We start from the raw sequence: 71,510 nt of genomic DNA, 5'->3' as shown, positions 1-71,510 counted from the left end.
CTCCCTTCCCACCACTGCCACGCAGGTTTGGTATTTCTGCCTGAAAACGTATTTTGTTATGATAAGCTGTGAGCTAAGGTGAAATTACTCATCCCTAGGTGAGGATTCAGACTGGCTGAATCAGAAAGGTTGGTCTGTCCCACCTCTAAAATCAATGCATGTCCCAAAGATGAGGCAGTGTGGGGGAGCAGGGCAGTGACAGCCCAGAGGGTGCTGGGTTTGAGCATCCAATGCAGAAGAGGCACTCCAGCCTTTTGTGTGCTTCTCATCAGCATTCCCAGAGCTCTGTATCAAGAACTCCTCTAATTAGCACCACTGCAAGGAAGGAAAACAAATAGAAAATACAGTGTTACCCTCTTGTTAGTTCCTTGTCATTTCTTCCAAGTTGTTCAGCTAATGGAGTAATCAGTCTTTCTGTTAAAAAAGAGGGGAAAAAAGCCAAAGGGCGTTAGGTGCACTGATCTGCCAAGAGGTGTGAGGCCCCTGCTTCCCTCTGGCACATTTGGAAGGCTCAGTTTCAGGGCAGATTTGCATGCCAGAGACTGTGAGATTGAAAAGGAGTGAGACATGAAAACAAGCTGGGTCAAAGACTGCCTGGAAATGGTGGCTGGTAACTTCTGAACAGCAGACCCACCTCGAGTGCTGAGGCTCTGTGGGCACTGTGCTATCTCTCACACCATTTTTGTGTATCTGATAGCAAGAATTCTCATTTTTACTTAACATTTAGCAGCATTTAAGTAGTGTCTCTGCGTGGAGTGAAAAAACCCTTTGATTAAAGACCTACAGAAGATTAATGAAAGTCATTATCTTTATATGATAGCAGAGAGTTACTACCCACAGAATAAAAGGAATTTCTGCCTGCACATCTTTTCTGCCCGGGTTCCCCCATCTCTTTTCATACCCTGAAAGAGAAGAGGCAGCATGGGAAGGTGATGAGGGAATAGGACATGACACAAATCCCATTGAGAAGCCTACTGCTGAATCTCTGTTGGTGTTAGAACAAGTCACTATGCCATTCTCCAGATGAAAATTATTATTTAAGGACAAAAGCCTGGTACTTATCATGAAACCTGAAGACACAGACTAGTTCTTAGGCAGAAAAGCCTTGTCATTGAACTGGTGTTTATGTGAGCAGTCACACATTAGTGTTGCTGCTTTCAGGGGCTTTTCATCAGAGTCTTTATTACAGACCTATTGAGCTGTTCCTCACTTGCTGGGAATCAGCAGAACTCTCCTGAAATTAATGGTGCTACATAGTTTTACATCAGCTGAGGATCTGGCTCTTAATTTCTGGTTGTTGATAATTATTCAGCTGAACTCTTCCAGTACAGGCCAAACCTTCTGAGGAGGATTGAATGTGCCCTACAGGCCCAACACTGAACCCTTGGTCTGTGTCTCCTCAGTCCCCAGCCTGGAAGGCCAAGTGGGTGACAGATTAATTTAATTAAACAGTTTTCAGGTAATGATTTGACTCAGTAGTTTTTGCAATCTCTGCTGGGTTACCTAAGCAGGGCTCAGGGATCTGGATAGGCTACTGGCCTGTGTTGTTAAAAGAGAACAAAACACATGAAATACTGGAAAATAAATGTCAGTGAGAGGGAAATCTCTGTATCTTCTGTCTGTGTATTTACAGAAATGCAGGTGAGGTTGGGGTTTCTTTGTTTTGCCACAGCTGTCTCTCCTGTGGCTCCCACAACTCACCGTGGCTGCTCCTGCTCACTGCAGAGACAGACCTCAGCTCCTGCATTCAGCTCCCACAAAAACCATCAGCACACAAAAGGGATCCAGAGGAGAGGTTTGGACAGGGCCATTCAGTGCAGACACTGTTGAGTAAATGCTCAGACAGCCCTACAGCGTTGGAGGCACTCCTTCAGTGAGGAACAATGAGCACTCAGGGATGGATACAATGCACGCTGCCTGGGATGCTCCGTTCCCCATCCCCATCCTGCTGCTCCTGAGCAGAGCTGAAGGAGCAGTGCTGGGAGCACTGGCACCATTTCCAGGGGCATTTCTGCCTCACTGCTGTGCCCTGAGCAGGAGGAACTCTGCTTAAACCTGGGAGTTAACTCTGCTGTAAAACAGCAGTGAACGCAGCAGGTTCTTCCCCCAAATGTGAGCTCAAACTCACATTCCTGCCTCCCAAACACAGCAAATATTTCCCAATTATCCACACGGGATCCTGGCTCACCTGGGGCTCAGGTTTGCAGCCCTGGTTCTCCTCCCTGCCTGGATTCCAAGAGCAGGAGCAGTGGTGCCCCCCACCCTCCCTTTATTTCTCCCATGGAATTGTTCCGGCACTAGCTTGGTGTGTCAGCTTGTAAGTCTATAAAACAGTTTTCTACCAGCTGGAAATCCAACATGCTACATGAATACATAACAGTGCCTAACCAAGAAGGTTTGTAATTCAGTAATTAGCTGTAATTAATGAACACAAAGTGAAGACTCATTTACAGTTTAAATTATCACATTAGCTCCTGTCACCCTCTATGTACACAAAACAGCAGGAATTCAATTATTTTTATTCTTCAAAGCTAATTTAAAATTTAAGGAATGCCATTACATGAAATAATAGGTAGGAAATGTAATAGAAATCGCTGAGAACAGTTGGCCATCCTTAGAATGGGAGGAAAAAAAATGCTATCAGTGATGATTTGGAAATGTTATTTCGTCTGTGAGCAGATGAAGGATTGAAATCTACACTCTTTTCAGTGTATTTAAAAGGAAAACGAGTTTGGTGGTTGCTAAGTCTTTGTGCAGGAAGAGCATAATTGTGCATTGTGCATAATTGTAGAAGCAGTTGATACTGATAATGCTGTTGATAGCAACACGATGACAGCATGGAAATGCTCACACCATTATCTTTAATGGGGCTGAGCCGACTGCAGCAGCACCGAGCCCCTGCAATCCTCACCAATCTTACTTGGGAAACTTCAGCCTAGCAGGCCTTAAGTAATTGTCACTTTGCAATCTGCCTCCAGTTCGTGTGTGTATGTAGGGCTGTGTAAAACACTTTCATTGTGCTTTTAAACCCACCACGACGCTGCTCTCTGCAGCTGCCACTGATTATTTTTTCCCTCAAACAGTTCAAAAGCAAGAGAATTCCAAACCCATCTGATGCCACACATCTGCATTCCAGCCCTTCTTCTTTTTTGCCTTTTTTTTTTTGTTCTTTATTTCTTCTTCAGCTGCCTTTTCATTTTAAATAGGCCACTGGAAGCTCTGGCGTCTAATTTTTCATAGGTGATCGACTGCTGAGTTGTGGGTTTATGTAGACAGAGGGAAGGTAGCGATAAGCCAAGAGAGAGGATTCTATTAGGGAAATGCAGCAGTAACTAATGAATCCTGCCAGTAATTGGGAAGGTGTAAGCCTCTGTAATATCCTAATGATAGTCATCCGTTGTGTGCATCCCCCGGCAGCGGCAGCGATCCCTCATCGGCTCCGTGATCTCAGACACTTAGCCATGCAAATCTTCCTGACAGGACTCTATGTCTTTGTCTCCCTAATTGGACAGTATAGAGTTGTTTATGGATATTGCAGACATTTAGACCCCAGTTGGAGGTTGTTCAAAAATCGTTAGCAAAGTTGCCTTAACAGCATTGTCAAATATTTATTCCCCTGTTTCAATATCTGTTTTTAACCCAGGCATGGTTGGAGAGAGAATTAACATTTCGAAGATGGAGCGTCTCCTTCCAGCCTCTGGTTGAGATTTTTATTAAGCCATTTTCTTGCAGAAAGAGAGAACAACAACAACAACAACAACAAATCTACCAGAAGTCCTCATTTCTTAAGGATAAAACGTGAGATTGTAGGGCAAATGTGCTGATTTTTAATACCATTTCCATGGGGAAATATTAGGAATGCTGACAAAGGCAGTTCCACTTGTAAAAATTACAGGAAGCTTATGGGGCAAAAATTCCAGTTTAATGTAAGCCAAAATAAATGGAGAATATTCCCATTCACTACACCACTTCAAGTGAGTGCAGATTCAGGGCCTGGCTCGGATATATTAGAAAAACCATGGTTTTTTCCTTGGTCAAGAGTTGAGGGGTTTAATTCTTGTCTCTAATCATCTCTTGGTAGTGGGTGAAAAGTAAGATATAATAAATACATCCAATGCTGTGCTTTACCAAAAGGAATTGTTTTTTCTCCTAAAAATTTCATACTGGGGGGATTTCACATTTTTGTGTGTAACACAATTCTGGTGGAGCGTTTGGGGTTTTCTGAGCACAAGGCAAAGTCTTACAGGCACTTCCTGGGGCCACAAACACCAGGAGGAAATCTGAGTTCAGGAGAGAGGCTGGAGTAGCCACAAATATTGGAATTTGTGAGGAAGATCAGGTGGATCAGGCAGCTGAATTTACAATCCCTGGGTTGTGTGCCAATTTCCTCAAGTTGTCCCACAAATCAAGGGGATTATTTGCCTCAATGAAAGCAATGAGATCCCTCCTTTTTGTAACTACTAAATTAAAGCTACAAAGAGTTAACTCCATATGGACCTCCACTGCCATCTTGTCTCCCAAGGCTGCTTATTCTACACTGCAGATATTTTATAAATATTAGATAGAAATATATATAAAACCAGAAAAAATATATGCAAGAATTTGCCTAAAATAATCATTTGGCTTTTTTTTTTTTTTTTTTTTTTTTTTTTTGAGCCAAGTCTTTACACAAATAGAGGGTGTGAAAGCTTCTGTTCATGGGAATATTTCTAGGAACAATTTCTGAAAGTATTAATTTGCGCCTGTCTGGCAACTATCTTGAAAGCTGTTTGTAGTTTTGGAAATTATTCAGCCAGGGAGCAGTAGAAATGACACATTATATCGTTGATTAATGTAGTAAAAAGCAAATTACTGAAGGGGGAATAATCAAAGCCATAGTTGCAGCAAATAGTTCCCTTATCTGATTTCTCTCGGGTTAGCCCAAAGTTTTAGGTACTTCCCACAATCAGACCCAAAAGATAAAGAAAGAAATTAAAGGAGAGCTATTTGTAAAACAAGGGAAGGAATAGATTTTTTTTTGTGAAATATTTCTGCATATTTGTTATAGTTCTTTAAGTAAGCTCTCATTTTTTCATTTTTAGGTCTTTTTATACAAAACTCCCTGTTCCCCTAAAGCACTACTGACACCATCTGTAAACCCATCAGCTTTTCAGCCCTCTCCCTAAACTGCTGAGGAAAATGTTGTGACTGCAGAAAAAATTCCATCCAGTGAAGGTCAGAGAAGGCAGAGAAGTGCCTGCATACAGAGCTGAATTCATGGAATCCTGGAATCATTTTGGTTGGAAAAGAAATGAGCTTGGAGCTTAGAGTCCAACCACTCCCTGTCACTGCCAGGGCCACCACGTCCCCAGGTGCTGTTAAATCCTGCAGGGATGGGGATTGCACCCTGCCAGAGCTGAGCTGCCCTTTGGGGAGGAAATCTTTCCCAATATCCAACCTAAACCTCGCCTGGCACAGCCTGAGGCCCTTCCCCTCATCCTTTCATTTGCTCCTTCCCCAGTTCCTGACCCATCCAAGCTCAGTGTTTGCCATCCTGAGCTCACTGGAGGGACAGGGGCTGTAGCAAGGTTGTCCCAGCTCTCAGATATCCCTTTTTTTGAAGTGAACCCCTGTTTTCCCAGATTTAATGGACCCCTGGCTGCAGGGAACATCCCAGTCTCATCCCATTAGAGCCACTCAGCCTCTGCCACTGCTCCAAGGTGGGCCAGCAGGACCAGGATCAGCCTCTCTTTTCCCTGTGGAAGCCATCCTAAGGGTAAACAGGCTCTGGATGTGCTTGCTAGAACCTTCTTCTCCAGAAAATCAATGTATTGGCATTTAGGGTATTTTTATAGACACACACTCAGGTATATATATTTAAAACCCCAGCTTTACAAACTTATGTTGGTGCAGCAGTCCATGACACTGAATACAAGCTGCTGTGCAAAGCAATTGCCAAATGTTTACATAAACACATAAATAAGACAAATAAATTCATTTTCATTATTCATATTTTCTGTTCTTTCTTCTCCTTTTTATTTATGCCTTAGACAATGGCTCCTGTAAATATTCTGATTAAAAAAAAAAACAGTGGACAGAAAGATGATCAAAAAGCCCTGATAGAGAGCAATTCATGTTTCTTCTTTACAATCACTAACGAATCTTAACTTGAACCATGTTATGTTCCCAAGTGAGTGATAAGCAATGATTTATTATGAAGTGTCAGGAAATCAGAATGCCATACAGTGAGACATGAGCTAGTGGAAAATGTGTTCCCTGTTTCCCAGCCTCATTACTCAAAGATGCAGTGTCCCTTTCTCCAAGTCTAATTTACCTGGCTTTCCAAGGCTCTCTGAGAGCAGAGGGAAGGGCTCCAGGAGGGAAATACCCGATCCAGGCTGCGCCTCCACCTTCCAGCACCGCCCAACACCGCCAAGTGACCAGGGAAAAGGGGCTGGAAACGCAGAGCTCTGGCTGTATCAAACCCTTCCAGCCCTAATGATGCTCCCCCCAAGCAATCGCTCAGGATTACAGCATCCTTTGCCTCATCAGGGCTGTCAGCGCCTGAAGAGGAAATAAAACAGGCGGCGCTGAGGAGACAAACGGATAAGTTTTCTTTATGTGTTAGAGTTTCTTCTACTCTCTAATGATTCCCTTCTCCCCATGATCCTAATTCAAGTAACTGGCATGTGATATATTTTGTAGACAAATCAGCAGCAGAAGAGCGTGTGCGGCTCTGGCACCGCGGAGCCCGTGATTTACGCACAGCTCGCGCCCGTTCGCGCTTTAAGGTGGGAATTTGTGTTTTAAGAGCTCCCTCACAAAGAAAGGAGAAAGCAGCAGATCCCACACTAATTCACAGGAGCAGCCTCCACTCCTACCCACTAATGCTCTCTGCAAAAAGGAACCCAAACAGGCAGAGTCTCAAAAATGTGACATTTTTCTGGATGTCTCTTTAAAGGCCCCAATCCCAGAAGCATTTGGGCTCGGTCAGATGTGGATGGAGGAAGGGAAAAGCAGGGCCTGAGTGTGGTTCTGTTCTGCTACAGCAGACATGGAAGTGGAGCCTTCCCAGGGAGGTTTGGCTTGGATGGTCTGGGCACACCATGGAGCTGTCAGGGGCACTGACACCTGCAATGATGAGCAATATCATCATGAGCATTAAAAATAATCAATGAGCAAAAATAATCATGAGCAATAAAAATATTGTTGGAAAGACAAACCTTTTATTTAAACAATATTTTAAAATAATATTTAACTTTTTTTAATATTTAGAATATTTTTTAATACAATCTTACTATCCAAAAGCATGGATTTAATCACAGCAGATGGTCAAAAAGCCACCAATGGTAGCATTTTCTATTTCAAAACATGATCCCCTTCTACTGTGATAAAATGGGAGAGAAGGCCAACAAGTTAAACTGAACAGGATAAACTTAAGAACAAGGAATTTATGTCCTGCAAATTCTTTCACATAAAAAAAAGAATCTCATATCTAGGCATGACTGAACAACTAGTTCAGTCTGTCTTAAGGCAATGGTAGCTGTTGTTTTTCCTTGCAGAAAATGTAGAAATCATCAGAAAAAATTAACCAGAACTCATCCTTGTCTGAAAGGCTGAGAGACTCACGAATTTCAAAAATCTTTTTTTTTTTCCTCTATAGAAATGCTTTATAGAGAATCTTAGTGAAGTACAAACCAGAGAGTGGTTGTCTCCCAGCACTGACAATGTCTGCTGTTCCAGACGAGACGGTGTGTGATGTACCATCCTGAAATATTGTCAGCAAGCCTGCAAATATGAAGGCATTTTCATAGCAAGGCAGGGATGAAAGGGAAGAGCTTTGGGTTTGCTTTTTTGTTTTGCTTTGTTTCTTAGTCCTAATAAAATCTACCAGTGTGCTCTTAACTTCTCCCCTCCCGTTTTGTTCTGAAGAGAAAGGGAACATCATTCTCCTGTGAAAGTGTTCTGGAGAGAGGGAGGAGGTACAGATTCCCTGCTGGAGGGGTTTGCTGTAGCCAGGACGAGGTTTGTGTGATATTTAAGTAACTCAGAGTGCAGAGACAAATCAGCATCTCCCCACTGTCAAGTGGCCTTTGCTGCCTCACAGTGAGTTGAGATATTTCAGTGTCACAGCTCAGAGGTGGGGCTGAGGAAAAACCCACCCACAGCAGCCTCTGGTTTGGTGATTTAGAAATTCTCTTCAGGGTTTAAAAAATGTGGGGCTTGATCTCAGGGGGAATTACACTCCAATGAGCACAGGGAGGCAATTGTGGATTATGCAACAGTTGAGTGAACTCTTGCAGGTAATCCAGCCTTTTTAAGCACTCAGATGAACTGAGGGATGCACCTTTGGGTGACCCACGTGTTCCTCCTGACCTCCATCCCCGTGCACCTGGGTCTGCAACACACAGCCCTTGGCCAGATGGTTGGTCCATAATTGCTTTGTCTCATGTGCTGTAAATTCACGTTTTGCAAGGTGTGTTCCAAAAGCTGTTTCTCGGCTGGGATCCTTACAGGTGGCACTTTAAAATGTAGCGAGCACCCAATCCTACAGAACCTGCTTGTCACAGAAAATGGCACAGTTTGCATGTGACCTGTAATGACAGTTGCTAGTTGAAAAGAAACCAGAAATTCAGCTTTATCTTCCACACTTTGGTTGCAGCTGCCATCAACTAAATCTCTCTCCAAGGGCAGATGGTGCCCCGTACAATGAACAATTTAATCTTTAGGAAACTTTGCCAAAAATCCACTTTTTTTCCCCCCTCCAAGAATAGGCTGTCAATAACATGTGCTCCTAAATACATTGTGATTTGATGGCTATACTTTATTTATAGGGAGAAATAGAAGTTAAATGTTCCCTGTATTTTTTTTTCCTCTTTCCAAGTCTGTGATTTTTCCAGACACACCTGGGGGACCAGGTGAGTGTCACCCCTTTGTGCTCTGTGTCACTGTGTCACCTCATACTGGGCTCAGGGGTGAAATCCTGCCTCTCTCTACACAAGTGGCACAAATCCCTCTCTTTCCAGCAGCCCAGGATTCCATTGGGTCTCTGGAACCACGGGGAGCTGCAGCCCCAGTTTTGTGTCTGATTCATCCACAGCTTCTCTGGGCCACCTGTGGCAGCGCCTCCCCACCCTCACAGGGAAGAATATTTTCCCAATATCCAATCTAAACCTCCTGTCTGGTAGTGGGAAGCCATTCCCCCTTGTCCTGTCACTCCAGGCCTTTGGAAATTGTCTCTTCCCATCTTTCTGTTTGGCTCCCTTCAGGACTGAGCTCCTTGTCCCTCCTGCACCATTGCTCCAAACAATGGCAGGAAAAAGCATCATCCCAGGCAAGGTCTAAACTCTTCCACCTGGGTTTTGTAGCAATTAATGCTGTGTTCAGGCAGTCACACCCCAGAAAGAGCTCAGTTAGAGCCCACATTTCCTTCCTGTTGCCCCACACTCCCACAAGCTCAGATCTGAAATGTTTTCCACACTTCCCCCTCCGTGTGGCTGAGGGTGAGTGTACAAACACTGGTGGCTGCTGCAGGGACACGAGTGGCTCAGGGACCTGCTGGTGACACTGGTGGGACCCTTCAGTGTGCAGGACATGAGGGGTTGTCCCTGCTGGCACCACATGGAGCCTCTGCCTGCCTTTGGGTGGGTGCTGCACCCCAGCAAGGTGGGAACTGAAAGATTTGGTTTTCGTGAGGGTTATTCCTACCTCTCCCAAAATGTTTTCCCATCCTATTAGAGAGTGTTTGCTGAAGCAAATATGTTCTGTTTATTTATTTAATGTGCTGTTAAATGACCTTCTGGAAAGCTATTCCTGCCACGAGGCTTTAAAATGGATGGGCAGGCAGAACTCCAGGGAGCATGCTCCTCCCAATCAGGATGAATCATTCCAGTAGTTACTGTTTAGATTGATATAATTTTAGTTATAATTATGGGTAACGAGAAGGCGTTTAGAGCCTGTAACATTGTAATTCATGGTAAGAGGAGTCCTAAATGAAATAAAATATATCCAGATTTGCTGTTTCCCCCTTTCTAGGTACTGTGCACGTGGCATGGTTCTTTAAGGAACAGATTTTGTGCTGCTGCAAAAATCTAGCAAAAGTAGGTCAGAAATGACATCTAGAGATAACATGTTTGGGAACCACAAAGGGCCTGTCTGTGTCTTTCTATGTGGCCTTTAAAGAGTCCTGCAATTTATTGTGATGGGTACAGCTGCAGCCTGGAAAAGTTTTGATCCATAGGCTCCCATGGACTGTGGTGGGTGGATCACAGAGGAATATTGTCATTTTTGTTGTCCCAATGCATAAATAGGAGCTGGTAAAATGATATTAGCAAAGATATGGAAATACAGAGAAGACATTATAAATACATGAAGCTGCTGTCACTTGCCTGGCTCTGGAGTTCCATCCCACCTCAGCCTGGGCCACTGAGGAGGTGGCAGAACCCAAAAGTCAAATGGTGACAGCAATCCCCAAGAAAGGGACGTCAGATTCTGGAAGGACCTCACAGCACCTGCCAGGATCTGAGGGGGCCACAGGGAGGCTGGAAGGGCTCTTCAGCAGAACTGGAGAGACAGGACATGGGAGAAGGGCTTCAGACTGAAAGGGGGACATTTAGGTGAGGTGTCAGGAAGAAATCCCTCCCTGTGAGGGTGGGCAGCAATGACACAGGTGCCCAGAGCAGCTGTGGATCCCTGGCAGTGCCCAAGGCCAGGTTGGATGGGGCTTGGAGCAGCCTGGGACAGTGGAAGGTATAAAAGCATGGAGCAAGATGAGCTTTAAGGTCCCTCCAAGCCAAACCTTTCTGGGATTCCATGACTTGAGAGCCACCCCATGATGGGCAACCCCCAGGAGGCCGCATGGCTCCATTGGTGTGGCCTTTGGCCATGGGGATAAGGGGACACTGGAGGAGCAGGGAAGCACTGGGGGGTGGGAGACAAGCTGGGCACTGCTGTGAGAGCTGGGAGCCCAGCCCAGCTCTGGGAGCCCCGGGAGACCAGCTGAGCCCCAGGAGCCCAGCCCAGCTGAGCCCAGCCCAGCTCTGGGAGCTCCAGGAGCCCAGCCCAGCCCCAGGAGCCCAGCCCAGCTCTGGGAGCCCCGGGAGCCCAGCCCAGCCCCAGGAGCCCAGCCCAGCTGAGCCCAGCCCAGCTCTGGGATCTCCAGGAGCCCAGCTCAGGCCCAGGAGCCCAGCCCAGCTCTGGGAGCCCCGGGAGCCCAGCCCAGCCCCAGGAGCCCAGCCCAGCTGAGCCCAGCCCAGCTCTGGGATCTCCAGGAGCCCAGCTCAGCCCCAGGAGCCCAGCCCAGCTGAGCCCAGCCCAGGCCGTCAGAGCCGCTGCCAGCGCCGGGCCTGGCGTGCCACGAGCTGCTGACACACACTTGACGCTTGTCTGGGGCTGCAGACGTGTTTGAGAGCTCCCAGCTCAGAGGTTTCACAGCTGTGTTTTTCTGGCACTGCTGGGATGAGCAGAGGGAAGCTGTGCCATGGACAAGGAGAGGGAAGGAGGCTGTGAGGAGGAATGCTGAGTCCTGACACATCCGCGTTAAAGTAGATACGGCTTTTTACATCTGTTGATGGCTCGATAATTAGTGTTAAATAAAAGCAAAGCTTGAGTATCTGCAACTGATATTTCGCATATGCTGTACAAGACACCAGTATAATGAACACCCTCAGCCACGTTTTCAGAACATGATTTATTTTAAATGGTGGAGTTTTCTTTATGGCACAGGGGGAGCTGCATTTCAGCAAATGCCCAGGAAGCACCAGACTCTGCCCATCACGAGCTGTTGGAATGTGCAGGCTGCTCTGCCCTGACTGCAGGTGACAAGCTCTCCACAAACTCCCTGAATCTCTTACAGACTTGATAATGAAATACATAAACTATGACCCTTATTGATCAGGGCTCACACTAATTAATTTCCCAAAGTCCTGTCCCAGCCTGCAGTGGTATCAATTAAATAAAAAAAAAACAACAAAACCCACAAGGATGGAGACTTCAGTTGGCCAAAGGACCTTAGGGGTGAAGTACTTATGCAGTGGAAATCAATGCCAAGTCCCAATTGATTTCACTTGTGCACAGATGTTACCATTAGTCAGGTAGGTGGACACTGAGCCTCAAAAGTTTATTTGTTGCCAGAGGAGTTTCTCATGGACCTTCCCTCTGACCAGTGTGCCTCTGACGTGTCTGTCCAGGGTTAACAGTGTCCCCAGTGTTGTTCTGTGACAGGCAAGTGACCAGGGCTATGCTGATTCAAAAGTCCCAGGGCCTTCCTCACAATGGCACAAAGAGAAAAGGAGGCAGGAGTTTGGCTTTTCATTTTTCCAATCCAAGCTTTTATAAATATTTCCCACTGGCAGGCAACCAGTGCTCTGAAGTCCCTTCAAGACTCCTTCCCAGATTTAGCACTTTCAGTGACACTAATTTGGCTTAATTAGCCTAATGATGTTCTGGAGGCAGGGTTGGCCTAGTGAAGAGTCACCACTCCTGCTCTCAGCTGTGTCCCACCTCTGTGAGGGAGGCAGAAGCTGCAGGGCCTGGTGTGACCCAAGGCAGGACTCAGCTGGGATGTCACAGGGAGTTTTCCATCCTGGAGACCCCTGGGAAGGGTAAAGCCCAGTGCCTCTTCCATCCCCATCCTCCCTTGGATCGTCTGCAGAGGTGATCCCACAGTGACAATTTGGCTGCAGTGTTGCTGTGTGTCAGCCCCAGGCCCTACAACAGCAATGCTTCTGGATTTCTTTGAGATTTGAGCAGGGTGTAAACTGGCACAGCTCTGCCCTTTTGCAGTGAAAAATAATAGCTTTGCAAAGTGAGAATTGCTCTGGAGTGTTACCTCTGAAACATAAAGGCAACATCTTTAAGTGTCAACATGGATTGCTTTTAATATCTTTTAAGTGGGAATAATGATCCAAGGTATTCACCACAATTTCAGACTGGCTTCCATGCATCCTCAGTTGCCAAAAGTCTCAGTGTTCAGCTGCCAAAACCTCCTCTTCCCTTCCAACAGTTTCTCTACAGCAGGTCTGGGTTGCCAATGCAAAACTCAGCGTCACTGTGAAAACTGAAAAGGTGAAGATATTGTAAACCAAACCAAATTATAAACTAACTAGCATGAAGTCAATGGACTTTTTTGTTTTCATATGGAATTTTTTGAAAAGCTGAGTTTATTTTACTTTAAATAAAGCTGCTACTGAATTTCCAGTTGATTTAGCCAGAACACAGAGAACACACTACAGGATTTGAGTTGTGTTTGCTGAAATAGCCACGGCCTTGAACAGATAATATATTTTTCAGAAACATATTTCTTTGCCCACTGCAGCTCTTTTTTTCCTCTGTGCTCTCTCCAGATTGACTTTCACTCTACTTATTGCCTGCCTCATTTCTCACCCTGTTTTTCCAGTTGTTTTTTTTTTTTTACTGCTTTCCTCAGTATCTTTCTCCCAGGTTATAAGCAAAGCAGAACCCAACTTTGGGCTGAACTTTTAAACCCACATCTTGAAATTAAATAAAACAAGCCCCTTCTGTCTCTGTGTAGCAGTAGCTTCACAACTTGAGTCACTTAGCACTTTTAGCAGCTGCAGATGGAAAAGGCGCATTGGAAGATGGTTTTTAATGCTGGGGAGGTGCCACAACAAGTAGGAATAACGCAGGAATAGAGGGGTAATAGACGCTGTGTGGGTACTGAGATGTCCAGCTCTCCATGAGGATTTTAGAGCATGCTCTTGGCTGGCTGCAAGTTTAAGAAGCAGAGTAAGGAGCTCAGTGACCAGGCAGAGCCTCAGCACCAGCTGCATGGTTCCCTGCATGGTTGTGGAACCAGGGTTCCATCCTCACTTGTTGTGAGCCTGTGGGGGCACAGAATGAAGCAGAGCTCATCTGCAGACATTTCCATGGTGGAAGTGCCTGCTCAGAGGTGTGGCTGTGCGCTGCAGACCGTGTAACTTTGGCTGTGTTGTTGTTGTTGTTGTGCTTGCAGGACGATTGCCTTAGCCCAGCTCTCCAGCCCAGCTCCGCGCCCGGCCCCGCGCGCCACCGCGGCCCTGACATTGAACTCACAGCAACCCGGACTGAGGAGGCTGTCAAAAAACTCCTGCTATTCTTCTTCATCCTCACTAACAATTTGGTAATGAAGTATTGATTTCCACTCCCCTGCTTATGGACGATATTAGATTTTCATTGATAAACTGCACTGGGGCTGTCTGGTCTCCACTGTCCCTTTTTGCTGTCACTAAAACAAAGTGCCACTGAAGTAAGATAATGACTGAGAACATTGATGTACTTATTTCGTCAATTTGTAACACTTGACAGGAAAAAAAAAATTCTTCATAGTTTAATGTCCAAGCGTGCTACACAAGATGCAGTCACATTGGAAGCTTTACTTTTCATGGTAATGTCCATTTCCTATTTATAACCCCTTTGGGATAGTTTGTCTAAAGGAAATGTTTCTATTCTGTGCAGCTATTACTGTTGCACCTGGGTTGCCCAATCCAGTCATTGCACTAGGGATCAATACATCACAGTAAGTACAAGAATTATTAAGTTAAAACAGATTCTGAGCCAAAAAACCTCTGAACAATGTTAATCTTCTGTGCAAGTTGTTCAAATAGTTATGCTTAACCATGTTGCTGCCAAAGATTTGTTTGAAACGGATTATTTTCAGTTTGTTTTATTCCTCAGATATATATATATATTTAAATCTCCATTACGGTTTATGACGAGACATATGGGATGGAGGGATTTTTAAACAAAAGTACTATTGTTAGATTATTGAACATTATATAAATATAGATATATCTATATATAAATATCACTATATAAATATCTATATATAGATATAAAAGAATAAAAGTAGAGTTCCTTTCTCAGTTAGGTGAGTGTAAACCTGAAGCTCTGTTGTGGTCAACAGAGTGAATTTGGATTTATGCCACCAACACTGGGATCTGAATTTGGTGTCCGAGCTCTGTCCGGCCTGGCCAGCACAGCCGGCCGTGCCTTCAAACCCACCCCGACCTGGGAGAAGGGGGCTGCAAAAATGGCAATTTCAAATTTGTGCTTGTAACTTTTTTCATTAAAACTTCGAGGGCCCAATTTTAATTTGTGGAATATTCACGTTAATAATGAGATCTAATTAAGACATCCATTAAAAGCCCGTTAAAGTTAATTTAACGTAAAAATTCCAATAGAACTGTATTAGATTTTCTCCATTAAATTAACGTTATGGATTTTTAACTGATGTCTTAATTATACATTATTATTAACGGGAATACTGTATTACACAGATTAAAATCGGGTCCCAAGTCAACTCCCAGAATCTTCCAGGATATGCCAATGTCACGAGTCCCACTGTTCCTAGTGCACTGCTTGGAAATCCAGGCGCAGCCCTGCTTGCTCTCGCTCAGAGACAACAACCTCCAGTAGACAAATCCATCTCTGCATTTAACGATGAACTTCCCCTATTCTCCAAGGAAAAATAAGTCTGGATCAAGTTGTAAATCGCTATTCCGTGGCAAATGAAATATTCAAAGTATGCGAGGCACAAGTGGAGAAGAGGCTCTTTCTCAAATCAGAAAGGGCTTTGGAGTGTATTTTCCTGTTGTTTTGTTCATGATGTTCAAGGATATAATTGAAGTGCAGCAGTCACAAAATCAGACTAAATACATTCCCTGCATTCCCTGCGGCCTGTGCAGAAGGGCCTGTTTGGGCACTGCTTGGGAAATTTTGACATGATCCCTAAACTCAACATGGAGGAGAAAAAAAGGCCCTTCTTATTTACCTCCTAGGGAAAGTGTTGCCCTTATGCCACATATAATAGCAAATTGCTTTTTTTATGGCATGCATAACCTAGATGGGAAAAAATATGGCGCTTGAGGGAAGGAGGGAAAAAGTAAATGAAGTTCCAGGAATGTCATTCTGAAGTAATGAGGCATGGACAGAAAATATACCCCTCACATCATCGGATTGAGATGGCAGTCGAAATAGCTTCATTGAAGTGTCAGCACTCATCCATCAATCAATCATCCACAAGGAAAAATAGCGACAGTACAACGGGGCGGCTTTTATGGGATTTACTCATGGGCATAGGGAATAGCAGCTCAAATGTAGTTCTGACATGAAAAGCAAGGTGCTGATATTATTTTTTATGATGGGAGGATCATAAAGTGAATTGAGAACAGTGAGGTCTGTCTTTGCTTAACCTATTCAACTGGAAATGAACGGAGCTCAACTGGAAACGAGCAGAGCCTTCAGATGGGTTAAGATTGAAGCCTGCACCGTGCTGAGCACCGGCCATCGACAACAAAATTCTATTAAAGCAAAATCAATGCATTAGCATCGAGCTCCTCAGAAGCTGTTAAATTGCACAGCCCAGGCCAGAGTTATGAGGTGAAGTTGCACAAGGTGGGGCCTGTGGTGCCCACCCAAAGGCCACGAGCACGGCAGAAAATAACCCAGGGGAGAAACTGCACATGGGGCTCCTTTCCCTGAGCTTTTGGGTGCAGGGAGAAAATACCGGGCTGCTGGCAGCATGGGGCAGTGAAGCTCCCAGCGCTGGTGTTGTCATGGCCGGGAGTTTGGCTGGGTTTTAATTGGATTCTCTATGCAGGGGTTTGCACCTGTAGGAATTCCCACACAGGGAGCTCTCGGGAGCCCCTTCCCACAAAAAGGAGGACTGGGGTCCCCAGCCAGCCCACAGCACCTGGAGCTGGGGCTATTTGGGGCACCAGCTGCTCAATTTTGGCAGGAAATGAGCCTTTATGGTGCCCTCGTGGTGACCATCGGGTTCACAGCCCCACCCAGTACCCTGGAGCTGCAAAGGTTTGGGGAGATTTTGGAAAGGCCAAACCCCCTGAGGGAGGTCAGGTTTTGCTCAGGAGTCTTCACTGTGTGGGAGCAGCCACTCTGTTTAAAAAATCTGGCCACAAACCTGTATCACACGGTGCTAAAGCTTGATCATTTTGCCTGCATCGCTGTCCTCGGGGAGCGTTTTAGGTACACATTTGAATTAAGTGATTTTTATTTTTTTTTTTACAATACGATATAAAGAAGGGAAAATGTACGTCTCTCCTCTCTTTTCTCTGTACGAAACTGGATGAGTTGATAGTTTTTCTGTCATACAAATCAGGTAGCACAAAAAATCATTGCATCTTTTCTCTGTCGTCGCTACTCAATATCTATCGTTCTGACTTTTATTCTTATTGGAGATCATCAAAACATTAATTAAAAGCCTGGTGATCAAACAGCCGAATATTTATGATTCACGCCCTTACTTATTAACAAGTGGCATATTGATACACCACATATCCAAGCTGTTTATGCTCTTGCACTGAAATAAAGCAGGAAGAATTGTTACCCTTACACACTGCTTTGAAATATTTATTCAGAAACCAGAGCTCCCTTTCCGCCACCATCCATGTCAAAATAAGCCATATCACCTGAAAAAAAAAATTCTGTTTTAAAACAGGGAGAGGTAATTAGCATCCCTTTGGGGCCTAATATATAAGAATTTCAGTGGATCAGTCTCAGGTGTTTTTTCCAGGTTTTTTTCACTTAAGCTGAGAGGGAGAAGGACACTTCACTTTAAAAATGGTTGTCATTAGTACAATAGTAATTGTTGGGTTAAAAGAATATCTTTGAGAATCTGCTAACAAACCTGCCCAGTAATTACTTGTCAATGCAAGTTATTATGGGTTTTATTACCTACTTGTAAAAGTATTTACAAGACTGACCTCCCTAGCTTTTTTAGAGATCAGGGAGGATATAAAAAGTCATTTTAAAAATCAATAATTATATATTAGCACGATAGGGGGTGAAGCCTTCCAAGCCAGCTTTACAGGCTATTGAGCCAACTCTCATGCATTCAAATGGCAGGATTGTTTCCCTAATTTTTGGCCTCTTTTTCTTTCCTTAATCATGTTTTGATAAAGTGCCATATTTATTGATTACTTCATACCCACAGTTCAGCCCCTAAACCAGAAGGGGATATTCCCACTGGGAAGCACCTGTGCAGGATTTGCATGGAAAAGGAGCTGCCCCAGGTGAGAAGGAAAAAGGAATATTGGGGTTTTTGTGGGAGCTGCTGAGGAGACACTGGCTCTGTGCTGGTTCCCCTGGCCTGATCCAGCCTCATCCCAGACACTCAGGGTCACGCTGGGGGAGTTATTTTGGGATCAAAGCTGTTAAGAACACCAGGGAATGAGGAAGGGTGCCTGATCTTTGGCAGAGATTGAAGAGGTGGCTCTGGCTGGGCTGTCCCCTGTCCATTTTCCATCGTCACTCCGGGGCTGGTGGAGGGAGATCTCCATCACACAGGGCTTTTGTCCTCACCAACAGATATACGATGCAATTTATATTTAAAATTCTCTCTATAAAGACAGTATTGATCACAGATTCCAGATCAATACGTTGCAATTACAGCAGGCTTTAAAGGCCATCTGTCCCCAAGCAGGAGCACCGAGAGAGCCACTTCCATGGATTGTCAGCAAGTGCTGCTGGTGTGTGCCCACCTTCTCCCAGCACAGAAATGTCATCCCTGCTCCTAGGAAGTTGGGTTAGGAATTATGGAGCTGTAATTCCTGGATATTGGCCACCCCAGAGCCCCCAGACCAGCTCTCCATTGGGTTTCACAGCAGGGTCAGTGACACTGGGATTTTCCTCACCTGGGTCTTCTGCTCCCCATCACAATTTGTCCCACAGGTCACAACTTTTCTTGTTCTCAACTGGAAATGGTCAGTAAGAAGTTCCTGAATTTCACTAGAAATAGGAACATTTCCATAATGGTGCTGAAGAGTTTGAGTTGGACATTGTGGGTGCCAACAGAGCCTTTTTTATGTCACAGAATCATTTATGTTGGGAAAGATCTCCAAGATCATCAACCTTTGACCATTTGTGTCACTTCAGACCACAGCAAGTGCAAGATTTTTAAACATAACAACAGAATAAAGGACATGCATCTAAAGGCAGATTTCAATTACATTTCATCAATGAGGTCTTAATTTGTCAGCACCTGAACTCAAGGCCAGCCTGTTGGGTGATGGCCCTGGGTGAGCCACTGGGTTGTTATTCCAGAAATGCTTCCTGGGTTTTCTTTTTTCTTCATTATTTCTTGAAGGGAAAGCATGTAGAATTAAGAATTCTTATCCTCCAGCTGTCTTCTGAAGGAAAGTGAAAGAATAAAATAATAAAAATAATGGGTTTGGAAGCTGACTCACATTTGCACCCCATACGTGCTGTGCCACATCCCCCCTGATCCTCCCTCCCATTTCAGTCCAATGTCTGAAAAACAGAGGCCAGATTCTGGATGCATTTATTCCTGTGTCAATCCAGAGCCATTTATTCTGGATGCATTAATTCCTGTGTAAAATCCAGTGCCACCCTTTCAAATCCAGCAGATTTACCCTCTGTCTACCCAGCTCCAAACGCCATCCTTGTGGTCCCAACCTCAGATTTCAAACATATTTAGGCATTTTTGAAAACAAGTCCAGTAAACTTCAGTCTCTAGCTCCAGGCAAATTAAATCTCATGCACTTGAGAAGGTTTTTAGTTATGTCAGGTGGGTGATTGCAAAACTTTGATATTGATGTGACCATGCTTGTAAAATAACACCAGTTGTACCACTATAAAGCACTTTATAGTGGTACAGCTCCTTTTGCTCTGCTGGACCACTTTTATACCAGTGCAAGCACTTTCATCCCAATATCCTTCTGTCTGGTGGTGGATTTTTGCCCTCATTCTGCCAGAAGAGATGTGAAGAGTAGATGAAGTTTCAGACAACACTTATTTCTTGTACCAAAATGTTTGCACAATATTTTCTTGGAGAGTATTTTTAAAAGTGAACTCGCTGTACCACTGGACTCAACTGCAGAGTAATAAACTTCCAGTTCATCATCCCTCTCAGCTCATGAAATGTCTTTAGGCCTTTGTAAAAGCCCTGCTTGAGACAACAGATTAAACACTAATCCTGGCGGATCGCACAGCTCCAGTTCACACCATCGAGCTGAGCTAACTTTTTTTTTTCCTTTCCTTTTTTGATCTAAGTAAAGGCAACAAATTCTTTCATTAGATTCCTTAGATGAGATAGCAGGGGGAAAAACAATCAGTATTTCATGAAGAAAACAAAAATAACATCTTGCAGAAATGCAGCCACGTTAAAGGCAGAGAACGCTTTCCCCATCCCCACACGGCATCACACATCCTCCCAAATGCCTGAAACGTGGGAGATCTCGGGGGCAATATTTTCCCTTAGAAGCTGGTCCAGGTAACATTTGAGAATGGCATATCTGTGTGTCTCCAGGAGGATATTCAGGGGCACACGGACATTTCCCCAGCACGCATCAGACACGGGCACGAGGTGTGGGTGTGTTTGTGCATCCCTGCAGGAGCAGTGAGGCAGCAGCTGGGCACTGCTGGCAGCAGGAACCCGCAGGATGTGCGGGGCAGGATCTTGGCTCTACCCCGCAGCAGATGCTGGAATGTGCAATACAGGTTGCAAAAGCTGACAAGCTCAACAGTTCTCATTTGGCTCAGGGTATTCTCTGTCCTATGTCTCTGCTACAATGCGCCCTTTTGTCTTGTGCTCAGGCACCTCTTCTTAATCCTTTGTTGGTCTTTTACTCTGTGTGTTTGTTTTGGGTTTTGTTACCTGGAACGTGTCAGCACGAGTCAGGAGGGACCCAGCCCCATTTCAGTCCTGGAGCACAGCTGGCCACCCTGGTGAATTTGGATTTGGGTTTGCTCTGCCCCAGCGCTCGTCACTCGTTTGTTGTTGGCAGCATCCTCAGGTTCCATCTGTGAACCGTGGTGTCAGGATCCTGTTTCAAAAACAATAAGGAAAATAAAGAATCAAAAGCTCATTTCTCTTTAAATAAAAACAAACAAACAAACAAACAAATGTATATACTCCAAATGGCAAAAAAAGGCAAGATTAAACCCATTTTTTATATGAACAAGGCAGACGGGACTCCTCGCGAGGGCTGGTGGTGACTCTCCCTGGCGAATGTCTCGGTGCTCCTGCACTCATTTTGTACCCAGTGCATGCTGTACAGAACATATTGCCTGTAACTCAGAGGGGAGGGGGCCAAGCTGCTCCTCCTCGGGCACTGCAGCTTGTTTGGATGAAAAGTTGCGCCTTTGATGCATTTTTATACTGTACATATTTGTATATATTAACTATATTGCCATGTTATGAACACAGATTTTGTTATATTTGCTTGTTTCGGTTTCCTACAAAAAAAAAAAAAAAAGGTCCATAATGGGGGATATTATTTTTCTTTTTCCATAGAAAATACGCTTGTAATTTTTGTTTGTTTGTTTTCTTGGTCATCATCTTTTAAAGGCTCATAAAGGAATTAGAGAGGAGTTTTTGGAGGAACTCGGAGAAGCAAGTCTGTGTTTGCATGAGACCTGCCCAATTGCTGGCTAGAAAGGGGGGTGGGGGGAAGAGGGGAAATCTAAGTCAAGTTTTGCTTTTAAAGCATGCTTAGTCCCATGGGAAACTCATACATGTACAATTATTCTCTTTGTATTTTATCTAATAGTGCCTGAATTATTTTTTTTAATGTCTTCTTGGAGGAACAATTCATAATTGTCAAAATTTGAAACATTAGCTTAATTTTGTTTTCATGACCTCTCATTTCTTCTCCTTATTTATTTTGTTGCTGTTTATAATGGGCCCCAAGGCCATCTCTGACATTGCAGTGTTCTTCTTCCACATTAAGGATGTTTTTAAAATTACTGAGATTATTGAGCCAACAGGCTGCTTTAATCAAAACCATGTTTCACTTGGTTTGGATGATTATGAATGGGCCTAGCATGGAAAAAGCCCTTTCTGCTGGGAGGACCGTACCATCTAGTGGCCCCAGAGCTTCATCACACACAGGCATCTTCCCAAGGTTCACTTCTCCAAGCCTGCCTGGCAATTTGGCTTCCAATTATTTGCTTATTATAACGAACTTCAACTAAACAAATTGATAATGTTAATGGCTTCCCCCCACCCTCCCTTCGGTTGATTGCTAAATAAATTCGTATAATTTATACTAGAGGAGATTATTGCTTTTATTGTTTTGGGTTCCCCCAAACCAATTATTAACAATCAGGACTATGTATCTCATTAAATTTAAATCAGGTCAAACCTATTTATCTAAGGCCTTTTCTGATTTACAGGAAGATGACTGCATTCCAGAACATTTAAGATGTGTTTCTGTGTATGATTTTGTAGCATTGAAATCTGTTAATGGTGATTTTTTTTGTTCTGTATTTTCACCATGGTAAACACATTGTATTAAAAAAAATCCCTCAACTTTCCCACCGAAAACATTACTTTTTATGCCCAGAGATTTGGTTTTTTTTAATAAAATCACTGCAGTTTTAGAACTGTAATTAAAGCCCTGAATAATAGATCACACATCTTTATCTGTTGTGTTTAAAAGGAAAAAAAAATAGCCCAAACTGTTCACATAATCCTGAATGCCTCATTTCCATAAAAAAGGTTTCTATACATATATTATTTACATTTTTAAACATGGTAATTCTTCCCTTTGTGGCATAAAATGTCTCTTTTCCACTGCAGCTACTGGAAAGCGACTGCTCACATCTGAAATGTTATCGTAATTTGCATCAGGAAACCCAACTGCAGACATTAAGGACTTGGGTGTGTTCAATTATGATTTTGCTGGAGGCTGTCCCTCATTTTAATGCTGCACTCATTGAACTACCTTTCTGAAATCTAGCTGATATGGCTCACCACAGACATGCTTCACAACATCATTAGCTTTGCAAATGGCTTCATTTCAGTCAATGCAGACTTCAGTTTTTTTGGCCAATTGTAAAATGGAAATTTGAAAAGGGGGGAAAAAAAAAGAAAAAAAAAAAAGAAAAAAAAAAAAAAACAGATGCACTTAAAACATGAAAAGAATTATTTATATGATAAAAATATATTTAGATTTTCAAAGCACAAGACTGAACAGAAGTGCTCTTTTTATGCTTTCTGAAGATGTTACTGTTAAAAGTCTTTCTACATCAGGCTTAATAAATCTGTAATGACATTTGATGGATTGATTTTTGTGTGGGTTTTTCTTTTCTTTTGCTCTTTTTTTTTTTTTTTTTTACCTTTCTTTCTCTGCAGAGAAAGAAAAAGACTGACCTGGAGAGGCTGTGGGAGTGCAGAAACCACAGGAATGTGTCTGATTCAGTAAAACTCACCCAGGATTTCTGCAAGTTCTTTTCCCTTCAATAATAATAATTTAAAGTAAGAAAAAGAGGGGGGGAAAGCAACACCACCACTATGCTGTGTTGGTTTCTCCCAATGTTTTCCCGTCCCTCCTCTGGCTGTGGGGTTATTTATGGGGTGGGGGGACACACCCATCCCACCCCACCCCACCCTGCCTCTGATCCTGCCACACTGACCTCTTCCCTTCTTCTTAAAGTGATTTTTTTTTCTTTTTTCTTTTCTTTTTTTTTTTTTTTAAAGGAATATATTGCACACATTTCAAGAAACCCCTCTAGGGTAAAATAAAAAAAAAAAAATAAATGGCTAAAATAACAAATGAATCATAAAACTTCGAGATGGAAAAGGACTATTAGATCATCCAATTCATCTTGCTGTCTGCCAATACAGGTTTGCTGCCTTCCCCTGGGCTTTGTCTCGCCTCTCTGGCTCAACTCCAGCCCTGGGTCCTCTGCCCTTCCCTGCAGGGCCCTGAAGGCTCAGGAATGTTTTATAGGATGGGGACAAATCCTGCCTGCAGGAGCCTCACCTGCAGCTCCGACCCCAAAGGTTTCAGAGCCCCATAAAACTGGAATTTGCTGGGCTGGGAGGCGATTTCACCTGGCTATGGCATCCCTGGGCTGTGGGGCTGGGATTGGGATCCACAGGGACCCACAGGGACCCACAGAAATCCACTGGGATCCACAGGGATCCAGAGATATCCACAGGGATCTGCAGAGATCCTCAGAGATCTGCAGGGATCCACCGGGATCCACAGAAATCCTCAGAGATCCACTGGGATCCACTGAGATCCACGAGGATCTCCAAAGATCCCCAGAAATCCCCAAAGCTCCCCAGGGATCAGCAGGAATCCCCAAAGACCCACAGGGATCCCCAAAGATCCCCAGAGACCCACAGGGATTCCCAGATATCCACAGGGAACCCCCAGGAATCCACAAGGACTCACAAAGACCTCCAGAAATCCCCAAAGATGCCCAGATATCCACAGGGAACCCCCAGGAATCCCCAGGGATCCCCATTCCCCCTGTTTCAGAGCCCTGGTGCCCCCAGCACAGCATTCCCAGATCCTGGAGACCCCAAACCAGCTGGAGCAGCTCCCAGCAGCCTGGAGAGATTTATTAATAAATAAATTTATACATTTATAATTATAATAAATAAATAAATTTATAATAAATCCAGCTCGGATTTATTCCAAGGGTTGAACTCGCTCATCTCCCTTTATTTTTGTTTTTTTTTTTTTTAATTATTGGTGATTCACTCCAGCAGAAGAACAAACAAACAAACAAACAAAATAAAATCAACCCTTCAGCTCCTCAGATGGATGTTTTGGCTACAGGGCAGCTTTGAAAGCTGGTTCAGTTGTTTTTTGCTTTCATTTTTTTCCTCTGCTCCTCAAAACTGTCTTGATTTAATAAAAGTTAAATGTTTTCATAGGAAAATCAGGCTGGGTGGTTTGTGATTCTTTTATGTACAACACGAATATTACATTATTCAACAATCCAGGAATAAATTTAATTATGCCTACCTTTGCTGAGTGCTTTACAATTGAATGGTCTGGCAGAGGGGCTGGGGCTGAGCTGGGACCCCCTGGCTGCAGGGCCAGGGCACGGGGCAGGCAGAGAGCAGAGCCTGGCACCAGGTGACCCCTCCTGAGACCATGGAATGGGAGGGAGAGCCATCAATCCATGGAAATGCCTCCAAGCAGTGCCAGGAGGGCTGCCAGGCTCTCCCAGGGGTGCCCAGGAGCAGCTGGGCATGAGGAGCCAGCATGGGGATGAGGGATGGACGTGGTGGGATGGACACAAGTGGGATGAGGAACAAGGAACATAAACCCAACCCAACGGGTTCCACCTCAACATCAGCACAAACCTTCCATGGAGGAGGCACAGCTCCAGGGAGGGCAGGGATGGAGACACCCCAAACCCACCTGGATCAGTCCCTGCCCTGGGTGAGCCCATCCCATCCCATCCCATCCCAATCCAATCCCATCCTATCCTAATCCCATTCCATTCCAATCCCAATCCCATCCATCCATCCCATCCCAATCCCAATTCCATCCCAATCCCATCCATCCATCCATCCATCATCCATCCATCCATCCATCCATCCATCCATCCATCCATCCATCCATCCATCCATCCAATCCCAGTTTGTGTGACCCACAGTTTGCTCTGCTCTCTCCAAGCACAGCCCCTGGGGTTTTGTTCACCAGGCAGAGCTGGGTGCACCCCTGGGGTTGGGCATTTCAGGTGGCACCGCACCAAGGAAGGATTAAATTACATAAAAGACAGATTTCCCACAGAAATCCACCTTTAACACATTTATATTTTTAGAAATGGATGCCAGCTTTATGTTAATACTCAACTCTAATTTATAATGATGCAAGTACAGCTACAGTTCCTCAGTTACCAGTCATGCCCTCCACCAAAAAGTGTTTTTTGCTGTCCAGCTATCACTTATTTCCACTTTTAAAGCATTCACAACCAAATTCACTCAGTCTGGCTTTCTGAGCGTGCAGGCCAGTGGTGTGGGGCAGCTCAGGTGGGATTAAGGTGTCCTGAGACTGGGCTCTATAAATCCAGTGCCAAAAATCATTAACAAATCTTTAAAAAAACAAAAATCCAGAACCAAAACCAAACCGAAAGCATTTTTTGCACCAGTATATTCAATATTCCCCTTTAACTGACAAAAGCTGAACAGTATCACAAGCCTTAAAGAATTTTGTTTGCTTGTTTTTCCAAGCTAATAAACCATAGGTCTGGCTAAACTCATCCAGAACATATTGAGGTTAAATTAACAAAAGGAGAAGCCCCTGAGCCCAGGCAAACAGCAATAATGCCTGGTTGGAGAAGGGGGAAATCACATTTTTATATGAAAAGTCCATCTGTAAGCAATTGTGCTAATGCTTTAAAGATGATCAGCTCAGGCTTTTGGAGTCAAACAGGAAAACAACCCAAAATCTTATCAGGAAGGAGATTTTTCAACCTGAAAACAGATTCTGTCAAAATGTCAAAGGCCCAGATTTAGGTTCTGCCAAAAGAGACTTTAACAAGACCCACTTTGAAGAGAAATGCTGAGTTCAATTACCTCTGAACCTCACAGAACAGCTGGAGGAGAGCAGAAATCCAGCCCCAAACGCAGGAAAACTGAAATGAAACAATGCCCATCTCATCCCCAGCCCTCCCTGAGCACCAGCACGGGGCAGGTGTCCCACAAAGGTGGAAAAACCCCAAACCTGAGCCTGGGAATGTTCCCTGGGGAACCCAGAGCCATCAGCTGGAGCAGGAGCCGTCCCAGGGGCAGGAAATGTCCTGGCCTGCTGTGCAAAGCTGGGAGATTTCAGGAGTTCTGGGTGGAGGGGTTGTAAAGAACCAGAAGGCAAAAAAAAAAATCAAATTTGGTGAAAATGTATTTCAGCGTTAATTATCATTTCACTCAGTTCTGATCTTCTCTTTTCCCAAACTATTTATGCTCAACTTTGACATTAAAATTTCATTGGGTTTGCTCAGATCTACTTTATTTAGCAATGTTTAATTAGACTTTTGAGAGCATACATATATATATTAAAAATTCAGAACTACCCTAAACTGAAATAATATTTCATGACAAAATGTGATTTTTTAATTTTATTTTTTTTTTTGCTTTAAGTGCAAGCTCTTTCCTGATTTTCCAGAATGTTCAGTAAACCCAGGAGCCTGTGGTTATCCTTCATGGATAGCTCAGGCTGTGCCCGTTCACTCTTTCCCACTTGTTCCACTGAAGGGATGAAATCACAGGAAAGTTCTTTGCAATTATTCAACAAGACAAAAAATCAGTAATTAGGTCATGACTTTCAGAGAGGATTAATGAAAACATTTTACATGAGCAAAATGAGTTTTAAATGCCAGCGTGGCCCACAATTATTTATGTGGCTGAATCTGCTCATGCAGAAGGTTCTGTCCTGTCCCACGTTGCAGCCACATCACTTCATTAACTGTAGGCACAAATAATGTTTGCCAGCAGCTAAATCCAACACATTTCAGGAAATATCGATGGGGAGAGGAGGGAAAATGTGGGATAACCTTTCGGGATGGAGGGGTTTGCTCCTGTTCACCTCCCCGTGCCTGGAGCACCGGGCGATGCCGCAATTCCCGATTACTGAGGGGGTCAGAGCCTCCCTCCATCGGCGGCTTTTGTGCCATTCCGGATTCATCGGGGAATTTACAGCGAACGCTGCTCGGGACGCGGCTGCGGCTCCGCTGCTTGGCCGACACCGCCACCTAACGCCGGGCGGGGAGCCCGGGCCTGGGAACGGAGATCCGAGCGCTGGAATGGGATACAGAGCCCTGGCATGGCATGGGAGTGGAGCTGCAGAGCCCTGGCACCAGGAATGCTGTTCCCGGAGCCCTGGCACCAGGAATGCTGTTCCCGGAGCCCTGGCACCAGGAATGCTGTTCCCGGAGCCCTGGCATGGCACTGGGAATGGAGCTCCAGAGGCCTGCCCTGGCATGGGAATGGTATTCCCAAAGCCCCGGCATGGGGATGGAGCTCCAGAGCCCTGGCACCGGGAATGATGCTCCAGTGCTTTTCCCCTGGCACCAGGAATGCTGTTCCCAAAGCCCTGCCCTCAGTATCTCCCGGCACCAGGAATGCTGTTCCCAAAGCCCTGCCCTCAGTATCTCCTGGCACCAGGAATGCTGTTCCCAAAGCCCTGCCCTCAGTATCTCCCGGCACCAGGAATGCTGTTCCCAGAGCTTTTCCCAGCCCCTGGAGCCCCTGGTGCCCCCAGCGCTGGGATTCTCTCAGGACACACCGAGCGCAGGGAGGCTCAGGGATATTTGGGAGGGTTAAAACAGCCCAGGGCAGCTCCTGGAGGCTGCAGGATGGAGCTCTGAGCGCTGGGAAAAGGTGTAAACGGAGGGGAAGCAAAGGGGAGAAACTGGAGAGGAAATATGATTCCCAAAATCCAGATTTCCTGTCCTGCAGAAAGGGCTGGAGTGCTTTGATTTCACACACCCAGGAGGACAGAAGGCTGCTGGGACAGCCCAGACAGAGCTGATCCCACAGTGAGGACACCTCACCTTCCCCTTTGGATCCCTCAGGAAGGACAGCCTGGGCAGCAGCGGCCTGACCAGAGCATTCCGTGGTTTGTGACGCTCATCCCTGCAGCCTCCTCATGGAATTCTGCTCCAGCCGCTCCCCAACTCCTCATTTGTGCTGCATTTCACCCCTGACCCAATCCTGGACTCTGTGTCCACCAACAAAACTCCAAACCAAATAAAGCTGATCACGCACCTGACCCTCGTTCCAGATGCCGCGTGTCAAAATGGGCATTGCAATTAGCACGTGATCACCCAATCTGCATAATTACACGTGGTAATCATGCTGCAGCCTGTTTGGAACTGCCAGATCTCATTTGCCCCACTAATCCTGGATCATATGAATATCTTCAGTAGGAACTACTACTTTAGATGTTATGAATTAATATTAAGATGAAATTGAATTAAATGTACTGATTTTAATGTCATGAATGCACTCATAACTATTTTTTCCCCTGAGAACCATCTGCAATTTAGAGACTTGCTAATCCTAATTAAATGCACTTTTCTCAAGTGTGTGCAAATGAACAGAGAAATCTGCTCGGGAAAGCACTTGCATATTTTCCTTTTTCACAAAGGGGGAGAAGAAACTGTTTGCTGGTTTAATACTAGCTCTTCCTCCTAACTGAGAACGAGTTGCTTCCTTGCAATTTCAGGACACAGAGCAGCCAGAGATGGATCTAAAGGGACAATTTGCCAAAAGCAGAGAGAAAGAGCCCTCAAACAAGCGTTGGTGATGCTGCAGTGCTCAGGGTGCTACAGGGCTCACACTCACCCTGCTGTCCCCTCCAGCAGTGCCACCCAGCCCCTGTACCCACCCCAGTGGTGCCCCACAGCCCAGGCAGGACTCACCACTGCATTTCCACATCCTTTTGGCCATCAGCTCCCAAGTTTGGAAGGCTTCACCCCAAAAGCAGCATTGCTTTTGTTAAACCAAGAGCCCAGCCCGGCCTGGACATGCAGGAGGCTGTGCCCTCGTTAGTGCCCCCTCGTTAGTGCCCCCAAATGGGGCTGGCTCACACTGGGGCTCTCACTGGTGAAATCCCTCTCTCCCAAGGATGAGTTGCCTTGGACCAGTCTCCCCTGAATGCCTTCCAAGCTGATAATTTCAGTTTGAGATGTGGTCAGAGGTGCTTGGTGACGTCTGGCACCTCAGGAGAGTTCCAAGAACAAAACAGACCTAGAAAATTTTGCAGAACACATTTGGCTTAAAAAATTTCATAATAATTTAATACAAATTATGAAGTCTCACAATAAAAACCACATTAATGCTCCTCTCAATGTTATTATCACAAAAAATGCATTTAATAACTCAGTTTCCTTTCCTGAAGGAAAAGAACTGCAAGAGAAGAAAGCAAAAGTTTCTTCCTTATTTCAAGACAGATTTTCTGGGGAGTGAGTCAGTATTTTCATGAAACTGAGCATGAATTTGGATTTGGTTATTGGCAGTTTCTCCCTCTCCCCCAGCAATACGAGAATGGTGAAAGGTCAAGTGAACATGAAATTCCAGGCAACTCCTTTTAAGCCTTAAAAGCAAGACACAGAAACCAGTTTTGCAAAACACCAAGTCTATATTTACATCCACATGTAATAATATACTCAACTAAAGTGAAATACATCATAAATTAAATGAGTAATGTGTGCCTGCTGCTTGCCGACTTCCGGTTCCAACAATTAAAATAGAACAAAATGGAATGAAATAAATACATTTAAAAAAGAAAAAAGGAAAAAAAAATCAACAATTTGTACCTCTACATATGCACTGCTATTTCCAAAGGAACATACAAAACCAGTAGTATCCCAATAGTTAATACTGATGGGCAAAGTGTGGTGATGCTGCCATGGAACAGAGTCTTCAGGTCCATTTTTCCATTCCAACCCCAACAAAAGCCTTGAGGGAAACTGTACCAGCATGAAGGAGATTAAAAACAAACAAGCCTTAGGTCTGTTTGCTGCAACACGTTAAAAAGCAGCCCTGCCCCTGTGGCACAGCACCGCCGGGACAGGGAGAGATCACACACAAAAATAGATTAACCCTTTTCCAAGTGAATTCGTCTTCAAAAATAGGCTATAAAAGTGCAAAACTAGGAAAACAAAAATCTAGATTATGTACATATGGCTCAGCTTATGAACAGGAAAACAGGTCAATAGTGTACAATTTCCTGATACACAGCACTTCATTCCATTGCCAGTTTACAGAGACATTAAAAACCAGTCCCATTTACAGGAACCAAGATAAATGGAACATCTCAAGTTGCATAATGAAAAAACAAGAGTTTCTAGGTTTTGCTATTTTACATTTGCTTTAAGAGGGAAGAGAGAAAAACAAACAGTGCAAAATATTTGTTTTGTTTTACTAAAATATATGGAAGTCAAAGCCAGGTACAGAAGGAATTAACTCTTAACTACAACTTCATGAGAAGAAAGGAGGAAGGCAAGTTAAAAATGCAACAGTTCTGCTTTACTGGCTGGTAACTGGCCATCTTCCCTTTACAAAAATTAAACTGCATGTGCATTAGAAAAAACTCTTGTTGTCTTCACAAAAAAATAAAAGGAGATATTCTCCCATTTACAGGTTATTTCTCACTCATTTTAAACACCCAGTAGATGCTAAAACTTGACATCAAGAAGCTTCCAAGCACAGTCAAGTAGGCTCCATCACAGCCACATCCCTTTTGCAGTCTGCAGAACCCAAATTCGTATTTCAAGGCTCTTATTTGAGACTTTACAGCTTTGGACAAAGGTGCAAAGGAGTTTTCTTTCTTGAAATGTGACTGTGTGGAGCTTAGTACAGAACCAAACATTTGCAACATGGAGATCATTATTGTTTCTCAAGCAAGTCCCAGGGATTTTCTGTTTGCATGGTGGCAGAGGTGTTTTTAAGAGGCTTCTCTGAAGAACAGCAACCAGTGCCAAGAGAAGAATCCAGCCACATTTCAGGAAATCCAAAATGTCAAGTATTGCCTCATGCTTGCATTTCAAACGTGCTGGAAAGAGCCCCAGAGCAGCAGAGCCCTCCAGCACGGCCTGGTCCTCGCCCAGCCAAGGCGGATCAATGTCAGCACCGTTGCTTTCATGTTCACAACATTTATAAACCGGACACTTTCAGACAGTTTATTTGGAACTTTTAAAAAACTAACATAGTTCAACAGGAAAAAAAAAACCAACAGATGAGAAACTTTCACTTTTATGAAAAAGGAGCATTACGCCAACAGGATTTTCAACTTCAATATTTACAGTTTACCTGAGGTGCAACGATATATATTCTTTCCAAGAGAAACTCTTCAGCAGCGCTCAAGTATGTAAAAATAGAACTCCTACCTAATATTTGGTCAATTAATTCTAATGAAAAATACTCAAAAGTCAAGGTCAAGATATACATTCTCCACACACCTTCATAACCCAACTGTTTAGACTACTTTTGTATGGCTATTTGGTACAAAATGTTAAAAGAACCAATATTATAAAACTGTAGTGTTTCTATATACAGTACAATCACAGCTTAGTTCAGTAGCTTTCACCATTTTCTCTTCCTCAGGGGATGAACTGCAGGTACAACTCCATGGAATATGCACTTGTATCCTTAGACCTGGAGGGGGAAAAAAGAGGAATAAATACAAATTTGTGGTATACAGCTCTAAAATACAGCACAGTTTTTGCTGGGAGGAGTGTCTTTATAACAAAGGGAATTCCTTCCACATCCTTGCTAAAGAATTGATACTGCCATGGAGGTCTGGATTGCCAGCTTTTATCTGGCAAATAAAGTCTACTCTGGAAGATGCTCAGCCCCAGGAAGAATCTCAGGCATGAAATCAAGTTAACAACAGAACCAGACACACCTATGCTTAGCAGGACAATAAGAGCACCAAGATTAGAAGAATACCAAGAAATAAAAGTGTTTTAAAAGCTGTCAACTCAATGTCAGCCAGCTCTGCTCCCATAAAATCACTCGCCCAGGTGCTACAGCATTCCAGAAACACTCCTGAAGTGTTCCCCTTAAAAAGGAAATGACCTGTAGCTCTGGGTTAGAAAAAGGCCAACAGATTTATTGATTTATTTCCAGTCCTGCAGAGCAGTCCTGTCCTGAGCAGTGAAGGGTGTTGAGTCTCAGATCCAGCTGCAGCACTGAGATGAACCCACAGCACCAGGCTCGGCTTTCACCTGACCTCCCTCCCTCTGCCCAACAGGGAAATCCACCTGGGATAGCTCTGGGTCACGGGGAGGAGCTGCCCAGGCTCAGGAAGGTCTCCCTCAGCTCTGGAGCCAGAGCTGGGCTCTGAGGAGCCCTGAGTGCCCAGCAGGGCACACTGGGCAGGGGCTGCACCTTCGGGGGGCCCAGGCAACAAGCCCAGCACCACACCTGTGTCACCACAGGCACCTCCCTCACTGCTGCTGCTCCACCCTCAAGGACTGACTGAGCTTGCACTGCCTGGCTTTCACTGAGCACTTCCCACTGGAACTGTAATTTATGTATTTATCTAGTGTTACCCTCCTGTTTCTCTTCAAAAAGGAGCATCCTGTACCTATCAAAGAAGCCATTGCCACTGCTCCAAACAATCAGAGCTGCCCCCCCCAGCATCTGGTGATTTTATAAGGAGGAAATTTTTATCTTTTCAGGCTCAGACTTTCACAAGCTCTCCTCGTGCTGTGCAGGAACCTTTGATGCCATCAGCACCCCATGCAATGTTTGAGGAACAATTAGTTGAGGAGGTTTGTGTACCGTTCTGGAGTGATTCAGTTCTTCTTGTCACTGGGTCTGAAGGGTGTGCTCCCCACAAAGGGCTCAAAACTTCTCTTCTGCAGCAGGTTGCTGGGTAAGGGTTGGTATGAAACTGATCTCTTTCCTGGAAAAAAAAACATTTAAGGGAGTTAGCATTATTTCCTGCTCCTCTCAGGTCCACAGCAGCATCCAGAATCCAACATTCCTTGACAAATCATCTCACAATCAGGCCTCAAAAATCTAGATATTCCTATTTTAGGAAATTCACCATCCAGAATAAATACAAGGAGAGTGAAAAAATAATTTAACAACTCTGTGGTTTTATCCAAGTGATGTCCAGCTCCCAATTTTACTTATTTTATTTGCATGAAAGAAATGTCTTTGCTTAACTCATCCCACAGCAGATGCCCCTACCTAAGTGCTGCACCCTTCATGCCTAAATCAGTTCCTGAACTTGTTTGAGAACTGAATTTTTCAGTGAGTATTTGAGAGGGAAACTGAGGTACTTCATTGCTGCCATGGAGGATTACATGGAACTCGTGACACTTTAAAGAGTGTTAATACAATTTACTTGCAGACCTTTGTTAAGCAATTTTCAGTCTAGTCTACAGGTAGTTTTGTGTTTATCTGAGACCATTAATTCACATTTATAGATGTGAAATCAATGCCTGTTCCATATTAAGTCTTACTAGCTTAGGCAAGCAGTCAAAAACACTTCATAAAACGAAGGCAAAAAGTCCAGAATCATTTCTCCCACAGGATCCAAACAGCCCAACTGCCATCCATATTCCATGAGAGCTTCCAGTGCAGCACTGAAAAAAACCCTCCTGATCTTTAATTAAATTAAAATGGCACAGCCAAATTAATATTTCAACAGAATCCACGGAGCCATTGGAGTGTGTCACGAGCAATTGTCTGTAATTTGCAGCCTCTGCCAAATCAATCAGCCAACAGGTTATCCCTGATAACATGTTGCCATTGCAAAGGCAACTAATTTGAGAATAACACAAACTGAGTGGTTTCAGAATGTTTCTGTCTCTTCAGGGCAACGCGGGATGGCAAAGCTTACAAGCAATAAGGGAAGGCATCATGCTTTAATCAAGTTTGCCAAGTGGAACATATTCTCCTGACAACTTGATCCAGCATTTAACATGCGACAGAACACGGTGGGGGCACCACGGGGATGCTGCCACAAGGCACACGGGCCCTCACAAAAAGGTTTTGACATCGTGGATTATAAAATCAGCAGGGTTCAGGAGGAGGAGAGGGCAGAAAGCTGCAGGTCTGCACCTGCACAGCTCTGCAGATGGTATCACACAGCTGAGGTCTAGAGAAACTGTTTGGTTTCATATTTTTAACGAAAAATAAAAAGAATTTAAAGAAACTTTTATCTCCGCTCTCCACCTAAAATAAAATTCTGACAGTGAGAGGTGGCTTGGCTGTTACCCTGAACCCTTCTCAGTAACTATCAGGGTTTGGGTTGGGTACTTCTGAGAAAATTGGTTGAAAAATCAAGAAATTACCCTTACAAACCCACATCTTCTAGCCCAGGGCTTTTATGGAAGTGATAATAAAAACCCACTGGAGGGGGGCTTGTTTCAGAGCCTTTCCAATCGAGTAACAGCCATAAAAAGTTGCTTTTCTCAGCCCAGAGAAAAGCACCGGGTGATGAACAATGAACAATGAAATGCTCATTTCCATGACAACAATGCTGTCAAATTAGCTGCAGCCACCGTTCTGAGGGCTCTGAACAGCAAACCCAGTGCAAAGTTCTGGGCTGCAGGGCAGCACCTCCAGGCTGGCACCAGGGCAGAGGAAGCAAAGGCCAGCCTGGAGCCCTCTCTGGCACAGGTGGAGCTTCCAAAGAAGAGCCAGGTGGATTGCAGTGGGCTCCTGCTACAAACAGAGCCGCTCCTGCAGCAGCTGCCCTGGCCCACACTGCGGCACCTGCACACACTCACTGATCCCTGTCACAGCACCAGGACAGCAATTCCTGTGCTCCTGGCCAGCCCTGTGCAGAGCCCAGTGCCCAGCGTGCATTCCTCACAGACCTGCACAGCCAAAGCCCTGCACCAAAGCAGGAATTAACCCCATTTCCTCACCCCTCAGTGCCCCAGCTCTGCTGCTTTTCCTTCTCCACTCCTTGCCCAGCCTGGGCACACAACCGTGACACCTTCCCTCACCTTTCCCATAACCCACTAGCAAAGCCTGCATATTTATATACAAACAGAAATTATTTATATGTAATATATTTTTGAAGGCCATAACCTTAAAACAAGCAAACAAAAACCAGAACAGAGTGAGCAAATACTTTTTTTTTGCCTCGTAACTAAAAGTGGGTTCAGTATTTGCAGTTTGCTGACCTGAGGGAACACACCCTTGCTTGTTACCAACCCAGACTACTGCAGAGGAGCAACTTTACTGCTTCCAGAGAATGGGAGCATTCAGAGTTCAGGAGCTTCACAGACTTTCAGACTACACAGCCCACACAGGCTATTCATTTTTATAATGGGATCTTCGTCTCAAAATTCAAAGTCCTGTATTTGTAGCTAAGTCCATGCTGAGCTCAGCTTCAAGTCATAAATACCACCTTCTACAAATAGTCAGACAACTGCTTAAATATCACCCAGCACCTTTTAATCTCAGCCTCCTGCTGACTTTTTGAAAATGTTGACCAAGGACAAAATACAAGAAGCATGTATTTTGTAAAGTACCAGAGTTCTCCCAATACATCACAAATCATTTATCTCTGCTAGGCCCAGAAGTTTCCACAGAGCATTGCTGCACCATAATTAGAATAGCAGAAATCTGATGTCTTGATTTAACAAAGTATTCTGGTATTCTGTTCCTACTAGAAGTTAAACATTAAAAAAAATCCATTGAAGAGCAGAAGTCCAAAATTTACATCAGTTTTATGATCTGCAATACATCCCTTTCTGCTCTTGAAGGGAACAATTGTCCATGGCAGTTCTTTTTTTTTTTTTTGTAAAAAGTTTTATTAATATTCCAGATGGTCCAAGACTTCTGGCACATTAAGCAGAGAGTCTCATTCCATATCCTGGATTAGTCAACATGTCTGGAGTGTCTGATGAGCAAACAATACATGTTTGCCATCAGAAACCCATGGCAGAGGGGAAGGGGGAACCTGAGGAACTACAGACCCCTCTTTAAATTTCAGCCCTTCCACACTCAATTCCCCAAGCCAGGAGTTTGCTGAACCTGGATGTTAAGTTTAAAATCCAAGCACGGACTGAGCCCGGTGAAATGCTAAGTACAGCAGTACAGTACAGTATTTTCAATGTTCCAAGGTGTGCACACACTCATTCACATCCCATTCCCCTCCCTGGGCAGTGGTGTGAGGAGGAAGGAGGGACTGTACCTTCTCCTGTCGAGCTGCTGACCTGGCCATTGCTAGGCCCACAAGAACCATAAAGTGACCCAGAGCTGTATGGCTCGTAGGGTTTGAGAGCAGTCAATCCATTGGGAGGATCAGCATCATCTGCACTGAGGAGCCCTTGTTTGCTTGGCAGAACAGAGGATGTGGGTTTGGTGCGAGGGTATTCCTGAGGTAGCAGATTTGCATATCTGTTTGCAACGTGAAATCTGCTCATTTCGTATCTCCTGTAATTAGCCAGAGGAGAGTCCAGGTGCTCCACAGCTACCACAGAGGGTTTCATCCGTTTGGAAGAGCTTTCTCCATAGTCCAGACTTGCATTGCTCCCAGATTTACTGCAGAGATAGTCTCTGCCTCGCTGGCAAGCCCAGCCAGGTTCACTGAGGTGAGACTCCAGAACCCCATTCATGCTGCTACTGACCAGACCAGACTGAGTCACTGGGGCACCCAGAACTTTGATTTTATAGTCAGATTTCTTTACTCTGTCCAGTACTGGAGAGATCCTGAAGCTGGAGTGCACTTCTTCTTGCTGAGGTTGTCTGTAGTTGTTTGCCTGAGCTCCAAGGTTGCTTTGCTGCTTGTGAAACTTGAGGTTACTCGGGGCTGTACTGCTCGACTCGCCCGCGGAGAAGAGAGGGGCTTTGTTCTGAGGAGGGGCACACTGCTTGGCTTTCCCTGGCTGCAGCGGCTTTTGCTGTGGATTTGTGGAAGCCTTGTTTTTGTTGGGTTGGAGAGGCAGAGGAGGCACGTCCTTGCCCAGCAGGGCCGGGGGGCAGCCTGTGCGCCGCGCCTTGGCCACGGCCTTGCTCCTGTAGCCGTTCTTGTTGACGGTGTCAGGGTTGTACTTGTGCATCAGCCTCTGGTGCATCATGAGGACCTCGGGGTAAAATGTCCTGTAGGTACAGAAGGGGCAGGTGCTGGGGGCCAGCAGGCCTCTGCTTGCAATCACTGAACACTCCTGGGAAGTCTTGCTGGTCAAGTCCAAGGGCTGCTCGTGACAGTCCACGACAGGTCTGCGTCTGTAGTTCTCAGTGCATTCTTGCATATTGTTCACATTCTTCCCGCCAATAAAAGCACAGATGTACTGCACATCATCTTCCTCTGATGCCACAGAAGCCCTTCTCTCTCTCTTAGGCTGGGCTTCCTTGGTTTCCTTCTCAGCCTTTAGTTTCTCCGGGTAAGGAGCAGGCACGTTCTCAGGTACTTGATTCAAACTGCTACAAACAGAACCTTTGTTCGATTCCCTGGAATTGTTCTTTACTTTTAAAAAGACTGTGCTGCCCATTGCATTGCTCAAGGACAGAACTTCCTTTTGCTGCTTGGCAGGTGGGCAGCTCTCAGCATCTTTGGCACCATCAAAAAGCCTCTTCAGATTTTTGGTTTCTGGAGCAGCATCAGCAGCCAGCGACAGCGCCGTCTCCTGACCCCGCAGGGAGCCTTTGCTGTCACCCTTCCCATCAGCTGCACTGTCACCATGCCTGTCCTTGTGGTGTCTCTCTAAATGATACCTCAGGGAAGTTTTCTGGGCTGCTGCATACTCACAGAATTCACATTTGTACGGCTTTTCACCTGCAACACAAATTCATCAGTAAATCACTCTGAGATTTGAAGTCCTGATCACAAACGCAAGGGAACATTGTAGACTCAAACACTAAAACTGATTTTTCTCCCCTTCCACACACTCCTAAGTCCCAAACTCATGTACAACATTTAAACAACAGTATCTTAATGCTTTTACTAACTACAGTGACATCTTCTGGCTGTGCTGGGATGTTTCCACACGCTGGCTGTGGATGAAGATGGGAGCTGACAACGTGCTTGGCAGAGATAAGCGAGGAGTGGAACTCTGGGTCAGCCCCAACATCCTTGATCACCCCACAAGTGCCCTACTCCCAACACCAACGGGGCAGCTCAGCTGCAAACAGAGCTCCCCCCAAGAACACACAGGCAGCAGCAGGAAGGGGTTTCTGGCCATGCAAAACAAGGGATTGAGTTGAAAAAGAGACTCAGCTTTTCCCCAGGTACCAGCAGCTGGCAGACAACCAACTTCACACCTGAGAAATTGGCTGCTTTTTAAATTAAAACCAAACCCTAAACTTTTGCTATACCTCTAAATGTAGAAAAAATTAAAACTTTAAAATATATGCTTTTAACAATATTTAATGCAATCAGCATTATTTAAAACCATTTATAATTATGTAAATAATCAAATAAATTTTAATTGCAATTATTTTTGTTTAGAATTAGAGAAAACTTTGTTCTTATCATCAGCAATTTTGAAGGCAATTTCTGTATTTCAAAAGCAAAATCAAACATTCTATCCCAGTGGATTCAGCAGATTTCCCTCCCCCCCAAAGGTGTGGCCCCCATTTACCTGTATGAGTTCTGAGATGAATATTGAGGTAATAATTGGAGCGAAAATACTTTCCACAGTAGCTGCATTCTCTGGAGGTCCCAAGGGTTTTAACTTTTGTTCTTTCCAAACTGTCTTCATTTTTATCTTTGGGAGAAAATACAGGCATATTATGAAGAGCAAATGCAAATTTGCAGTCTTGTTAAAAACAGTAATTTTTAATGATAAACATAAAATTCTGAACTGCAGTCAAATTCTACACTCTGCAAGTAACTCTTGCTGCGTTTTGCTGCACTCTGAGTAACAAGAGCACAAGAGTTAAAGAGATTTCTGTCCACAACACTGTGGTTTGTGACAGTGACCAACGAGCCCACAAAACAAACAAGATGCAAAACAAGATTCAAAGAAGAAAAAAGTTCTCCTTGTTGACCTACAGACCCTTCATGGAGAATGGCCCATCTCAAATACTCACACAGGTTATAACTGTATTGTTTTGTTAAAGGAGATGTTTGAATTAGTGCAAGTGGGATGATTCAGACTAAAAGCCCGCTCTGTGCACAACAGTCAAACACAGAAAGGTGGGGAAGGAAGGCAAATATGCCTTTTCTTTTGAATTAATTCTAATAATGTATTATTTATGTGCTAATCAATGGAATATCTGTAGAGACACTCCTTAGATTTGATGAGGAGTATTTCCTACAAGCTCCTAAGATTTGATGAGGAGTATTTCACTGTGTTATTAAGGAGTGAGGAAGTGCCAGGATGTCCCAGTGGTGCCCCCGGTATTCCAGGAACAAATCCAGGGATGCCCAAGCAGTTGCAGGGCAGTGCAGAGGCAGGAGGTGCCACAGGAGGGCGGCAGGGACAGCGGAATGGCAGAGAATTCACCAACACCAGCAGCGGCTGCGCTGCAGCTCCCACTGAAACCCAGCCGGCTCCGCTCCAAGGCAAGGCTGACTGGAAACCCTGGGAGGAAGGAGACCTTCGGTGTGACTAAGAAGTCGGATCTATAACAGACTTGAAAGAGTTCTTTGAGGCTCCTGCCTGCTGGAAAGTGTCTCTCCTGGAAGTGCTGCATGGCTCAGCCTGTGAGTTAAACAAACAGCTGTGTCTCCAGAGGTGTGACTCAGCAGCTCACACCAAAATCTGCTCTGCTTTAGGATAAGGCGCTGAGAAACAAACTAAGCAACTTTACATGAGGTAATCATTTCATTCCTTTGTTCCTGCAGGCAAAATAAAGGGCTGCACATTACCAGAAATGGCCAAGTCAGGCCTGTGTGGGTGCCAGGACATTCTGTACGCCGTGTCTTGCCCTGAGATTATGCAAGTGTCTGTTCCTTACAGCCGGCTGGGAGCATGTCACACACAGAACTGCAGATCAGCTGGAGACTTCTGCCGGGCCTTTTGTCCCTGACATGCAATCTTTTTCAGTTAAGGAATCATTCAGTATCATTTGCTTTTCTAAGACACTGACATGCAGAATTAATCCTGGGTAATGTACAGATGGAGTCCATCCATGCTGACAGCAATCCTTCCAGGCAGGAGTTAAACACACACCTCTCTTACATACAGGTCCACATATTAACAGCCTGTGGCCTTACACAAATGAGTCAAACATGCTGGTTCTGACATTTAGGCTTTCAAATTACTGTTCAGAACAAACACTGAACTTGCAGTTAGACAGAAAGAAGTTGTAAATTATTCTTTACTTCTCAGAACCTCAAAAGTTTGAGCGCTGAACATTTTGCTTTTAGAAGATGAAAGGGGTAGGAAAGTGAAACTACAATTATTTCTCATAAAATACTCTTTGTAAAAAACATGTGCTGGATGAGAAGGGATATGGAACACCCCAAAGCATCCAGTAAAGTTAGAGATAAGGGGTGAGCAAACAGTGACTTTTTCCAGTTGTTAAACTCACTGCTATGAAATCGACTTCAATGACTGCAAGAAGCCCCAACACAACTTCAAAGACCTCAAAATGGCAGCATCCAAACCTTCCTTACCCTCTCATTTTCCTCTGTTCCCTTTCCCCTACCATAACATTCCTGTTTAGTTTTTGAACATTTCCTATCACGTTCTGCAAAGATAACGGAAAAGCATGACACATTCTTTGGCTCTAAGGAGCTCCTAAACAACTCTCAGCAACAGCCACTTCAAACTGAAGTGCTCCCAGTGCTACTCACCTAAATGAATTGTTTCTGGAAGCCCATCTTCAGAGCCATCCTCAGAGCCCCCCTCCATCCTCTCTGCCGCCCCATTCTCCTCCAGGTTCCCAATGATGTCGGCACAGCAGGTCCTGGCAGCAGTGGAAGTCTCCCCATCGCCCCGCCGGTCCCTCTTGTGCACTCTGGAGTGAAGGACCAGCTGGTGGTACGTCCTGAAGGCTTTCCCACACTCAGAGCAGTGGGTTGGCTTCTCTTTGTTCTGGGATGATTTAGAATCCATCTCCATAGAAGGCACTTCACCAGAGGGATGTTTCAGTTTGTCCTGGGTTAGGTTACCATTCCCTGTGAAACTGCTGTTTTTATTTACCTTTGACTTCCCTGTAGTTTCAGCCTGGCTACCTTTATTTGCATTCCAAATTTCACAGAGTTCTTCTTTATCTGAAGATGACTCATCGTTGTCTGTACTTCCTTCTTGCCCTGGCTCTTTAATCTGCCCATGACCAACTGCAATTTTACCTTTGGTAGCCAGCTGCCATGCTTGATACGTGGTGAAAGGATCCAGCTCAGCGATCCACTTAGCAAGCTTCTGCAGTTTGTCCTTTTCTGGAACCGAATTTGGTCTTAAATTCAAGAATTGGAAAAATTCCTGGTTTTGAGACGTTTCTTCTGCATTGACTTCAGCAGTCACTTGGGGGCTTTCACCGTTGGGAACTGATTCTTTGGTATGCACTTTGCTGTGCTCAATTAGAGTCTCTTTATTGTGAAATAGGAAACCACAAACCATACAAATTTTGTAAGGTGACGTTACGTTTTCAGTTACGTGCTCCTGCACCACCTCATTTATTGTTATGGGGCCTTCAGAACCTTGCTGATGCTTGTTTCTAGAACCAGGTTTTCCAGTGTGCGTTCTCATATGATTTTTGAGGAACCAGGGCTCTTTAAATCTTCGCCCACAAACATTACACCAATAGGTGAAAGAATCTTTATGCTTTTTCATGTGCGCCTCAATGTCGAAAGCTTTATCAAACGTTTGCCCACAGACTTTGCAGCTCAGCTCCTCGCTGTCCTGCTCGTTGCTGGGTGAAGGTGAGCTGGTTCTCACCTGACACTTGTCCAGAGGGCTGAGATACTCAGCCTCCACCCTGAGCACGGCGGGCTCGCACAGCGTGGGCCTGTGCTCGGTCAGCACGTGCTTCCCCAGCTCCTCGGGGTGCTTGAAGGTCTCATCACAGAACATGCAGTCCAGGGGCGCGCAGCCCTCGGCCTGCAGCAGGAACTTCTCCTGCAGGCTCTTGTAGGAGATGGTGCTGGTGCCTTTGATGGTCATGGAGGCGTCGCTGCTCTCCATCTGGGCTCCCACGGCGCTGGCTATTCCCTCGGGTCCGTCCATGTAGGCCAGGAGAGGCTGCGTGGGCATCTTTCCTCCCTTCTGCTCCTTTACATCTCCTAATGGCAGCCTGCACTTCTCTGGGGGGGCTCCCTGATCACAGTAAGGACACTTGTAGAGTTCTCCAACATGTGCTCTAAAGTCTGCTCAGCTGGAAAACCTCTGCCAGGAAAATGATTTTTAGGTTTTTTTTCTTTTCACCAGCAGAAATTGTTTCTTCTTCAGCTTTATGTGCTTTCACACATCCCAGTAAAAGAACCCAAAGATTCGCTCAGTGATGGGATGAGGTTTCTTTTGAATTGTTTCTTCAGATTTTTCAAGTCTACAGATACAGTCAGTTGCACTTAGGTTTGTTGCACAAACTTTTCAAATAGTTGCATTGGGTAAAATACACTCAAGGCCAAGTTCAGTGCCACAAAGAAACTCCAGTACCTGGGAAAGAGAGAAAATAATTAGTCAGACCTTTCAAAAGAGAAGTATTGTCTCCCAAATAATGAAAATATGAGGGCTGAGAAGCATCCAGTGCTTTAGAAGAAAACGTATTTTTAAGAGCCAACTTTTCTACCTGCCAAGTTGAAATAGTTTGGTCTTGAACATCCCTCTGTTTACAACTGTTCTTTCTTTGCAAGACTTTGTCTGTCCTTCCTAAACCTGCACTTACCCAGTTATATAAAGCTGCTGAAACCATATTTCAGTGCTCTCCTGAACTCATAACAATGCAGCAGCCCAAGTAACCTTTCCTTGAACCTGTAAAACCACAGCAGAACTTCACTTGTTTGTCCTCTAAAGGCTGTTGAGCAAAAGGCTTTTTGCTTTTTTTTAAGACCAGATAGCTTGGCATCAGCTTTTATAGTCCTGGTACAGAGGGAGTGTCAGCAAAATCTTTGTATGAAGAACCATTCACCAGTCCCACCACTCAAAGCTTTTCCTATCACCCATATTTACAATGCCTGTGACAATTCTGGGCTGGTACAGTAAGAACATCACAACATTTTGTATGAACTGTTTCTTGAACAGTACTTAAATCTAGTACTTAACTCATCCAAGAGGCCAATTATTACATTATGAAAACAAAATTCTTCTACTTTTAAAGTGTCACAAAACAAAAAATTATTTATTGATTATACTCACAAAGGAAGGTTTAGGATTCTGCAAGATTAAATTGGGTTATAATACAGTTAATCACAATTCCAATTTAAATCTTTAAGTCAGTTATAATGCCTGCTAGCAGCAACTCATGGGCCACAACTTTGGGCTGACAAATTACAGTTTTGTGGAGTTCAGGACTCCAGCTGATGAAATTTTTGGGTAAAGGAAAAGTCTAGCAAACTAATACAAGACTAATATAAACTGCAGAAGAATCGTTCTGAGACATTTCCAAATAAAGTAATAACTAATGAAAAGAATTCATTCAAAATCTGACTCAAACTTTGGCAAATTATTTCCTAAGAGCCAGCTGGCCAGTGACCACATGACTTGAACTAATATACCCCAAAATACATTATGCCTCTATAACTCCTAGAGCAGAAAACAGCATGGACACAGTTGGGGTTTAAAATTCACCTCCATTTCCACCTCTGCCTTGCTTTCATATGGAAAAAAAAGAAGCCTTTTGTTTTATTTGACCCAAAGAAAGGACAATAATTCAACCACAGCCCTGCAACAGTTCAGGCTGCCAGCCTTCCACAATGAAGATGATTATCAATTGATTCTCTGCTATTTCTGATCAGAGCTGGTTGGACAGAAAAAGTGGTCTTGAGCCATTAAATCTCAAAACATTTCAGTAGAAATCAGCCCAGGCAAGAGAAGCAGCTGGGGAAGGAAACCTCAGCACACACTGTCAGGAGTCATGGATCCAACATCTCATGCACTTCCTGCAGCCCTGCCCTGAGAACACTCCTTGCTTTTAATGTGAAAAGTCAGCACCTCCTTTCCCACCATGCAGACCACAAGATCCTGGGGCCTAATGAACATGGGTAAAAATAGAAAATAAAACACCACCACACCAGAATGCCAGTAACAGGAGAAAATTATTGTTGCCAGCTGCTTGTTTTTCATTTTTTTCCTGCTTCTCCAAAGTTTAAAGTCTCTTCACTGCCCAGCCCTCTAACCCAGGTTGACACAATCAGCACAATTAATATCAAGAATTGTAGAGGGTTTTTAAATCCCAAGTTGTTTCTGGCCTGGGCCAAAGCCTTACCCCAAATCAGACACAAATGCAGGACCTTGCAGGGTGAGGCGGAGTGTAAGAGGGACCAGATCACTGCTGATGGCGACAGAACCTGCATTTTCTGCAGCCAAAGTCTCTTCTCTAACTACGCCCTTTATCCCCATTTTCAGTTTCATCACTGCCATGATTAATACTTCCTCTCTGCAGAATGAATCAAAAATCTCCTGGAACAGGCAGGTTCACTTCAGTGTGGGGTGACACTTCTGCTTCTCCTGCAGCCTTTGCCTTTCTGCCCTCCCCACTCAGCCCAGACCTTCCCTCACTCCCCATAGGCAGGTGAAGGAGCCAGAACCAAAGTTTGAAGCTCAAGTATTCAAAAAACTTTTTCCCTTTTGTAAAACATCAGGAGAAAACATATCAAAGGCTGCTGGTTAGCATGTTTTATACTTCATGTTCCAACTTGCCTTTTTGTTCTATTTCTACTGGAGTTTTAAAAGGTATTTTTTACCCAACATGCTACAGCAAAGCTCAGTGAGCATCTGCCTGACAATAACTTAAGTTTCAAATTTCAAAAAAACAATCCAGGCAAGATTAAAAAAGTGGAACAAACTTAAGAGGGGAGTGCTTTTGCTTTCAGAGCCATAGGGAAGTGCCCTGCAGGAAGAAGTGTAGAAATCCTGCTAGAGAGAGGCCAGAGGCATTTCTGGGGCACGAAGGCAGATCCAAAGGGCAGTGCCTGCAGTCAGTCCCACAAGCTGAACTGCTGCGACTCAGCAGCCACTACTTCCTTGCTCGTGTCTACAAACAGAAAAAGCCAATTAAGGTTTGTTACACTCCCACTTTGTGGCACTACAGCAAACACACGACAAAGCAACAAGAATGAAGTCACTGGAGAAAGGAAACAGATGAGAAATAGCAAAATGCACCCTCAGTGCCCTGTTCTTTGTGGCATTCTGGGCTGAGGTGGGGGACAAGAGAGCACCTTCTAACATGGGGCAAACCCAGCCCAGGATAAAACCAACACTGACAGCCACAGCTCCAGGATTTTTTAGAATTTAAGCAACAGGCAAAGATCACATCTAGGGAATGGCCCAGGCTGGTCATGGATGGGTGAAAAATCCACCTCAATCAATCAATCAATCAATAACATCTTCTCTGATAAATCTTCTTTGGAAACAGAGCTGCTTCAATCCATCTCAGCTGTTGGCAAACAAAACCTGTCCTCACAACCACACAGAGTGTGCAACCAACACCTGAGTCATGAGAGGAGTTCCACAGCAGCTTGGAGCCAATTGTGGTGGCTGTCAATGGGTTTGAAGCCCTTTGGAGACTTCACCAGGGCACTCTGCAGCTGTGCTGGCTGCTCAGCGCTCTCACTGCTTTTCACAGAGGCTCTGAACAGTCCCAAGAACCAGGCACAGCTCATCCTCCAGGCAGCACTGCAAACAGAGCAAGATATTCCTGTTTCAGGAATCTGAAATGCCTCTCTGCAGCTCTTGGATACACAGGAGAGAGCAGCTACAGACTGGGAAAAACTGCAGGTGGCATTTCTGAAGGGAAGCACAGATACAACTAGACAAGAATGTATTTAAACAGAGAAGAAGAAAAGAATACAAACACTGGAGTCAGGAGGTGAGTTAGAAAGCTCAGTCTTATTCTGTATCTGGTGATTACACACTTCACTCTGATTAGATCCATGCCTTTTACAAGCAGGCAGGATTTTATGCTCTCGCTGTTCAGACAAGCCAACACATGCCAGAACTACAACCCAAATATCGCCACCAGGATTTTATCCATTAGTAATAAACCTTTCTTCCTACTGAAGATAATATGCCTTGGATTTGAGGACCAAAAACGCTGATTAATTACATTCCTGTTATTCAAAGCCCTGGAGGCAGCAGGAAAACTGTCCAGAGTTGCTTCAATTCTGGTGTTTCCTTGGAAAAGCGGACAACCTACAACACTGTGACTATGGCTGAAGGTCTGTGCAGGAGCTCAGCAAATAAAACACAGTACCTGCATTTCTTGTGCCTTCTTTCACTTTCAGAAGACGAAAGGACACACCAGTATCAGAGATACTGAGTAAAGGAACAGAACAAAACAGGAAATCCTTCCTTCCAACAGCTGAACAGCGATAAACTTGCTACAGATGAACTCAAGGCTGAAAATAAAAAAATGACTTATCCCCCTCACAGAACAAGGCCAGAAGTTGCACTTGTGAGTTCCTGCCCATCTGCAAACACCCCGTGTCCCTCCTGGCCAGCCCAGGGCCCACAGGCTGCTGTGAGGGCAGGGCAGGGCAGGAGGAGCCTGCACAGCTCCCCTGGACCGTTCCTGGATCACCAATCCACCTCAGGTCCAGGGTGCCACCCACTGCACTCCACGCAACCAGAACGATATTTCAGCTGAGAAGAAAGAATGAAACTACTGGAAAAGTTTTCGCCTGAGCATTTAGCACACTCCAGCTCACAAGTGACTCATCCCTGGCTGAGTGTTTCAGCAGGTTCACAGCGATACCCATTGTATTTATAAACACCACAAAACACCCATAAAGATTCCAGTGGACAGATGAGAACATCTTGTTTTCATTGCACTTGCCACACAACCTAAGAACCACACCAAAACCCTGCTGCATATAAATGGATTATTAAAACACAGAAAAGTTTAATTAAGTGCCTGTAGAGAAATTTAATTTATTTGTATTAAATTACACAACCCAAGACAAAATATTACATAGTCTTGAAGATTTCTTTGGGAAATGACCTATCAGGAGTAATTTTATTGCATTTCTACTTCCTGCATTTCAAAATTTCCATGAATATGTAACAAGAACTCGAGACACACCTTTCAGAGCATAGCACAGTCTAACCATTGAATTTCCCATTTGAAACACATTACAGAGGCACTGGGAATAAGTTGCATGGCAAGTCTCAGGATAAACAACTATTCTTTGCTAATTCAGTGCTGCAAAAGTATTGTTAAACTGTTAAAAGCGACCTGGAACAATTACAGAAGTTAAAGTAGTTGCTGCAACACTTTCTGAAAAAGAGAAGTGAGAAAACTTGAAGAGTTACAGCCAAATCCAGGACACTGAAGTTACTTTTCTTCTCTGGCAGATAAAAACTCAGACACAACTACCTCAACAAACCCAGATTCTCAAACTCAAGGCCAGCAGCAAAATTATCACTGCTTAGCTGACCAGCTTCTTCCAGCTGCTGCAAATCAACCACCTTAATTTTTACTGGGTCTACTGAACTTGAGAAACTTACACGCAACTCTCATTTCCACTTAAAAAAAAAACCCTACAGTTTTCCTCATGTTTCAAGAAGTTTCAGGATATTAAGAGTCATTTTACATGAACTGTTCTTTCCTCTTGGTGTGTTTATGCCCCAGAACAGATTGCTGGTAAATAGATTTTATACTGCTGATTGCTTATTGGAAATTACAAGTTTAACACCTTTTTTTATTCCAATTTCAAAGATTTACTGTAGTTGTTCCAGTCCTACCTAAGGAGCACAGATAGAACAAACCAGTTAACATTACTTGTAACAACACCTCACTGGGACCACAAATAAAAACTACTGTATGTATGTGATCTGTTTTATCTGGGCACAGCTGTGTTCAGGTGTAACACTGATCACAGGCACAGCAGCTCATGCATAAATAAAAACACCTTCAAATCCTCAACTAAAACCTGAGCTGAGGCTGAACTTCAACTTATTTAGGACGTTTTTTAATATACATATACATCATGGCATAAAGCTAAGGCAGCTGCACCACACCTACAAAGTTCAGCACAAAGAGCACCCTCAAATAGTTCCTAACAATATTTATGAGCTCCAGATTTTGGGATGTCCCTCCAGTGTCCTGGCTGAGTGTGGGTTCTGTTGCTGGCGTCCCCTGGCATCCCTGAGCTCCCACACTTGGTCAGAAAGCAAAGCCAAGTGTCATCGTGAGGTTCTCACTCACCAAGTGTCCCAAAGGGTGAGTCAGATTCCCAAAGTGACACCGGGGTTGGTCCCTGCAGGTAGCAGGGGTTCGTGGCAGCCCCAGAAGTTCCTCTGTGCGCTTCAGCAGAAGCGTGTGTGTCACACTGGGGCAGGAGGGGCTTTCCTCCTCAGGCACAAACGCCTCTGCTACCCCATCTGACACAGGACTGATTTTAGGGAAGATGATGCAGTTTTTGCTCCACAGACCATGACCTTATTTCTAAAAGAATACAATTGCCCATTGCCCACGACTCCAGTGACAACACTGGAAAGTTATTTAAGTCAGTCCAGATAAAACCTGACTGTGCAGAGCAGCACAGAAGCCAAGAATTATTCCTCATTACTGGGCATTCTGTTGCTTTCTAGGGAGGGCAAGAGCTACTCCCATCTTTAACAGTAGATCATTTCACAAACTTCCCAGAGTATTCTGTCAGTGGAGGAGCACGTGAGTGATCCCAGCGCTGCTTCTCGTCACACCGAGCCTTTTATACCAACTGTGCAAGCACAAAACTGTTTTTTATACTTTGTTAACAGTTCAGCCTGATAAAGAACTAACACGAGCACTTGTAAAGGAAACGGAGATTCAGGGGGAGGAAGGGGAGGAAGAGAGTTGTTTGTTTCAGTTGCAGGAAAGATCAAAATGAAGATGTTCAGGTTGAAAAGAGAACATAAAAGATGACCCTAAACTGGAATTTCCACTCCCTCCATCTGCAAATTTAAGTCCCCCTCCTTAGTCTTCATCCTTCAGGCTTGAAGATTTCAAAGTTATCCTAAACTTAAACTCTTTGGCGGCTTATCCTTTTTATCCCCTCTAAGAGAGACGCTCAGTTATAGTTCCTTCTAACACCACCAGAGATTTCCAACACAATGATCCTAAAACAATTCACAAAAACACAACCAGAGCGAGACATAGACAGAATTGGAGACTGTTATTATCCAAGCATTTCTGCACACACACTTCAGAAAGGTTTTGAGTTGAAAGCCCTTTTGCAGTCAAACAGACACACATGCGAGTCATTCTCCCCCTGAAGCCTCGCAAACAGGATTTTAATCACCAGTGGAAAATAACTCATAGTTAATAATGAACAATATTAGGAAAACTCCCTCCCCCCATCTCAGACATCTATACTAATAAAAACAAAGGATATCCTCTTTCTCTAAAAAACCTTTTCCTGGAGTCCCTTTTTCTTGAAGGCTGTATGTGTAGCAGGGCTCTGGCAGAGGATGGATGAGCTGAGTGTGCCTCCTCAGAGCTGAATGCCTCTTCTATCAAAGGATGTAATTACCCCTTTTAGAGCAGGCAACGTATACGCTTGCAGCATTCTGCACATGTTTTTCCTCCACTGAGCAAGAGCAAATATAAAAGAGACTAATTCTTGGCATTAAAGGAGGAAGCACTACAAGTAAGTATTGACTTTTAAAGTTCAGAAGGACTGCTCAAACTGCCAGATTTTCTTCCTTTTTCCCTCTGATTAGGAGAGAATTTCTCAGGAGCCACAAAACCAAAGTGTAATTTAGACAACAGAAGTGACCAATACCTGTTGTAGAAGAGCTGAAAGATACAAGAATAATCCTATTTTAAATAAGTCTGGGACACATTTCACCACTGCTGTAGGATGATGCAACTTCATTAAATCAAGAAGTTACACGCACTTAAACTGGCAATGACCCCTTACCTTACAAAACAGTTTATTGTTCTCTCCACAGCAGGTAAAGGCTCTCGGTGGAATGAGTGATACATTTTTATTGTTGAGTCAGTCTCACCTTACACACACTGCCTTGTATGTTTAGTCTTGGTTTTCATTTAAAAGAAGGTACTTTCAGAGATCTTAAAAGCAAATTTGACTTTTTTACTTCTTGGCAGAGGGATGTAAGGTCTCTCCAACAGCCACAACTACAAAGAAGTGGTAAATTCAGTTTACCAAATTAGACATAATTCCTTATTACTCAAGAGCCAGGAGTTCCTCTGTAGCAATTACAGGCAAGTAGCATCCCTTTGGGCAGCATAGGTGAAATAACAGGAAAAGAGATTATTTTACTACTCGTGAATTTGAGAGAAGTGGTCAGTTCCAAGGAGTTCCCTTTGTTAAGGCCATTAATGTGCTCTCACCTGGCTTCAAGTCTGAACCCAGCGCAGCTCAAACTGCTGCCCCTTGGAAGGAACAGAGCAGTATCTGATCCCTGTGCTCTGCAGGGCACTTGGAAGTTGTCACTCTCAAACACAACCACAATGAGGTGCTTGCAAAAGGCAGTCTTGAAAGATGGAGGAAGGTACAGAGTCCAGGAAAAGACATTTAATTGTAGTTCAGTCACCCCTGGAACAACATCTGAAGGTACTAAAACAGAAAAGTGATAGAAACAAATGCTTCCAAAAGCTGCCCCCCTTCTCCCATGCAGGTGGGAGATCTCCCAGAAACTGATGGAGACTTTTTAACCACCCAGCCTTACATTCCCCCTCACCAGTGGGCTGCAGGGATGGGTGATGCACCCAACAGCCTGGGCTGCACAGGGCCAAGCTGGCTGTAAAGCATCCACAGGAATCTGAGCTTTCTAACACGCAATTTCAGACCCCAATCTTACCAGCATAAGAACAAAAACAAACTAGAAACAAACAGGGAAGGTGAACAGAAAGTGGGGCTCCTCTGGGCCACCTTCACATCCATTTTCCTTACGCTGTTCCAAACATCAGCGCTTGGTGTAAATCTGAGCAAATCTGATTTGCTTTTCCTGAGTAGCAAAGGAGGGAGGCTGAGAGAGCCCCCGGGACTGCACCCAGCCAGTTCCCTGCTATCACAACAAAGTGCAGGCACCACACAAAGGCCTCAGTTTCCCTGATGCAGCTCAATCAGAGCACACTGCACTCCCTTGATTACAGTGAGAAATGCAAGTGTACCTATTGCGCATAAACAAACTCAGACTTTGATACTTTTAGTTACATAAAATCTGCAGCTCATAGAAAAGCACCATCCAGTCAATTATTCACTTCTGCTTGGATGGTTTTCTGCTCCAGTCTTGAAGTCACCCTGATCTACATAGATCTCCCTGCATATTCTACCCACATTTCCTCTTGTGCTTTCTTTTGAAATCCTCCAGGCAGCCTGATAAGCAATTCCATCTCATTGTGTTTCCAAACACGTTTGTCACCTATATTTTTAATTTCAAACTCATTTTTCCCAGCATGTACACTGCTCTACTTTGAAACTGCAAAGTCTGCTCTTATCACACCGCTTAAAAAAAAAAAAAAGGAGGAAGAATCAAGAGTTCTAGATTTATGATAAGCTATAAACTATGCTCTGACCAAAGTCATATGATTATAACAGTAGAAGTTTTTATGTATTTTTCTCATAGACATACACCCACGTTTGGCACAAACAAGCTTCATCAGCAACAAAAGGAGATTATTTGCCAATTTCACTGAAGGAAAAAAAAAAGTTGATTTCTAAAAGCAAATTATTTAGAGAAAGCAACTTTCTGTTTGGAAGCACATAAAAACCTAGGTAAATTTAGACTGAAAAAGGCTTTTTTAATCCTAAAACACAACAGTTGTTGAGAATCTTACATAGCTTGGTCATATCCTTTTCCTTACTTTTGTATTCAGTTGCAAATCTCTTGTGGAATGAGTCACATCTCTCAAAGCACGCATAGAGTAGTCAGCAGAATCCCCTCAGCACATTCATGCACCAGGAAGAAAAACTTTTTTTTTTTTTCCTAAAGTCACCTTAGAAAGGCGGGGGGTGATGAGAAATGCCCCAAGTCGGTTAAAAGCTAAAAGCAATCCTTGAATCAAGGCGATATGAGATGTGGGAAGGCTCTGAGGGGGGCTGGCAATGCAGAGTGTCCCCAGCGAGAGCTGAGCTGGCACATGGCAGCCCTGCTGCAACCCCAAGGCTCGTCCTGCTATATTTAAAGACAATACCTCAACAGTGAAGTATTACAACATTTAAAGTGAGATAAATAAGCATAAGACACAGGCAAATATCCTGGGTTATTTAATCATCCCCAAAGCAGCGTGGAAGTGTGAGGCTGAGTTCAAAGGTCAAACTCTTCTTTCAGCTTCTTGCAAAGAAAAGAAAGCTCAGCCCATTTTACCTTGGGGAAAGGGGGGCTGCTCTTTCCATATGCCAGCATTTCATAACACAGGAAAGAGGGAGTGTATTTACATATACGCTGGATGGAATCTTTGCCCAGGACAATGCATTCCAAATCAAGATTCAGGTTAGAAAGAGCTGGGACAACAAAAAGTCCCAAAGAACAAAGGGAAGTTAAAATTTACTTAACGTTTCCCCAGAGCTTCTTAATTGCAAACTCTCAGATTTTTTTTTTGTAACTAAAAGTTTACTGTAATCACAGGATTGAAAGTCTAAGTGAAAGGCACAGTTCCCTTTTAAAATAATTTCCCCTGATTACAGTAATAACTTAGCAATTTGTATAAAACATGGTATTAATCTATCAGCATAGTTCCAAATGAAAATACAGTGGTAAGAGGAGGTATTTCTGAAGGTTAGAATAACTGCTCAAAAAGGAATTTTTGGAGTGTGATCTAATGAAAGGGGAAACCAGAATCAAGTAGCCTTTTGTGTAAGACAGTCTGATAAAAAGGTGCTAAAGTTTATTATCTTCCTCTCTTTTCCAGCCCCTACCCTAAATCCCGCTCTCCCCACCCCTCCACCAAAACAAAGCAAAACCAAAAAACATTATTCACTTAAAGAGGAAAAGAAAGAAATCCTCTAATGCAAAGCCTGGAAGCCATTCTCTAAAGACTACTTAATATGAAACTTTGTTTACAAGACACCAATATAGCCTCCTTACCACACTCAAAACCAGAAACTATCCACTTATTTAAAGAAATGCTTTTTCTATTTTCATCAACAAGGACGTCGGTATTCATTTTAATTTTAAATTCGGCCCCAACAGTGCCATATGAATGTTTTAAACTCATCTATGATATGCACTGTTTGAGAATGTTTAAACAAAGGAAGTAGGAAAAGCCTTAAAATACACAGCAAAACTTAATGGCTTCAATTTTTAAATATAGCCTGATTGCTGCATGGCAAAATTATTCTCTTATGCTCACAGTCAGCCTTCAGAAAGAATAAGTGCAGTCAGTGGAGTAATTTGTCCCAGTGGAAATTCTGTATAAAACATCTACCTAAAATAAACAAGGCTTCGCAGCAAGAATCGTCAGTTGCCATTAAGGACACACCTTAAAGTTCTTACCACACAGTAACTAAACAAGTACAAACTAGTGGGGACTGTTTGCTACTTTTGTCTTAAAAGTTAATGAGATCAATTCACTGCTCAGTATCAGATCCTCAATCATTTTCTGCAAAATGCAGCAGACAAACAACCCCCAAAACACGAACATCCAGGCTTTGAGTGGCTGATGTGTTATCAGCAAGCCTGAGCTTCTCGCAAAGGGAATAGAAATATTCACATTTAAACCTGACACCACGTAGCAGTAAAAGGTAAAACGCTGAAGTGCTCAGAATCTGGAGCTCTGGTACTGGAAGGCAGCTGTTGTTCCCCTGCCTTTTCTTTTGTTGTGCTTAATCTCATGTCAAGTCATTCAACCAACTCCAAAGCGATGAAGACATAATTGAACAACCTTAACTAAAAACTGATCTACTGTTCCTCAACTGCCATATATGCTGTTTAAAGATTAAAAAAGGCTAACTTATGAAAAACAATCCACAGAATGTAAATCAGCAACTCTGCTGCATGCAGAAGAGTTGCTTGGCTGAGGGCCAAGCCAATCAATAATCACTGTAATAGCCGTGGTTCTAAAGTTATTTGTTTTTCATATTCACCACCCTGAAAAACTTAAAAGGCAAAACTCAGATGCTGATTTCAGGAAAGAGCCTATAGAGATCGAAAATCCAAGTATTATGCTCAGCATGACGAGATTGCTCACTAAAAAAAACACGTTCAGTGATCACAAAGCCACATTCCTGCTACAGATCTTAAAATATTGACTCAGTTACAGAACTAGTAAAGGGGAAGAAAAAAAACCCTCCTCCACCCTCGCCCTCTTCCCTCCCCCTCTGCCAAAGAATGCAGTTTATCCCACTTATTTGCAACTGTCCCTTTCTATTATCCAAGGAAAGGCTGAAACCTCACTGTGGACATCCCAAATTAAAGTCTCAGTCGTATTCCCAAACCTCCAGTTAAGAAGAGCTCCTAAGAGCAATAAAACATGGCGTTAGAGCATTTGCAAGCCATTGTCACAGCCCTGTGCTCTGCTACCTTTGCAGCCCCAGCAGCAGCCCCCAGCAAGCATGGAAGCGTTGGTCAGCAAGTCAATGCCTGCTATTCAACTTGCAGTTAGGCGTTTTATTTCTGTGTCTTCCAGATCATATCACTCCTGCATTTCACGGCCTAATAAAATGTGAAGAATGATATGCTCCCTTCTCTCCCCCCCTCCCTGCATCTGAAACTGCGTTATTTCCCTCTCCTCTTTTTCACACATTCTTACAAAAACTTCCCTTTTCACATACTTCTATAAGAAAATATTTCACTGCAGCTATACTTCAGTTCCTATTTCTATTTTCGATTTTCACTAGATTCTTCTGCTCCTGCCTCCCCCTCAAACCCACTGGTAGAAACTGATGTAGTTTTAAACCTCTCAAGGTCATTTCAAAAATGAAAAAAAAAATGTTGCCTTAAAAAAAAAACCTTTAAACACACAACCTCCCTAAACTAAACCCTTTTCACATTCAAACGCCTTTCATCAGCAGATCAATAACCCAACAGAAAGATTTTTGTTCCCCACCACTTCAAAACTATTACGCTTCAATTCAAATACTTACTGGGAGTCACACAGCACATTTTATGGGATGGCTCATTAGAGAACATACAGACCTTACTTTGGGTGCAGGTTTTCTGTGTGGGAGACAAACAAACAAACAAAAAAAGCCTCACACCCCAAAACACAAAGTCCAGGGGGCATCACGGAACAGGAATGAAATCCAATCTCTGGATATTCTAGAATTTTATTGTCCTCGCCTGGCAACCTCTTTTGTTGCTTAAGAAGTCAGTTGAGGCTTATTTATTTATTTTCTAAACTTCCTATTCCCCTTTAAAAAAAAAAAAAAAAAAAAAAGAAAGAAAGAAAAAAAGAACCACGATGCTAAAGAAATGATCGGGAAGGCTTTGGTCTTTGAAAGACAAAGGTAAATGAAACAAAACCTGGCAAAACGGATCAATAAACTTTTCATTAACAACCCCCCCCCTCCGCCCCATGAGCCACTTACTACAAATCCTTCTTCCAGGAACATCTTTGACTCACAAAGAAATATTCTCGTGTCGCCGCGCACCCCCACCCCGGCCGAGCGCGGCCCCCGGGCCCGGCGCGGCGCCTCGGGGGGGCCCCGCGACCCCCCAGGTGTGGGACGGACGGCAGCGCGGCCCGGCCGGGGGCGCCAGGGGAGGGGGCGGCGGCGCGGCGGCGGCGGCAGCGCGGGGCCAGCGCGAACTTGGGGTGGGAGGGAGCTGGGGAAGGGCTCCGGCCGCGCCGCCGCTGCGCCCGCCCCGCGTGGGGAGGGGGCGGCGGGAGGGGCCGCTACCTGCGGGGCCACACACACCTGGACCTTCCTCCGCCCCCCCGGGCCCGCGCCGCCCTCCTGCCGTCCCCCGGGACAGCGCGGGGACAGGGGGGGCTCCGAGCCCCGCTTCCAACCGGGCCACGGGTGGGGGTGGGGGGGTGCGCCCCGAACCCTTCAGACATGCCGGCGGCAGCGGCCCCCCCGCGCTCGCTCGCACAACCGGCCCCTCACGGCAGAGGCCGCCCGAGGGACGGGGCTGCGCCTGCCGCAGGTGCCCCCGGGGGGGGCGGGGAAGGTGAGGAGGAGGAGGAAGGGGCCCGGAGCCCCCGGCAGGTGCCCCCCAGCCCTGCCTCACCTGAGCCGAGGCGCCGCGGGGCAGCGGCCGCGCCGCGCTCGGGGCACTGTTTGTAAACGGCTCCGCGGCAGCTGTTGCTCGGGCAGCCCCGGGCCACGCCCCTCCGGCTGGGCACGCCCGCCGCGGGGCGGGGCCTGCGCTGGCCACGCGCTCGGCGCGTTTCAATCAACGCTGGCCCCGCCTCCAGGGCCACGCCCGGCTGTGGCCACGCCCCGTCCCCTCAGACAGGACAAGGAGTGATGGACGCGATCCAAAACACAGCCGCGCCCACCCAAACACGAAACACAGAGCTAGTGTCGCCCAGGCACAAACGTAATTATAGCCAATATATCTCATCAGCATTGATCCTTGCGTGGGTCACTGGGGACATGATGAGCACGACCCTTTTTGTCCTGTGGCTGCAGCCCCGCGTGCTCAGTGAGGGGCCTGGCACCCATCAGGGCTCCCCGAATACACAGGTTTACTGTGTAAATTGCCCCAAAAGAGCCCAGGGTTCATCTATTTTTCATTTTTTTAAACACCCAGCTGCTCTGCTCCAGAGGGATGGACACTATAGAGGAATGCAGTGCGGCAGGCAAAGAATTAAAATACATTTCCGAGTGTCCCACTTGGCACTGAGGAGGTTTTGAGGAGTTAAATGCAATCTGTAATGCTGTTAGCAAAGTGCTTAATCTCCGCTAGACTCTGAGGTTAGCACCTCCCTCCAGTAAATGGGATAAGGAGGAGGTGAGTTTCCATGCGGTCTCCGCTTTTTCCCCCAAAGACACACCGAGACCTGCTAAAGTCACTTCAGTTCACATCACTACATTTACATCGCACCCGGGGGCTCGTTTCCTTCAATATAAAAATCATCCTGCCTCAATAGAGGACATTTCTAAAATAATTGCAGTTAAAATCATGTGTTTTGGTTTTTGGGGTTTTTTAATGTGTTTTTTTTTAATTTCTTCTCTAAAATGTTCTCCCAGTCTAAAATGAGCAACCCTACCCAGGCTGAAATTTAGGTCGCTTATGTGGCAAATAAAGATTATCCAAAACCATTACAGAATGTGTAATATATACAAGGTAATTACTTACCAGGTAATTCTGGAAGGTGAAATATCTTTATTGGCAAATTTGAATGTTGCCTCACGCTGACTTGAAGCAGATTTATCTTCGTGGTCAAACCTGATAAGACCAAAATTTTAAAATACAGATAATTAAGTCCTGCCCCTTCAAAAGGTCATATGAGTTGATAGAGCCTCACTAATTTCCTGAAGTTTAAAAATCTCTGTCCTTCCATGTGTGAGCCATGAGGAAAAGGGATTTACCTTGTGCTGCTTCACAGATTTCCAAGTGTTGAATCCTGGCCTTTTCACAGCTCTGGATGGAGTTTTGAATTGACAAAGGAGAGCTTATTGCTCAATCCTTGCTAGTTTAATGTGATTTTTTTTTTTTTTTTTTTTTTTTTTTTTTTTTTTTTTTTTTTTTGCAGTAGGATGTATCGGAGCCGGGTGTTTATCCGTGCATGCAAAATATTCCTTTGTCTTGCAAGAGCTCTGCGTTTCTTTGGAACTCGCTGCACACCACCTTGCACTATGTGACCAAACCTGATCCCGCCAACACTCCCAGTCTGGAGCACAGGAGCAGTTTAAGTATTGATTATCTCCCAACGGCAGCGAGGCCAGCAGAACAAAGCAGAATTTTGCTGGAAATGGGTGTGGGAGGGACCAGGTTCTGCCACCCCAAGTGACTCTTAACAGTCTGTTAAAAATGTATTCTTTTTGTTGTGCTCTGATGTTAGCGTTTTGAAAGACCTTGTATTGAAGAGTTGAAAACAAATTCAAGGCACACAAACTAATAAAAACATTAAGTTTGTATTTTTGCTCTTAACTCGGTGTTCTTAAAGCCTCCCTGAGTCAGGTGTTGTGGTATTTCATGTTCTCATGACACACCAAAAGCCATCATTTGCTCCCTTCCTCTTTCATTTTTTAAAGATTTTACTTTTCCATGTGAAATGTATTGACCCCCTTGATCACAAGGGCTGCTCCCCTGAGCCAGGGCTCTGGCTCACTGTAAACATGACTTACCAGAGAACACAGGAGCCGCATGGTTTTTATCCACTGAGATATGGGACCTCTGTGGAAAATGTAAGAAAAATAAAAAGGCTGCTTCAGGAAAAAAGGAGAGGCTCAGAATATCTTAAAACTTTTCCTTCTTTTGCTCAAAATGCATCATATAATATCACATTACAGGAGTGAAATGAAAACATCCAATTTATTTTTACAGATTAGCCACGGTGACCTCTGTGATTTATGCTCATGGAGCTGGAAATGTTTGATATGAGGCAAGGGCCAACCTGGAAAAATAAATCCTAGATTTTCTTCTCCCTCAGTTTTGTCCTGTGTTGAGGACATTTGCTGCCTTTCTGGAGAGGCTTCCCCAGTCGATATTTTATGTATGAGGCAAAACCTTCTGCACCAAACGCCCTGACAGACCTGTGTTTACTGCTCTGCACTATATGTTACTCCACAGTCTTGCCATATTAAACCTAGCCCCAAAGTAGACTTTAGAACCAGGCAGCACGCCCAAAATTGTGATAATCTCCTCCAGAACAACAGAAAGAAATAAAATAGCACTGCTGAAAGCAGAAAAGTTTCATGGCAGTCCCCAACCTCCTAACGTACTTAAATGTCTGAGTCCTTTTAAATTACATTATGTACAATTACATTATGCAAAAATCCAGGCTGGAAGTTTTGTGATCTGGCTCAAGTCCTGCTCCTCTCAGAGCACTCAGAGGGAAACCCTCGCTGTCAGGGAGAATGAAAACAGAGCTGGGCAGGCAGCAGGAAGCCTTCACCTAAATTTAAAATCTTGCTGGGGTGTTTGTCTCAAACAAGTGACCTGAGCAGCAGAACGCTGGGCTGTCCCTGGCAGCAGATCAGCCCAGTTTCATTCAACTGCACAGGGACTCTCTCATTTTACATTCATATTCAGGCAGCTATTAAACCTGGCCTGTCGTGTGATTAAGGCACAAATGGGGTTTAGGGGAGCTGGGCTCTGTCCCAGCTCTGCCCCAGACTTCCTGAGTGATCTTGGGCAAGTCTTCTCCCAGGGCTCCCCAAATTTGGCCTTTTTGGGGGGGTTTTTAAGCCCCTGCTCTAGCAGTCAAGTTATTACATGAAATTCTCTGTTTGCTGGCATGAATAAATAAATAAAGTAAATACACAGTGTTTTAGGCTTTTAAGGAGATAAGGTTGCAACCACAATCAGAGTGTCACCTAATGGCTCCAGAAGTCCTTTTTAGAACTGTTTGGGCTGTTGGGCCACGAGCTGGAATATAAAATTCGACACCCTCAATTTCCTCACAACAACATCTATTTGCAAAATCAGGATCGTGTTCCTCCTTCGCTTACAAAATAAATTGTTTGTGTAACACTTGGACGAGAGAGCGAGGCCAGAACATGGGATCGCTCATGAGAAGCTTTATCGGCGTTTTGCGGCCCGGTTTGTTGTCGCGTTTTTTGCACAAATCGCCTCTTTCAGCGCGATGTGAGAGCAGATCCCGCTGAGCCGGGATCGCGCTGGCGGGGCGGCAGCGGCAGCGGCAGCGGCAGCGGCAGCGCGTGTTTACAGGAAACGCCGTGCAGGGGCTGCGCCGGCACGCTCGGCTCCCTTCGGCTGCCACGGGGCTGCGGCGCTGCCCCGGGCACGGATGGGCCACGAGGGGACAAACCGGCTCCTGCGACATCGCATCAGGCACGGGGCGATGAGCGCGGCGGGGCTCGCCTGCCCCAGGAATGCGCCTGGCGCTGGGTTAGGTCTGTGTCCCCAGCGTGATCTCCAGCCTCCCTGGGCAGCACCAGCTCTGTCCCCACACCGAGCCCCAGCTCCCTGTGCAGCACCAGCGCTGCCCCCTGTGCCCATGCTGAGCCCCAGCTCCCTGTGCAGCACCAGCTCTGTCCCCTGTGCCCATGCTGAGCCCCAGCTCCCTGTGCAGCACCAGCTCTGTCCCCTGTGCCCATGCTGAGCCCCAACTCCCTGGGCAGCACCAGCTCTGTCCCCACACCGAGCCCCAACTCCCTGGGCAGCTCCAGCTCTGCCCCTTGTGCCCATGCTGAGCCCCAGCTCCCGGGGCAGCATCAACTCTGCCCCCTGTGCCCACGCTGAGCCCCAGCTCCCTGGGCAGCACCAGCTCTTCCCCCCTTGCCCCAAGCTGCCCCATTCTCTCCCAACGCCCTCCGCACTCTTGGGGTGCTGTTGGAGGTGTTTGGATGCCCCACTAAAATCTGCTGCCCGAGCAGCACGTTGAACGTAGAACAGTTTGTTTTTGTAGTGATAAAGGAGTCGCAGGGGGGTTCTGTCCCTGTTTTATACATCCTGTCTGTGTAAACTCATAGATTTCAAATCCTGCGAGGCACATTGACAGTGCAGTATGAAACATTTTCTGTTTGACCTTGATTTTGTTTTGTTTTCGCTGCATATGAACTTTAACAGACTTCGAGCATGACGTCTTTTCTTTTTCCTTATCACAGCACACTAGAGTAGGAAAATACAAGTAAACAGAATCTTCTTCAACAGCACACAGATTTCTCAAAGAAAACATCTCACTTTTTTCCTCTTTTTACTCAATCTGCAGTTCTGTTCCTGTACTTTGTTCTGCAAATGGATCCTTTTCAAAATGACTGCACAGCACCATGTGAATGTTCTCCTTTCTTGTAACTCCTGGTGTGAAAGATCTCTGGGATCTTCCTGGTATTTATTCAAGCCCAGGGTTGCATTGTTGCTTCTCAGTGATAGAGAAAGAATAAAGATCTGCATGGAGAAATAAAATCTTTTCTGAGATATGGCTGGAGGAGAGAGGAGAGCCTTTCAGCATGCAGCCCTTCTTCAGAAGGGGCTGGGAACAGAAATGAGCTTCACATGCATCTGTGCAGGGCAGCGAGGGAAGAGAAATGCGTTGGTGAAACACAAATTCTATGAAAAAGGCTGCTCAGGAAGATAAACAGCTCTGGATGATGAGTCTGCCCAGAATGGTTCAGTTATCAGCACCAGAGGCCTTAAACTTTCGTTGTAACTTTCCAAATTGTCCTTCCCAGTATCACATGGTTTTTACTCTGAATATCAAGAGTTAGATCTAGAGACTGGCTGTTAATCCTCTCCCTTCCTTGATTAGTTTGAGCTTCCAGCCTTCCCACTCTCAGTTTATAAACTGCTTCTTCCTATGGCTGGGATATGGCAAAATAAAAGCACATTCACTCATGCTAATTAGCACCTGACACCATTCTTCAATTAAAAACAAGTCTAATATTAAAAGCCCAACCCTGTGCTGACTACTCACATACAGAGGTAGGTGTGCACTGAACTGGTTCTAAAATTGAAACCCAAATATATTGTTTGGATAGGATGACGTGCCTAAATTCTCTATTTGTTAATATAATTTTCCTCACTCCATTAGAGAGCTCAGTGCAAGCCTTTTACAAAATAAGTTGAAGAACTTTGTTTTACAGACTTGTGAGCTCTGGAGTATGTTGGGTTCTTGTGTAGATGAAGCAGAATTTTACAGCCATTTTCCAGTTCTGACATGTGTGCTGTATGTGTAATTCAAATGTCACATTTTTTCCACTTCTCCTTTTTGGGGCCATTTACTATTCTGCCTTCAATTATAGAAGTTTTTCTCCTCTTTGTCTTGATCTCAGATCAAAATTTCAAGCACACCAATAGTATTTATTACAGGATTTCAAGCACACCAATAGTATTTATTACAGGATCAAAATAATGGAAGTAGGTTCTAATAATGAAAATGGAGTCTCACAAAATGTTTCCTAACTGAAGAAGGCATTTCTAGATTAATTCCTTTACTTTCTATGGCATATTCCAAGTGCATTCAAAAACCAAAACTGCCTTTAAGGGTGGCAGTTACTGCTCCTTGTAATTGTGATGTGGAGGCAGATCCTTAAGAATTTCTCATGGGCAAGGAAGCAAAATTATCTGCCTTGAGATAACAGAGAGATTCAGGCACCCTGCACATTAATTCAGAGTTAAGGAAGTGTTCATTTTGTAAAGGTTTTTCTGTGAGATTACCCAGGTGCAACCCCTCAGAAAAACGTGGCAGTTCAGTTAATTTTTGAGCCATACTTTGCAAAAGTATTTACCTCAGAGTGTGTCCTCACTGGGCTATAGCTCTACTACAGCATTTAACTCCCCAAATGACAAAGAAGAGAGAAGAGGATTCAAAAAGTGGCTTTGTGATTCTTTTCACGACTTTCACGCTGTTAAAAATGATAATTACCTCTCATAAACTGAAGGTGCTGATAACATTAATAATGGATGGTGGGATTCTTGCTCATGTGTTTATTAATTTATAAACACCACAGAGCCTCAGAATGAAAGGTGTTCTATAAATAGAAAGCTAATATTGATCAATCCTGACATGGAATTACCATTCTTGGAGGGCTGCAACAGTTTTGGGGTTTTTTCCCTTCATCCTAATCTTCGACCAGAAAGAATTCCCTGAGCTTGGGCCTTTGTTGTCATCATTTGTTTCTTCCTATTGTACTCGCAGCAGCACTTCCTCCTTGTATGAGAAATGCAGGAAGAAAAACCTGAGGCTTCTGGGTTCTGAATGCAGCAGAGCTGCTCTGGCACAAAATGTGCATTTGAAAGGTGCTGAAAGAGAGCAGGAATTGTTTCCAGCCGGGAATTAGCATGACAGTGGACAAAGGCCCGGGGTGTGCCAGAGCTCCCTCTTCCCAGTGCCAGCTAATGGGGACAGGGCTGCCTCATGTTCTCACTCACAGGGGGCTGAGAATTACTCTTCAGCACGAGCAGAAGAAATCATTTACTTCCAAACACATTCTCCTTTCCCCTTTCACCACTGACAAGTAGCCTGACCCCCATCCTTGCATTTCTTGTGTTTGAGTTATATTTTCTGCTTCCCTCTTCTTGCAAAAATAAGGTTTTACACCTGCAGGAGGGGGTGGGGCAGACAGGTGAGGAACATTTGCCATCTCGGGCTGGGTGGGACAGGAGGGGAACACAAACCCCCAGAGTTCCCAGATCTAGGAAGTTTTCAAGGAACTTTCAGTACCGAGCCCAAAGTGGAGCTTCTTTGTACCACTTGTGCCAAAACTTCCCAAACAATCCCACTGGGGAATTTTGGTCAATACACTGCCAGTGTCACACAGAGCAACTCCTGAGAGCCAGAAAATACCAGCAAACCTGCCAGATTATCATTCCTGTAGGAAATGCTGAACTCCTGCTTCCCCTGTGGGCCTTCTCTCCCAGTTCTGGCACTGCTGGGATGCAGGAGGAGGAGGATGAGGGTGAGGATGAGGATGGGAAGGGGAAGGCTGGGGCTAGAGCAGAGCTTCAGCTGGTGCACATCAATGTGACACTCCTGCCTTTAATGCAGCCACCATCACTCCCAGCAGCTGGGGTTCCAGCCCAGCGTTTTAGGGGCTTAAGGGGAGTTTTGACTCTGAAAGCTCCTGTTCTGCAGGGGTGATGGGCACAGTGCTGCAGGGACTCTGCAGCCCCTGAAACCTGCCCATCAACAAACCAGAGTTCCACTCACACAGGGAAATTCAAAATGTGACATTGGTGCTTTGCACAATGGAAGCATTGTGTATGGGACACAGGAATATCTTCCTGCAGGCTGCTTGGGTCAGGATATTACTCAAAGTAAAGAATCAGATTTTCCTTCATTTTTGCCATTGTTGCATTATTTCCTGTATGACTAATTTTTTTTTTCCATCTCAAAAGAAATTAGCTCTTACTTCATAATGAAATTTCTGAGAGCATTTCTTTTTAAATTAGCATAATGAATTTTTTGTCCAGTTAAAAAGGATGCTTTCAAACAAGACAGTAACCCAACTGAGGACACTCTAAGCCTAAACTACTGACAAGAGACAAAGAAGAAGGTGATTTGTTCAGTGCAAGCAAAAGCAGAAATTAAACAATCAAATATGAAATACAAATGTAAAACACTTTCAGTTTATCCATCTGAGATGGTGTCACTGCAGGTTGAATAGGAGAAAAATTTGATATGGGGCTTTTTAATAGGAGAGTGTTCTCCCAGAATTATAGGATATTCTAGTTTTCTAATAATGAAGTTTCTGTAACAATTTGGGCAAAGACAGCTGGTTCCTGTGGTCAGGAAAACAGAATATTTGGGATAGACTGTGGACACAGGCAGTGGGGAGCTGTGGGATTGTCAACCTCCCTCCCAGGTCTCCCACAACAGCTTTTGGTGCTGACAAAATCCTTGCCCAACAGATGCAACCACGGCTTTATCAAGGACTTGTGGTGCCACTACAACCCCTGTGCCTGAAAAGCCCTTCCTGCTGCACACTTCCTGCTGCTGCCCTGCCCAGCACTTTGCTCAGGGCTTGTATCTCTGTCAGGCTGAGAGGTGAATCAAAGCCCTCAACGAGTCAGAAAAAGTGTAACCTGCTGGTGCTGTGTCCTCTGGTGTGGTGTGTGTGGGTTTAGATAAACACCTCCAGCAGACATTGGAAGGTGATAGTGAATGTGATTGTTTCACACAGAAAAGCTCCATAATTATGCTGCTGTAGAGTCCAATAGGTGGATTTTCAAGAGAAATTAGGAACTTGAGTATTGCAAATGTGTGTGGAGCTGGATGGCTGCTTTAGGCATGTAATTATTCTAATTCGGGTATGTAAACGAGATAATTGTACATGGAAGCAGCTAATTGAGCAAATTTTAATTTGCTTTTACCTGTGCAGACACTCAGGAGAGATGGGGAGAGCTCGCTAGGAGTACGTGCCTGTGCATTTCTAGTGCAGGCAGATTTATCTCCTGCTGTGGATCTCCCAGAACTTCCTGTGGATCCACACAGAAATGGTTCTGGATCCATACAGAACTGCCTGTGGATCCCCCATAACTGCCTCTGGATCCCATATTGAACTGCCTCTGGATCCACACAGAACTGCCTCCACAGTTTCAGTGTCCCAAGCCAAGCTAGCATGCTGATTCCCTTCCCTTCCCTTCCCTTCCCTTCCCTTCCCTTCCCTTCCCTTCCCTTCCCTTCCCTTCCCTTCCCTTCCCTTCCCTTCCCTTCCCTTCCCTTCCCTTCCCTTCCCTTCCCTTCCCTTCCCTTCCCTTCCCTTCCCTTCCCTTCCCTTCCCTTCCCTTCCCTTCCCTTCCCTTCCCTTCCCTTCCCTTCCCTTCCCTTCCCTTCCCTTTCCCCAGGAAAGGCTCTGGATCCCTCCATTCCCTTTCCCAGGCCCATTCCCAGTGCTGTCCTTCTCTGTGGCAGTTTTTATCCCAGTTTTTATCCCCATTCCCAGTGCTGTCCCTCTCTGTGGCAGTTTTTATCCCAGTTTTTATCCCCATTCCCAGTGCTGTCCCTCTCTGTGGCAGTTTTTATCCCAGTTTTTATCCCCATTCCCAGTGCTGTCCCTCTCTGTGGCAGTTTTTATCCCGTGCCCAAAGGCAGAAGGACGGGAGGAAGGGCAGGATGTGCTTTCTGCCCTCACCAGGAGGATTTGTTTTCCTTCCTGGGAGTTGAGAGGAGGGCTGGAGGAGCGTGCAGGAGCACTGGGAGATCCCAGAATATCTGCCCAGCATTTACTCCTCTCCCAGATTCCCACCCCATAGCAACATGCTGACAAATCAAGAGCTGCCATCCTATATCCAGCGCTCCAGCTGCCAGCCTGGAGCAGTGCATCTCCTTGCTGGAGCACTGCCTTCCCTTTGTTTCAGCTTCGGAAATAAAATCGGGAATTTGCAAAATAAAGGGGGAGGAATCCTTCTCTAAGGTAATAAAATCACTAATCCTTTTTACAGGTTCATAACTGCATTGACTGCTTTGAACAAGCAGGCACACAGTGAATGTTAATGGATTTGTAGTAACAGTACACCTTGTATTTAATGTAATAACGAGTTACATAAAGTCAGCAGGCTCACTAAGCTCACCTATACTTAATTTTATAAATATTTCCATTGATTCAAATTACTCTCAGTAAGAAACATTTGTCACTTGAACAGCCTTTGTTTCTACTTGGCCATTTTTCAAGGGAGGAAAAAGTCTTAAATAATTCCATTTTTGATGCTGGCTCAGAGACTGCCCTAGTGTCCTTGACTTTCATGTCTGACACAGGAATAGGTCCAAGGTAATGTGAGTTTTGGGGCTTTTAGAAACCACATTTTGTAGGAGCAAGTGTCTTACAGAGGCCCAGGCTGCAGAGGTAGCAGGAGTCTCACTGAAAGCTGTTCAAAATTTAATTAAAAGTCAGAGATAGCCATGGCAACAAGAGAAACATCGATGTGTTCACACCTCCACTTGACGAACAGAGCAAGGCATCATCACACCCATTTCACCGATGGAGAAGTGCTTGGAAGGGCACAGGATTTTCCCCAAGACACAAGTGTGGGACCCAGCCGCTGAAGCCAGGGAGTAAAACCTTTAAAGGACACCATGCAATGTGTGTCACGTTGCCACGTGACAGCCAATGAACCAAATCCAGGGACCTGGCAGCAATTAGCCAAGGAGAGGGAGAATGGGAAGATGCTCCAAGCTTGGATGTTTGCACACACACACCCCTTTTTATTCACCAAAATGGATAAAGTAATTTTTTGTCCTTTCTTTCCTCATAAAAGGCCCAAGGGCCCAAAGCCCCTCAGCTGTTTTCCTTGGGAAAGCTGCGCAGGGTTGCTGAGGGCACAGTTTGGGATGGCAGTCAGATGCAGACAATCTAAATCCCGATTTTTCATCAATATGAAACAAAGGAATCCTAATGCCATGAAATATTAAACTCTTATCAGGGATTCTCTCATTGTTTGCAAGCCAAAGGTGCTCAAGGAAAGTCCATTATTAAAAAAAAAAAAAAAAATCCTAGAACTGTTAAGTTTGCAGGAGCTGCTCATTTACAACACAACAAAAACTGTCTGTAGCATTTCCAAAGTCTGCTCCAAGGATGTGTCTTGGACTGAAATATTTGTTAATACAAGACTTCAGCCAGTCTGCACGTGAAATGAACCCAAACAAAAACATAAACCCAAGTATTAGTAATGTAACATCATTCAAAGCAATAGGAAATTGTAACTGCAGAAAAAGCAAGAAATCACTCAGGAAAATATCTGCTGTTTCGAGACTGAAGTTGAAATTAATTCCTAGAATCTTAAACTCTATCTTGTCAATAGAGGAGGGGTAAGCAGCACTAAAGCAGGTGTTAAAAGCAGTCACAGGAGTTAAGGGCAGCTCACCCCAGGAGCTGAGAAGAATTCAGATGTACTTTGTATTCCTCTGGCTCACTTGTAGAATTTTCTTCTCCTGTATCTTTTAATTTGCTGAATGATTCAAGAGAATCCAACACTCCTACATTTAATTACCTTTATAAATCAAAGGTGACAATTCTTTAGTAACCTGTATTATTTCCCAGCGTGGCAAGCTAGAAAAATGCTGACAAACTTATTTATTGACCTGTTGTGCCTTGCAAGGACAGCCAATGTTGTATTGATCCAGCCATCCCAAATCCTGTAGCAGGGCAATAACATCCCAGAGTCTCCACATCATCACTATTCCTACAGGAGTGATATCCCCCTGCCCTGAAAATGCAAATGTTCCCATCCCCCTCCTCTGCTTTGGGCAATTATTGTTGGGAATTAAAGGAGAGGAGAGCAGGAACCTTCACATTTCCGTGGTTTGCCTCTTTCATCAGCAGTGCTCGCTTGGAACTTTGCTTGCAACTTTAATTATTTCCTCACTGATCTCTCCCACCCCCAGCACTGCCTGAATTCCCTTTGTGTCACCCAGGAACCCACAGCCCTGCATGGGAAAACCTCCACAAAGTCACCAGGCTTGACTTCACATTCCCTCAGGTCCCCTCCTGTAACATGTGGATTTAAGGCAGATTTTTAAAAAAAATCTGAAAAGTCTGAATGCAGCAAAGTCTTTAGGAGATCTGCATTTCCATTTGTAGTTCATGGCAAAATAAAACAAATAAATGAAGACTTCAGCATTCGACCTACTGGGATCCCTCACTTGACAGTCACTCATGAGTCAGGGTGACAAGGTCACGTTCCTTATTCCTTATTCATTTAACTGTTTGATAATTGTAAGGAGCAATGGAAAGCAGGCAATCCTCACAGTTAATAATCTTCCCAGACCCCAGGGTACAGGGCTGGAAAATGGAGGGAACAACGGGGAAAAGTTAAAAATTGTTTCCATTATCTATTACCATCAGGAAAAGGGGGGAAATGTATATCTTTGGAAAGAGATTTTCATTTACATTTCTAGCAAAGCCCACCCTGAACATATCAGCCAGCTAAAAAAATAGGGAACACACTGAAAATAGTTTGGAATATTATTATGATCTAGCCGATGTTCTCATTTCCCCATGTGCATTTTTATGCAAATGCTGTTAGTTTTCACCACCTCCAACCATCCTGAATTCCCACTGAACCATGGCAGAGCTGAAGATCTTCATCAGCATGGTTTTATTACATATTTATTATTTTAGATATTAAAGATATTTTAGATATTATTTTAGATATGAAAGCACCCAAGCCAGGGGGTTTGGGTGCCAATGACAAAGGCCACGAGTCACAAACCACTTTCCCTCCCCAGGACCACATTTGAGTGCGTGACCAACTTGAAGCATTCCCTAAGTGTGGGCTCCACCAGGGATGCATTCCTGAATCCAAATCAATCTCTCGCAAATAGCTGCAGGTGAAAATTCTTCATCCGTGCTTGCTGTGCATGCAGGGGAAAATGCCTGGTCATACAAGCACAGGCCTGTGCTGCTGTTTATTTCAGGCAAAAAAGGAAGTATTTCGGGTTTTATAATGTGTTCTGCAGTTTCAAAGCTGCCTCTGGAAAAGCTGGATATTTTCCTAACTCATATGTAATGCTCAGAAAGGCCAACAATTAAAAAAATAATAAAAAACCCCAAAAACAACAAAAAAAAAAAAACCAAACCACCCTTTCAAATGTAAACTAAATGTAATATTTGTATTTTAGACTGATATTTTTTCTAGGCCATTTCCTCGTTTAGCCTGTCTCAGACTAATATGTAAATTTTCAAAAAGAGGAATGTTTGGATAACCCCATGGTTCGAAAACAAGCAAAGCGAGGCGAGATCCACGCTGGGCACCCACAGATGGATAATATTTTGTTTTTCTTTGTGAACGTCTTTTGTCTTGAAGCTGGTGTGAAAATCTAGACGAGGGCCCCACATGATTGATCACCACAAGCATCAGAAGGAAATGATTCACCACAACACTGTAACTGAAACTGCTTCGACACCTGATTGCAAACTTCACACTGGGGGACTAATTAACTGCTGTACCTGCAGGAGCCTCGGGACACCTCGGCCCTCAGTTCCAGCTGTGAATACCCACTGCTCTGCCACAAAGCTGCATGCCACTCAGAACTGAATAAAGAAGTAAAATTTACAGATTTTTAAAAAATTATTATGTTAAATTATAATATCATTAAGGTATTGTTAAAAAAAAAAAAGTGTAACCTCAATATCTGCCTAAAGTTAAATGTACACAATTTTTTTTTTTTGTTTTCAGCTTCAGGTTTTTCCTCCTTCTGCCATGAACTACATTTCAGGTACTCAGTGAGCATTTGTGAAGCATTTTCAATATTAGGAACATAAGGGTCATATTGTCTGAATTTAGATATAAAGCAGTACATGAAATATCATCCAGCTCCTCGTGCATCGTGCTCAGAGCTGAGCCAAGGTCTCAGCAGATTTATCAGCAGAAATACAGTCTGCAAACAGAGTAATGTATTCCCAACAAAGCACTGAGAGAGTGATGAGAAAGAATGAAAAATAGCTGGCTGTGAGACTTTTTAGGGAAAACAAATCTATTAAATAATTGTTTTAACCTTACAATAGTGATATAGCTGTAAATGAATCTGCTACAATAGTAGTTGATAACCAGTGTCCAGCAATGTGGTGTTGTTTTCCACTACATTTGACAAATAAAAGAATTCTTCCCTTTTGCTTCCTGTTTCCACCACTCAGAAATTGAAAACTATTTCTGAGTACACTTTCAAGCATTGAAAAAATAGAAGTCTCACAGTTTGGCAAGAGTGGGGAATGGTTTGGCAATAGCCAAGAGCCTCCTTTGTTCTCATTTTCTGAAGCCTTGTGAGTTCACCCTGATGAGATGAAGAAGTTGGTGAACTATTCAGGAAAAGGAACATAAAACCCCACGAATGCAGTGCCACAGTGACACCAGTTTGGGGCTGGTAAAATATCTCCATTCTGCAAAGCTCGTGGGGCACCTGGGGTGATTCCTTGCTCTCATCCGTGTTATTTTCCCTGCTAATCCTGGGTGTGCAGAGCTCCATCACCTGGCATTCTCTGAGGGAAATTTGGGTATTTTTGGAGCTGCCCAGTGAAGGATCAGGGCTGGAAATCGAGGTTTGAACCCCGATGGCCGCTCCTCTGCCAGCCCCACAGGGTAAATTACGGCTTGCATTGCAAATTTGCCCTAAACTGCTGAAATCTGGAGATGGTTCCCGACAGGCATTTGGCTGCATATTTTCCATGTAAATGAGGCTTGGACTACACCAGGTTTTCTGTATTTTACCTTCTGAATTCGCAGCCACCCCAGCTCAACAGCAGCTGCTCATTTCCTAGTGGGGAATTCACGTTCCACGTACAGGCAGTTGGTAATTTCATCTCTGTGTTCCCAACATTAATCAGGAATTTACTCGCTATTCCCAGTGCTTCCCCAAGATAAAAACAGTGCACATCTGAGGTAGGGCTCCTCCAGAGTGCTCTGGTCTCACAATTCTGGGTCACACTTCCCAGCTATCTGTAATCAGATATTACATTTCTGCTTGAGTTAACGCTCATCCTCTGGGAAGAAAAGCTAAAAAAAAAAATCTAATACTTATTAAAACATCTCAAGCTAAGAAATAAAGTTCTTCCTCTAAAAATAGATCAAGGAGGAAATGCCTCCTCCTACCACTGCACACTTTCAGCTTTGTCCTGCAAACAGCAGCAAAGGAGAGGCTGATCCTGGTTTTCCTTTTTTCCTCTCCCAGATTCCCTCACCAGCAAAGCTGCCCACACCAATCCAGGTGCAGCAATTCCTGCAGCCACCGAATTAAGGGACCAATTCCATCAAGAGGTGACAGTTCTCAATCAGAATTCCTCTGGGTTAGATTCACATGCAGCTCTTTTCCCCCAGCAGGCTCTGCT

The 71,510-nt window shown here is 44.5% G+C and overlaps 2 protein-coding genes across 3 annotated transcripts in view; one reads left to right on the top strand and one right to left on the bottom strand.

Annotated features, from left to right (window-relative positions):
* The window catches only part of TSHZ2 (teashirt zinc finger homeobox 2), a 201,288-nt gene extending 187,117 nt beyond the window's left edge, over positions 1-14,171 (top strand). Inside the window, exon 3 of the mRNA XM_058814739.1 lies at positions 13,952-14,171. The gene's annotated coding sequence lies outside the window, so the exon portion shown is untranslated. The remainder of the gene's footprint in view (positions 1-13,951) is intronic.
* A 15,652-nt stretch (positions 14,172-29,823) lies between these two features.
* Positions 29,824-55,882, bottom strand: ZNF217 (zinc finger protein 217). 2 transcript variants are annotated; one of them, XM_058814584.1, is made up of 6 exons: positions 55,701-55,882; positions 40,923-42,723; positions 38,761-38,886; positions 36,372-37,955; positions 32,993-33,116; positions 29,824-31,861 (listed from the first exon to the last, which is right to left on the bottom strand). In XM_058814584.1, exons 2-5 carry the CDS (start codon positions 42,319-42,321, stop codon positions 33,007-33,009), a joined length of 3,219 nt encoding a protein of 1,072 aa, XP_058670567.1. In that variant the 5' UTR covers positions 42,322-42,723; positions 55,701-55,882; the 3' UTR covers positions 29,824-31,861; positions 32,993-33,006. The 2 variants fall into 2 exon arrangements, with proteins under 2 accessions (XP_058670567.1, XP_058670569.1); XM_058814586.1 differs by lacking the exon at positions 55,701-55,882 and having other exon boundaries at positions 40,923-42,889.
* Between the last annotated feature and the right edge of the window lie 15,628 nt (positions 55,883-71,510).

This window comes from Ammospiza caudacuta, chromosome 15 (assembly GCF_027887145.1).
Source record: "Ammospiza caudacuta isolate bAmmCau1 chromosome 15, bAmmCau1.pri, whole genome shotgun sequence".
NCBI lineage: Eukaryota > Metazoa > Chordata > Aves > Passeriformes > Passerellidae > Ammospiza > Ammospiza caudacuta.
Note: the sequence above shows the minus strand (reverse complement) of the source record. Positions and strands in the feature narration are given on the sequence as shown.

What these genes read in the sequence shown, in the direction of transcription:
- ZNF217 (XM_058814584.1), bottom strand. Translation starts at nt 42,321, where the DNA reads ATGCCCACGCAGCCTCTCCTGGCCTACATGGACGGACCCGAGGGAATA. An exon ending in TCATCTCAGAACTCATACAG is followed by an intron (nt 37,956 to 38,760) that starts GTAAATGGGGGC and finishes TTTGTGTTGCAG; the next exon opens with GTGAAAAGCCGTACAAATGT. An exon ending in CAGCAGCTCGACAGGAGAAG is followed by an intron (nt 33,117 to 36,371) that starts GTACAGTCCCTC and finishes TTTTTTTTCCAG; the next exon opens with GAAAGAGATCAGTTTCATAC.